This window comes from Lactuca virosa, chromosome 6, assembly GCF_052849685.1.
Source record: "Lactuca virosa cultivar CGN04683 chromosome 6, Lactuca_virosa_CGN04683_v6, whole genome shotgun sequence".
Lineage (NCBI taxonomy): Eukaryota > Viridiplantae > Streptophyta > Magnoliopsida > Asterales > Asteraceae > Lactuca > Lactuca virosa.
In genome coordinates this window covers 75,497,593-75,569,681 of record NC_136431.1, presented here as the reverse complement: position 1 = coordinate 75,569,681, position 72,089 = coordinate 75,497,593, and the positions used below count along the sequence as shown (strand labels likewise).

General features: G+C 41.0%; 1 protein-coding gene and 1 long non-coding RNA gene across 8 annotated transcripts; both read left to right on the top strand.

Annotated features, from left to right (window-relative positions):
• The first annotated feature begins 30,790 nt into the window (after window positions 1–30,790).
• Window positions 30,791–33,090, top strand: PRORP2 (proteinaceous RNase P 2). The gene is made up of 5 exons (XM_079056859.1): window positions 30,791–31,799; window positions 31,876–32,150; window positions 32,252–32,372; window positions 32,476–32,544; window positions 32,658–33,090. Exons 1-5 carry the CDS (start codon window positions 30,888–30,890, stop codon window positions 32,829–32,831), a joined length of 1,551 nt encoding a protein of 516 aa, XP_078912985.1. The 5' UTR covers window positions 30,791–30,887; the 3' UTR covers window positions 32,832–33,090.
• A 3,773-nt stretch (window positions 33,091–36,863) lies between these two features.
• LOC145121025 (uncharacterized) lies at window positions 36,864–38,881 on the top strand. Of its 7 annotated transcripts, XR_013714468.1 has the most exons (6): window positions 36,865–37,131; window positions 37,217–37,712; window positions 37,831–37,926; window positions 38,012–38,078; window positions 38,157–38,406; window positions 38,530–38,881. It is a non-coding gene; the product is annotated as an uncharacterized LOC145121025 (long non-coding RNA). The 7 variants fall into 7 exon arrangements; XR_013714467.1 differs by having other exon boundaries at window positions 36,864–37,131; window positions 37,217–37,926; XR_013714465.1 differs by having other exon boundaries at window positions 36,864–37,712.
• Window positions 38,882–72,089: the final 33,208 nt, after the last annotated feature.

Sequence of the window (72,089 nt, the reverse complement as noted above, 5' to 3'; positions counted from 1 at the left end):
GATATGAAAACTTTTATATCTGACACAAATATATAAGATATATAACTAAGAATTCAACGAGAGTCGGACTAATAACAAAATACCCTAAGCCCACAATCAAACAAGAATAGGAAATAAGGTGAGCTATTAGTCCTAAGTCCTTCAAGTCTTACTTATATAAATATATTGGTGTAGATATGGTTTGAGACAAAAATTGGTTTAAACGAATTTTGGAAAATAGTTTTATAGTGATTTAACATGAAAATGAATTTGGTAAGCATTTGAAAACAGTTTAATTGGCAATATAGTTGAAAACATAGAAAATCCCTTTTTGGTGGTAAAAACAGTTAATAGTGTAGAAAATCCTTTTGGTTGCAAGTTATAATTCACATGCGATTGTTACTATAACTTATTTGGTTCAACTTGTATCCCCCCCCCCCATAAAACAGTTAAAAACATTTAAAAGGTTCATTTTGGGGTATGAACTCACCTGTAGTGAGTGAAGTGGATGGAAACGCCGGGTAGGATGCTAGGTGTCAAGTGAGGACTTGAACACACACACGGATCCTATGTAACATGTAGTGATGTATAAAGTATCTAATTAGTTGTGTAATCACTAATTAAGTGAGTAAAGGTACTTTAATGTATGCAAACACTTTGTTTCAAGTGTTAGGAGTGCTAAAGGTTGCACCTAAGGAGTGTATGGCCTCACTATGGAGTTTACACTTCACTTTGCCACACTTAAGTGTGTTTACGGTTGGGAGACCATTTCCCCCATGAGTTTACGGCCGTAAACTCATGGAAATGGTGAGTTTGTGTGACTAAAGGTCTCATGCATCACAAGGAAGGTTCCTAGGATCAATTCGAGGGCTTTGGAAGTGATTAGGGTTCAATTGGGTACTCCCTTGGAGTTTACGGTCCTTGGACCACTCCTTGGGAGTTTACGGTCGTAAACTCTAGGGTTTACAGTCCTTGGACCACCCTTGGGGAGTTTACGGTCGTAAACTCATGGGTTTACGGCCGTAAACCCACCTTTGTCTATGTTTGTCCATTTTCCAAGTGTTTTGGTGGTTTGTAGGCCATTCATGCAAGTTCTAGACTCAAATACAAGCCATGCAAAGTGTTTGGAGCATTAAAACACCCTTGGAAGGTGTTTACGGTTTTGGGAGACGTTCCCAAACCGTAAACTCATGTTACACTTCTTTGGACATGTTTTAGGGTTCTGAGATCATCCAAGCAAGTTTCAAGGCCATTAGACATGCATTGGAAGGGTTAAGGAGCATCAAAACCCCTTGAAAGGGTGTTTACGGTTTTTGAACATTCAAAAACCGTAAACTCATGTTCATAGCCAAAAACTCATGATCTTGTGGTTCTAACTCCATGCATGTAAGGATCTAAGCATTAGAAGAGGTTTGGAAGTGTTTTTGGGGCTTCTAAACCCCTTTTTGGGAGTTCACGGTTTTGGGAAGCTCCCCAAACCGTAAACGCATGCATGTTAGGGTATTTGGATGATCCAACTCGAAATAGCATGAATACTAAGCTAGAAAATCAAGTTAGGAAGATTACCTTTGATTTTTGAGGCTTGAAAGTGGTGTTCTTGAGCCAAACCCGATTTTAGAGAGAGAGTAGAGAGAGAAAGCTCCAAGGTGGGAAAAGGCTCTAAACGTGGACACTCCTCCTTTATATATGGCTGCCTAGTGGGGACCCACCATACACTGTCGTTTAAACGGAGCTAATTGTTTTTACCGGGTAAACTAACCGTAACCCGACTTAGTTGTTTTTATTCCGTCATTAAATATATATTATTTTAATAACTCAAAATGAATTATTTTAATAATAAAAGTTAACGGAAAATTTTAATAGAATCAACTTTTATTAACGGAAACGGGTTACAGTGACGGAGTAAATTTCGGGTTGTCACATCATCCCCCCGTTAGAGGGAATTTCGTCCCGAAATTCAGAATTCAAGTAGTTACGTTATTACAACACAACTAAGCAAAGAGATGAGGATAGTTAAGTTTCATTTGATCCTCGCGCTCCCAAGTGAACTCTGGTCCTCGTTTGGCGTTCCAACGAACCTTCACAATCGGGATGCGGCTTTGCTTCGTTCGTTTGACCTCTCGGTCCATGATCTCCACAGGTTCTTCCACGAAGTTGAGGCTCTCATTGACCTCGATTTCATCGAGTGGAATTATGAGAGTCTCATCGGATAGGCACTTTTTCAAGTTCGAGACGTGGAAGGTAGGATGCACATTACTAAGTTCGCGGGGTAGATTGAGTTTGTAAGCTACGGGGCCGATTCTAGCGAGAATCTCAAAAGGACCTATGTATCTTGGATTCAGCTTTCCGCGCTTTCCGAAGCGTATCAAGCCTTTCCAGGGTGAGACTTTCAAAAGGACTCGGTCTCCCACCTGGAATTCCAAGGGTTTCCTCCGTTTGTCTGCGTAGCTTTTCTGTCGGTCTCTTGAGGCTTTAAGTCGTGCTCGGATTTGTACGATCTTTTCGGTGGTTTCACGGATGATTTCTGGACCGGTGAGAGAGCTGTCAGGAACTCGTCCCTTAGCTAATTGAGTGTCGCCTACCTCGGCCCAGCACAGAGGGGATCTGCACTTCCGGCCGTATAGGGCTTCGAATGGGGCAGCTTTGATGCTTGTGTGATAACTGTTGTTGTAGGAAAACTCGACTAGGGGTAAGTGGGTATCCCACGCCTTACCAAAGTCGATTACACAGGCTCGCAGCATATCCTCCAAGGTTTGAATAGTTCTCTCACTCTGTCCATCGGTTTGAGGATGGTAAGCTGTGCTCATATCCAGCTTAGTTCCAAGAGCCTTCTGTAGTGACTGCCAGAACCTTGAGGTGAACCTTCTATCCCGATCGGAAATAATGGACACAGGTACACCGTGCAGTCGGACTACCTCTTGGATGTAAATTCGCGTAAGTCTCTCCATTTTGAAATTTTCCTTGATAGGAAGGAAGTGGGCGGATTTGGTTAGCCGGTCGACAATTACCCAAATGGTGTCGTACCCACTCGGAGATTTGGGCAATTTGGTAATGAAATCCATAGTAATTCTCTCCCACTTCCATTCAGGTATCTCTGGCTGTTGGAGAAGACCCGAGGGTTTCTGGTATTCGACCTTGACCTTTGCGCAAGTAAGGCACTTATTCACGAAGGTAGCGATTTCCGCTTTCATGTTAGGCCACCAGTACGATCTCTTAAGATCCAGGTACATCTTATCTGAGCCTGGGTGGATGGAATATCGAGTGTTGTGCGCTTCTTTCATGACCAAGTCTCTGAAGCCACCGTGACATGGTGTCCAGATCCGGTCCATGAGGTAGTAAGCTCCGTCATCCTTGACTACCAGATTTTTATCCATTCCTCGCAGGGACTCTCCCGCCACATTTTCCGGTTTCAAAGCTTCAAGCTGTGCTCCCTTAATTTGTGCGGGTAGATGCGAATGGATAGTCATGGTTAGGGACTTGACTCTTCGCCCAGAATATTCCTTCCGACTTAGGGCGTCTGCTACTATATTGGCTTTACCCGGGTGGTAACGAATTTCACATTCGTAGTCATTGAGTAGCTCGACCCACCGTCGTTGTCTCATGTTGAGCTCCTTCTGGTTGAAGATGTGCTGGAGGCTTTTGTGGTCGGTATAGATGGTGCTCTTTGTACCATACAGGTAGTGTCTCCATATCTTTAGGGCGAACACGACCGCTCCTAGCTCGAGGTCGTGCGTGGTGTAGTTGACTTCGTGTGTCTTCAGCTGTCTTGAGGCGTAGGCGATGACTTTACCTCGTTGCATCAGAACACAGCCGAGCCCCTGATTGGATGCATCGCAATATACTACGAAGTCATCTGTCCCTTCGGGGAGGGACAATATCGGTGCGGTGCACAAGGCGTGCTTCAGGGTTCGGAATGCCTTCTCTTGTTTTTCTTCCCAGTCAAAGGCCACGCCTTTCTGGGTCAATGCCGTAAGAGGCTTCGCAATCCGAGAGAAATTCTGAATGAATCTTCGGTAGTAGCCAGCGAGGCCTAGAAATTTGCGAATTTATGTAGGCGTCTTCGGTGCTGACTAGTTCTCAATAGCTTTAATCTTGGATGGGTCCACGTGGATTCCTTCTTTGCTAACCACGTGTCCTAAGAATTCGACCCTTCGGATCCAAAATTCGCACTATGAGAACTTTGCGTAAAGCTTCTCCGATCGTAGAGTTTCCAGGACCTGTCGCAGATGATCGCTATGCTCTTCCTCACTTCTAGAGTAGATAAGTATATCATCAATGAAGACGATGACGAACTGATCCAAGTAAGGACGGCATACTCTATTCATCAAGTCCATGAAGACTGCGGGCGCATTGGTCAGTCCGAACGACATCACTACGAACTCGTAGTGCCCGTAACGAGTCCGGAAGGCTGTCTTCGGAACATCCTCCTCGAGCACTCGCAACTGGTGATACCCGGACCTTAGATCAATTTTGGAAAAGTAACTCGCCCCTTGCAGTTGGTCAAATAAATCGTCTATACGAGGAAGGGGATAACGGTTCTTGATTGTCAGCTTGTTGAGTTCTCTGTAGTCGATGCACATGCGGAACGATCCGTCTTTCTTCTTTACGAACAAGACTGGTGCTCCCCAGGGTGAGAAGCTTGGTCTTATAAAGCCCTTGCTGAGCAGTTCGTTAAGTTGGCCGGATAGTTCTTGCATCTCAGCAGGCGCTAGACGATAGGGCGATTTAGCTACGGGGGTAGCTCCTGGAATTAAATCGATTCTGAACTCGACTTGACGTTTGGGAGGTAGGCCTGGCAGTTCCTCTGGAAAGATGTCAGGGAAGTCGCACACGACGGGGAAATCTTTGAGTTCTTTCGTTTTCCGGCTCGTGTCGACAACGTGTGCAAGGAATGTGCGATATTCCTTGCGCAAGTATTTCTGAGCTTGAATGCTCGAGATGATGCGAAGGCTCGTACTGAGTTTGTCTCCGTAGATCATCAATGTTTCATTGTTGGGCAGGTTTAGACGGATGGCTTTGTCGAAACACAGGATGTCGGTATGATGGAGGCTCAACCAGTCCATGCCTATGATGACATCAAAGCTCTTGATCGCTACTGGTATGAGATCGATAGGAAACGAATGATTATCTAGCGTGAGGGTACAACCTATGTAGATTTCGTTAGAACTTTCCGTCTTGCCGTTAGCCATTTCTACGACGAAGGTTTCTTTCAGTGATTGCGGTGATTGTTTGAGTAAGTGTTTAAAGTTTTGATTTACGAAACTTCTTTCTGCCCCACTATCGAATAGAATACAAGCATAATAGTTATCGAGAAGGAACGTACTCGTGACTACGGTGGGGTCTGCTACAGCCTCATTATGGCCAATAGCAAGTAGTCTACCTGCTCCTCCCGCGTTGCCAGCCTTTGGACAATTTCTTTTGAAATGTCCGACTTCGCCACAGCCATAGCAGGCCTGGCTCGCTCCCGAACTGGGAATTTGGGAAATAGGTTTGGGAGGTGCTCTGCAGAACCGGATGGTGTGGCCCTTTCGGTCGCAATTGGTGCAGTGCATTTCACGGCATGGGCCGTTATGATGGAAGGCACACTTATCGCACTTAGGTAGATTCCCCGCATATGTTTTGGTGGGCACAGGGGCAGTAGGAGTAGTGGCAGCATGGACAGCCACCATTTGCTGGTTACTGGAAGAGGATTTGACTGATTTACCCTTCTTTCGATCTCCCCGCTTTCTCTTGTTGTCGGAGGCGTGAGTTGGAGCAGTAGTGATGGTTGTAGTTGTTGATGGAGCACGGGGAACTTCATGATCGATAATCATTTGGGCCAACTCCTTAGCACTTTCAAATGTCGTTGGTCTTGATGATAGAACGTTCCCACGATACGGAGGCACTAGGCCCCCTATGTATCGCTCAATCTTCTTAGCTTCTGAGGGAATCATGTTAGGGCATAGGGCTACCAGCTCGCAATACCGGGTGGTGTAAGCTACTATATCGGAACCCTGCATTTTGAGATTCCAGAGTTCCTCCTCCAATTTCTGAATTTCTCCCTTTGGGCAGTACTCTGTCATCATTAGGTCTTTCAGTGTATCCCAACCCATGGCGTTAGCTGCTACCAGGGAGAGGGCTTTGACATGGCCATTCCACCATGTTAGGGCCCTTTGGGTAAGGGTACAAGTAGCAAACTTTATCTTGCTTCCTTCGGGGCAGGAGCACATTTCGAATACTGCTTCGGTTCTTTCGAACCATTGGGTTAGGGCGAGGATTCCCCCGGTCCCGTTGAAGTAGGTAGGCTTGCAACTGATGAAATCTTTGTAGGTGCATTCCCGAGCACGGGGGTGGGTTTCACCCTGGCTAGAGTTAGTTCCCAGTCCACCTCCACTGGCACCACCAGAATTGACTTGCGCCAGAGCGGCGGTCACGGATGCAGTCACGGTTGTTTGGAACAACACCGGGTCGAACTGCGGAGGAACCGGCGGTGTAGGTGGTAGGGGTGGAGTTCGAGTTGCGGGAGTTTTCCTGGTTGGACGCTTGCGAGGCGGCATCCTGTACTGAAAGATTACGAAAACGATAACAATAGTAAGAATCGATTTGTAAACATGATAAGAGTGTTTCTTGGACTAACTCTCTATAGTCTAACAAACAAAGGGAAATGTACTGCTAGGTTAGGGACACCCAAAAGTACAACTTCTCCATCGATTTGATTACTGCCAATATTACTAGTATTACTGACGTATAATGAGTTCGGGAAAGGGAATGACCTAGCAGGAGGTCTTACATCAAACCATTAAGGAAAATGTTGGCAGTTTAGTAGTCTAGTTAGAGTACTTCCAAAGTTACGAATGGTTACAGGCATGTACTCTATTGACTATAGAAAAGAAAGCTATTCCTTAATGAAAAGGGAAGGATGAGTTGGCATCTTTTACTGGCGACGGGGATCCTTTGGGGCAAACCCTAAGATCAGCCAGTTGGCGCACAACTCCCTGAAGATGTTGCTCGTGCGTCCTCTGACGTGCTCAGAGTTTCATGACTTCCGCTCGGGATGCGGTTATGCCATTTACGCGAGAATGGGGAAAGAAAGTTGATAGGCGCGCTAATCTATGATACTTATAAGATGATCGTTATTAGTCGACCCAATATTTGCATAGTGCATACCAATTACATGTAATCGAAGCAGAATAGACCTTCGAATAAGTGACCCTAACTCCAAGCCCACAATCAAACAAGAACAGGAAATGAAGCAAAGGTCACAGATTCTAAGTCTATAACGCCTTAGTCACATGTAACCGTGGTGTATCCACTTAGCAACTATTGCCCTACTAGTAACGACCCTTTTAGTTCTTACATATGTTGTAACTAGAATGCAGAATACTCCTATAGTATTCTTGTTCTGATGTTCTTGTAGCAGTATTGGTAAGTTTTAGACTTGTTGCAACACCACAACCATTCTTAGGCACATGCTAGCCACTCCTAGGAAAATGTAGTTGATCAGGCTACATCCGCCTAGTTTTGGCCATATGTCTCTAAGCCTAACTGTGCTGTTCAACAATCTTAATACTTTTGTTCTGTTCTAGTATGATACTGACCCTTTGTATGAATGAATGTATATATATACTTAGTTAAATATTTTTATTATTTAAAAGTATATATTCTTGTTCAGAGTGTTTTAGTCCCGATGTGTTTATAGTTTGTATATCTTTTATGGGTTGATATACTTGATTCACTATAAACAGTGCTCTGATACCAATCTGTCACACCCCAAAACCGAGAACGGCGGAATACGTTCTGGGGTGGAGGACGTCATGTACAGTATCATAACAAAGCATAATAGTAAAGACAAGCAACAACATCCATTGCATTAAGATAATAATTGTAATACAAACGTGTTCAGTACAATGTTAGACACCAAAAATACAATCAAAATAAAGTGGAGTCTTATGTGTGCTCCGTCTTCTCGAAGGCTGCATCCGTACCTGTCTACTGATGACCTGAGAATACAAGTTATTTTGAAAACGTTTATCAGCATAAAGCTGGTGAGTTCATAAGTATTTAGTGTCATTTTCCTGTATAAAAATATTCACAGTTATACATTTGTAAAAGAAAGTTTCGGTGTTCGAAAATAGTATGAGCCCTAGAAAACCCTATGTTTTCCAGAAAAAGTAGTCTTCACCAAGACCCGATGGTTTGTTTGTTCCTTTGATAATGTACAAGGTTTCCCAGTAGTTATTAGTTTGAAAATATAGTTTGACTTTATCCATGTATAGTAATGAGAAAAATGTTTTACCCCAACAGTATCACTGTCGGCCATATGTAATGAAATGCAGACTCCAGGTAGTATTAAATGTACAATACACCTCAGGGAGTCCGTTGCCTTTAATTTTTAAAGTATTAATTAAAGGTTTGAATGTGAACTCGTACGTAACCATGCTGATTGACGATCGAATCCCTTTGACCCTCCGAGTCATATGTAGATGTGACATTTTGTCACCCCTGGGCCTAGACGGCTCGGACTGTAGCTAGCAGTAGGGATGTGGGAGTGTCTGTCCCGTATAGATCTATACACATAATGCCCGCTCTCCCTCCAGGAGACTCTGGTTACGCGGTGATAGCACAAAGATGTGTCGTATCGAGAAATAGTATGTCACATTCTATTTTAGTAAGTTCTCTTGTATAGTATGTAGTGTTCTCTTTGTATAGTACATAATGTTCTCCTTGTATAGTATGTAGTGTTCTCTTGTATAGTATATAGTGTATATTGACTCACAACTGAACTGACTCTAGTAGTTGTCATGGCAATAGTAGCATTGAGTAGTGTCCCTTAACTATACCTATTATAGTTAAGATATGAAGACTTTTATATCTGACACAAATATATAAGATATATAACTAAGAATTCAACGAGAGTCGGACTAATAACAAAATACCCTAAGCCCACAATCAAACAAGAACAGGAAGTAAGGTGAGCTATTAGTCCTAAGTCCTTCAAGTCTTACTTATATAAATATATTGGTGTAGATACCTATTATAGTTAAATAGTGTTATTGGTTGCGTGTCTTTGATATCCAAAGGCATTGAACTGATATGAAAACTTTTATATCTGACACAAATATATAAGATATATAACTAAGAATTCAACGAGAGTCGGACTAATAACAAAATACCCTAAGCCCACAATCAAACAAGAACAGGAAATAAGGTGAGCTATTAGTCCTAAGTCCTTCAAGTCTTACTTATATAAATATATTGGTGTAGATATGGTTTGAGACAAAAATTGGTTTAAACGAATTTTGGAAAATAGTTTTATAGTGATTTAACATGAAAATGAATTTGGTAAGCATTTGAAAACAGTTTAATTGGCAATATAGTTGAAAACATAGAAAATCCCTTTTTGGTGGTAAAAACAGTTAATAGTGTAGAAAATCCTTTTGGTTGCAAGTTATAATTCACATGCGATTGTTACTATAACTTATTTGGTTCAACTTGTATCCCCCCCCCCATAAAACAGTTAAAAACATTTAAAAGGTTCATTTTGGGGTATGAACTCACCTGTAGTGAGTGAAGTGGATGGAAACGCCGGGTAGGATGCTAGGTGTCAAGTGAGGACTTGAACACACACACGGATCCTATGTAACATGTAGTGATGTATAAAGTATCTAATTAGTTGTGTAATCACTAATTAAGTGAGTAAAGGTACTTTAATGTATGCAAACACTTTGTTTCAAGTGTTAGGAGTGCTAAAGGTTGCACCTAAGGAGTGTATGGCCTCACTATGGAGTTTACACTTCACTTTGCCACACTTAAGTGTGTTTACGGTTGGGAGACCATTTCCCCCATGAGTTTACGGCCGTAAACTCATGGAAATGGTGAGTTTGTGTGACTAAAGGTCTCATGCATCACAAGGAAGGTTCCTAGGATCAATTCGAGGGCTTTGGAAGTGATTAGGGTTCAATTGGGTACTCCCTTGGAGTTTACGGTCCTTGGACCACTCCTTGGGAGTTTACGGTCGTAAACTCTAGGGTTTACAGTCCTTGGACCACCCTTGGGGAGTTTACGGTCGTAAACTCATGGGTTTACGGCCGTAAACCCACCTTTGTCCATGTTTGTCCATTTTCCAAGTGTTTTGGTGGTTTGTAGGCCATTCATGCAAGTTCTAGACTCAAATACAAGCCATGCAAAGTGTTTGGAGCATTAAAACACCCTTGGAAGGTGTTTACGATTTTGGGAGACGTTCCCAAACCGTAAACTCATGTTTACACTTCTTTGGACATGTTTTAGGGTTCTGAGATCATCCAAGCAAGTTTCAAGGCCATTAGACATGCATTGGAAGGGTTAAGGAGCATCAAAACCCCTTGAAAGGGTGTTTACGGTTTTTGAACATTCAAAAACCGTAAACTCATGTTCATGGCCAAAAACTCATGATCTTGTGGTTCTAACTCCATGCATGTAAGGATCTAAGCATTAGAAGAGGTTTGGAAGTGTTTTTGGGGCTTCTAAACCCCTTTTTGGGAGTTCACGGTTTTGGGAGGCTCCCCAAACCGTAAACGCATGCATGTTGGGGTATTTGGATGATCCAACTCGAAATAGCATGAATACTAAGCTAGAAAATCAAGTTAGGAAGATTACCTTTGATTTTTGAGGCTTGAAAGTGGTGTTCTTGAGCCAAACCCGATTTTAGAGAGAGAGAGAGTAGAGAGAGAAAGCTCCAAGGTGGGAAAAGGCTCTAAAGGTGGACACTCCTCCTTTATATATGGCTGCCTAGTGGGGACCCACCATACACTGTCGTTTAAACGGAGCTAATTGTTTTTACCGGGTAAACTAACCGTAACCCGACTTAGTTGTTTTTATTCCGTCATTAAATATATATTATTTTAATAACTCAAAATGAATTATTTTAATAATAAAAGTTAACGGAAAATTTTAATAGAATCAACTTTTATTAACGGAAACGGGTTACAGTGACGGAGTAAATTTCGGGTTGTCACAAAATGTATGTTTCGTAGTGAAATGAAAACATTTGCAATTTAATTGTATGAAAGCAATTACCCTTATGCTCGACATAATACAAAAGGGTTAAAATATATAAAATATTTTTAGGAAATGTAGCGACTTGCTCGGTTTGAAACAATTGCAAAAGTTTTAAAACTATTTAAAAATGTTTGAATGAACACAAAAGTCCATGTGTATTACTTGTATTCCCCCCCCTAAAATATTAAAAACATTGAAAAAGTAGGGGTATGAACTCACCTCAAATATGCGTTAATGTAGCACCTGGTTCCTAGTATGTATTTTATTTAAGTATTTTGCATTTTTGGCCTGGGACTCGGCGAGTTGAAGGACCAACTCGTCGAGTAGAAACGGATTTGATCCGGGATTTAAATGACGGACTCATCGAGTTGGCTTCCAGACTCGACGAGTAGACTCTGACTGGATAAAACCCTAATCTAAGGGTTTGCACCCTATTTAAACATCTCATTCAGCCACCCTTCGTCCCTATTGCTTCCAGAAAACCCCCATAGCAAACCCTAACCGTTTGTATAACGAGCTAAGGCATTTGTGGTGCTTTTTGGTGATTTTGAACTCAAAGAAGAAGGAAAAGCTTGGAGGAATCAAGAGAAGACCAAGGGAGTCCAAGTTTGTGCATCATTTGCAGTTCCCAGAAGGTATAAAGTCGATACCTTGCTTGTTCATTTGCTAGATCCCTCTTTGGGGAGATTTAGGGCTTTTAAGCCATTTTTGGTAACCAACCATGATTGCAAGCATGGTTGGGGGTTGAGGCTTCGGATCTAGGTCCATGCAGGAGTTACAAGGCAGATAAGAGCTGCTTTTGCACCCATGGGAGCCCCCATGCAACCCAAGAGTCTCTTTTAGAGCCTTTTAGGCTCAAAGTCCCATGCATGCACGTAAAGTTCGTAACTTTACGTGCTAGATCGAGTTTAGGGACCTAGATCTATCATTTGGACAAGAGTTGTACACCAGAAATCGAAGAAATAAGACTTGGACTGTATCGACTCGGCGAGTCGTTCTTGGGACTCGGCGAGTCCGAGGTTAGACTCCCATTTTCTCTTATGGGTCAAGGAGACCCAGTGGAGTGCTGGAAAGGTTTTAGAGGGTCCGGAGGAGTGACCCAAAGTATTGGGATAAACCATAGTCCTGGAGTTCATAGGACTCGGCGAGTACATGAACAGACTCGGCGAGTCCAAGGCAATCTCCTAACTCTTGAGGATGAACTCGACGAGTTGTTCATACAACTCGGCGAGTCGAGGACAGGACTTGTTTATAGGAAGGAGATGAACTCGACGAGTTGTTCATACAACTCGACGAGTCGGATGAAGGTTCGTCCGGGTTGTTCCAGAAGGAGAACTCGTCGTGTCGTTGCCAAACTCGATGAGTAGAGGTGTGAAGAAGGACAGATGAAAGGATAGGGACTCGACGAGTTGGCGGCCCAACTCGGCGAGTCGGGTCAACTGGAAGTTGACTTTGACTTTGTCTTGGACTTGGTCAGGGGTAAAATGGTCATTTTACCCTAAGAATAGATATCAGCAGCTTCGTTCAAGGTGAGTTACCTTCCAGTAGCGGTGGGTCTACGGCCACAATGCCGGCCCACCAGTAGGAGTTGTATGTTAGATGATTGTCTTTGTGATATTCATCTAGGTTTGCTACTACCTGATGTGTTATGTGCTAGTATGATATGATGTAGCAGTAGGGGAGATAGTCCCCAAGATTTCCGGTCGGTAGGGACGAATGGGGGAGGGTAGTCATACCCAGTCATGCTAGTTAGAATGTGATTATGTGTTATATGTTATGTGGTAGTAATAGAGGGGTGAAATAGTCCCCAGTATCCGGTCGAGAGGACCGAAGGGGAGGCCAGCACCCAGATATGCTAGGCAGTATCCGGTCGAGAGGACCGAAGGGGAGGCCAGCACCCAGATATGCTAGGCAGTATCCGGTCGAGAGGACCGAAGGGGTAGGTCGGGCACCCAGATATGCCTGACAGTATACGTATGTTATGTGATTGTATGGTATGCGGTACGATGGGGGAACTCACTAAGCTTCGTTTTTACAGTTTACAGTTTTGGTTTCAGGTACCTCTTCATCAAAGGGGAAGGAGCTGGCACGGTAGCAGCACATTATACACACACGCATTGATTTTCCGCACTTGAGATATTCTGGGATTGTACTCTGACATGTTGCTACTTTATGATTTGGGTTTTCAGACATGTTATGTTGATTTACGAAACAATATATTTTCATGTAGTTTTCTTATGAATGTTTTATACTCAGTTAATTAAAATGAAATTTTTGGACTCGAAATTTGGGATGTTACAAGTTGGTATTAGAGCCTTGGTTTTAGGGATTCGGACACACCCTCGGGGGTGTCTGGACTCAAACCGAGGAATTAAAAGCTTTTACAAGAAAATGGTTTTCTAAAAGATAAGTTAAAGGAGTTTTGAGAAAGAACGAAGTGTGTGATGTGCGCGACCGGCCGAGCTCAAGTAAGTATTCCCCAAAGTACCCATACAAGTTTATAATTATGTTTATCGGCTTCAGTAGAACAGCATGCTAGATTAGAACTAAGGATCTAGGAGGATGCCTTATGTGCCTGTTATATGTGTATGAGCCTTATGAATTGCATGCTAGTATAGATTCCTGAGTAGAGGATAGAGCAGTATAATTGGATTATGTGGTTAGGTTTCCCTTCGTCTAAATGCTACTTGCTTTGTGCTTTGTGGGACTCTGAGTGATGGGAGTTAGCCATTAGGTGAATACGTTAAGTCACATGTGATCAGGGTTGAATAATCCTAGAGTGCTGGAATTGGCCCTATTGCGCAGCTCTCGTTTGAGTCTAACCGTTGTAGGGACGGGTCCCTTACCCGAAGGATTATTCGAGCCTCGTCACATGTGATGGTGTTCAGGTAGCAGCTAATTGGCATCATGAGAATACCTTCAGTAGCTGAGGATTGAGTTTGGATTGGTGATTACCCTAGGGCAAGCCTAGGAAGAGAAGAACAGCGATTAGTGCCAGTAGAAGGGACTTGGTGGAGTCAAGGCAGTTCTTGAGGAAAGTACGGATAGATGTGGAAGTTAGTATGGGCCCGTACTACCAGAAGTAGAGGATCCGTACTTGAATCGAGGAAGGATGAGGCAAGACCAGGGAACTTGTGATGGATGTGATCCCTCTAGATGTATCAGTATCACTGACGGTTGTCATTATGTATTGCAGAATGGTGGTGCTACGTCCGAGGCCAGCAGTTGGCAGCTCAGGAGAGGGATCGGGTTTGGGCTCAGGTTCCGAACCAGTGTATGAGAGGCTACGTGAGTTCATCGCGTCCGAGATCACTAGAGGCATCCTTGATGCGACCCCGGTCATCTTGGGTCGATCAAGGAAGGGATTGTCGAGTTGATGGAGGATCGCCTCCGGGCGTTCAGGAGCGACATGGCGACCAGCCAGTCGGGATCACGCACATTGTCCTTTAAGGACTTCAGGGGCAGTGGTGCGCTGGATTTCCACGGGGCGAAGGACCCTATTGCTGCTAGAAGACGGATTGCAGACATTGAGTCTGCCCAGTTGACTAGCTTCTGCCCCGAGGGGTCGAAGGTGAGATATGCAGCAGGGTGTTTGAGAGACAGGGCCAGAGATTGGTGGGAGTCGGTTGTTGACTCTCTGGGAGCCTCGGCTGTTGAGGCAATGACATGGCCGAATTTTGTGACCCGATTCAGGGCTGAGTTCGCACCTGCGGTGGAGCTTCAGCAGTTGGCCAGGGAGTTCCTGGATATGAGACAGACGATTGAGACAGTGGCAGAGATCACCGCCAAGTTCCGGGAGAGGGCGTTATTGGTGCCCCAATATGCGGGAGATGAGGACATGAGGAGGACCCACTACCATGACATGTTACGAGCTGACATTCGGGAGCATGTTAGTTTTTCAGCTTGCCCTACCCTGGATTCCATGATTGCCAGGGCAAGGGAGAGGGAGATTGATCTGGAGCATATCCGGAAGAGGAAGGTAGAGGAGGGGCAGACGACTGGGGCTTCGGGGAAGAAGCCAAGGGATCAGACGCTAGGCCGAAAGGCCAGCAGGACCGAGGCTGCTGTAGGAAATGCGGCAAGTCACATGAGGGAGCGTGCAGGTTGGGATCGTCGGGCTGTTATAAGTGCGGCAAGTTAGGGCACTTCAGCAAGGATTGTACCGCCCCTACACCCACTATTTAGACATCCGAGTTGCTGTGTTCCTACTGCAACCAGAGGGGCCACAAGAAGGTCAACTGCCCCCCGTTGACAGCAGCAGCGCCAGTGAAGGCGCCAATCCCAGCGACCCTGCAGATTAAGGATGGTCGGCAGGGCAAGACCGAGGCTCTAGTGGTGAGGAGTCGGGCCTTCCAGTTGACTGCCAAGGAGGCACGCACCGCACCCGATGTGGTGACGGGTATGATTTCTTCTCCCTAGCTTTATTTTATGTTGCTTATGATATTGATGTTCCATATGATATGTTTCGTTTAGGATCGTTCCATGTGAACGGTATCCCAGTTCAGGTGTTTTTTGATTCGGGCGCTACCCGATCGTTTGTTTCTCTTGCGCTTAGCAAGAAGTTTCCTGAGTCCTCGGGTATGTTGGATTGTCCACTAGAGGTCAAGATTGCGGACGACCGATCGGTGCGAGCATCAGCGATTGTGTTCTGAGGGTATTCGAGGAGCGCTACCTGGTAGACTTGGTTCCCATTCCGTTGCGTGGGAACAAGGTGATTATAGGCATGGATTGGTTGAGCCCTAATGGGGCGGTGATAGACTGCGCACAGCAGTTAGTGCGAGTCAGGACCCCAAGTGGGGGAGAGTTGGTGATCCACGGCGAGAGGCCACAGCGTGGACCCACATTATGTTCAGCAGCAAGGGCTAGGCGCTACCTTCAGCAGGGCTGTGCTGGGTATGTCGCCTATATTATGGACACCCGGGAGGCGGGTAAGGCGACGGTGGGCGATGTTCCAGTGGTGTGGGACTACACAGATGTGTTCCCAGAGGAGCTTCCTGCGATACCTCCGGAGCGGTAGGTGGAGTTCAGGATCGACCTAGTCCCTGGTGCGGATCCGATAGCCAGGGCACCGTATCGGTTAGCTCCTCCCGAGATGCAGGAGTTGTCTACACAGCTGCATGAGCTGTTAGACAAGGGATTCATTAGACCGAGCAGTTCACCCTGGGGAGCCCCGATTTTGTTCGTGAAAAAGAAGGACGGGTCGCATCGGATGTGTATAGATTATAGGGAGCTGAATAAGGTAACAGTGAAGAACCATTACCCACTCCCAAGGATTGATGACCTCTTTGACCAGCTACAGGGAGCATCTTGGTTCTCCAAGATTGATTTGCGTTCAGGGTATCATCAGATGAGGGTCAGAGAGGAGGATGTGCAGAAGACTGCGTTTCGGACGCGTTATGGCCACTATGAGTTCGTGGTGATGCCTTTCGGGCTCACCAATGCTCCTGCCGCGTTCATGGACCTCATGAACTGCGTATGTAGACCAATGCTGGATCGATCCGTGATAGTTTTCATTGATGACATCTTGGTCTATTCCAAGACGCAGGAGCAGCATAAGGAGCATCTGCGAGAGGTTTTGGATACTTTGAGGAGAGAGAGCTTGTACGCCAAGTTCTCCAAGTGTGAGTTTTGGTTGCGCTAGGTGCAGTTTCTTGGGCACCTTGTCAACCAGAACGGTATTCTGGTCGACCCAGTCAAGGTGGAGGCCGTGATGAGATGGGAGGTTCCGAAGTCTCCATCTGAGATTCGGAGTTTCCTGGGATTGGCCGGCTACTATCGGAGATTCATCCAGGATTTCTCCAAGATATCCGTACCCTTGACGCGACTGACGGATAAAACTGTAGTCTTTCGTTGGGGGCCTGAGCAGCAGGCAGCGTTTGAGACACTGAGACAGAGATTGTGCGAGGCGCCGATCTTAGCCCTGCCAGAGGGCGTAGAGGATTTTGTTGTGTACCGCGATGCGTCTATTTCGGGTTTGGGCGCGGTATTGATGCAGAGAGGGCATGTCATCGCCTACGCTTTGAGGCAGCTGAAGCCTCACGAGGCGAACTATCCGACGCATGATTTGGAATTGGGGGGTGTTGTGTTCGCCCTCAAGATTTGGCGTCATTACCTTTATGGGGTCCGTTGTACCATTTACACGGACCACAAGAGTTTGAGGTACCTCATGAATCAGCCGAATCTGAACATGAGGCAGCGTCGGTGGTTGGACGTGGTGAAGGATTATGATTGCGAGATCCTTTACCACTCGGGGAAGGCCAATGTGGTGGCAGACGCGCTTAGCCGCAAGGCAGCGCCGATCAGGGATGTCTGTATGCGGATGACCGTGGTAACTCCGCTGCTGGAGCAGATCCGAGAGGCCCAGCAGGAGGCGATGAAGGAGGAACATCGGAAGAGCGAGCGTATTGTGGGTCAGGTTTCCTCCTTAGACTATGATAGCCGAGGGTTGTTGACCCTCCACCGTAGGGTGTGGGTCCCCTATCATGGAGATGGAGGTGCGCGCCAGACATTGATGGAGGAGGCGCACAAATCCAGGTTTTCTATCCATCCCGGGGCGACGAAGATGTATAGGGATCTTCGTCTTGACTATTGGTGGCCCTGCATGAAGCGGGATGTGACCTGCAGGAAGGTCAAGGCCGAGCATCAGAGACCACACGGCTTGATGCAGCCGTTAGATATTCCCATGTGGAAATAGGAATACATTACGATGGATTTTATCACAAAGCTTCCCAGGACCGCGTGAGGCGTAGATTCGATTTGGGTCATCGTCGATCGATTGACCAAGAGCGCCCATTTTATTCCGATTCAGGAGAGTATTTCTGTAACACCCATAAAATTTGAGCCAAATTAAAACATTTTAAATCATTCAAAAACCATTACGTTCATACAACTCGTTTTCAAAATAGTTTAAACATCAGAGTATCCCCCAGAACCATATCATATAAATCATAAAACATGAGGAGCGGTACGATCACGCCTTTGCCTTGCCACGATCTCCTAATGTACCTGAAACAATACACTGAAACTGTAAGCCCGAAAGCTTAGTGAGTTACCCCCAAAATACCAACCACACATATCATACTCATAACATATCTTAAATAGAACAGCCATGCACATTGGGTCTACTGTGTAACTGGTCCGCCCGCACCGGGCCTTCAGTCCACCTGATCCACCCTCCGAGTCTAGCCATGTACGTCGAGTCTACAGTGTGATTGGTCCGCCCGCACCGGGCCTTCAATCCACCTGCTCCACTCTCTGAGTCTACAGTATGACTGGTCCGCCCGCACATGGCCTTCAGTCGGCCTGGTCCACTCTCCGAGCCTCGGCACGTCTGGTCCGCCCTCTTGGGGCCTTCAGCCTATCCGGACCGCTCGTTGGGCCTTCGGAACATCCGGTCCGCCTTGGGTATGTTGGCCTACAGCACAAAGCAGGACCCGCCTCAACCCAACCCCCGTCAAACAACCATGTGCACATACAAAAATTAATCACATAACAATCCTCAACCAGACAAACAGTCTAACAGATCACATAGCATATCAACATCCTAACCAGGATTCCGACCTAACCGGTCACTAGCATAACATTACCCTATATCCCGGGTACCGACCTTAACCAGGTCACTAACATAACACCATCCTAAATACCAGGATGCAGATCTAGCAAAACAATAACATAACAAACAATACCCGAATTTCCATCCGATAAAGGGCCGACCTTGGTGCCGTAGACCCTGTCGATATAGTGAGGATAACTCACCTTGCAACTGCCGAAATCCTGCAAATCTCTGACCGCTGACTCACCGGGACTCCCAAATATCACATGATAATCACCAAGTTAGAATCCAACATGACTTTCTAGGCCAAGGGCCCACAACACTCATTAAGTCCATTATCCTCTTAGTGGGCCAAGACCCAAAACCAAATCCTCATGCAAAGCCCAATATTGGCCTAATTTACTAAATTGGGCCCACCTCACCAAATGGGCCTAGATCCAAGGTCCATAATAATTATTGGGTCTAAATTACTCCATCCATAATGTTCAGTCACGGCCCAAGCCCCACTAGCCCATAAACAGCCCAATCACTTAAGGCCCAAAATCAAAAACCCAACAGAGGGAGTACGCTGGGCGTACCCCTCTTGGTACGCTGGGCGTACTTCGATTCTCGCGGACTGGGAACGGGACACTGACCCACTACGCTGGGCGTACATCAGCTTACGCGGGGCGTAATCTCGCTGAACTAAAATTCCACATAAGTTCTTAATGGCTTAAGCTCTTAAGCCCAAACTTCAGATCCATCGACCAAACATGCCTAGGATTCATAAAGTCTCAAACTTTATTACTTGGGACGTCCATAAAGCTCTTAACTCAAGGTCTTAATCCATTAAGACCCACCTACATCACACATGAGACAATCAAAGCCTTTGGGACCTCATTTTTCTCACTCAAGACCTCTCCTAAGGTCTGAAAGGACAACTAATCTCAACCAACTCGCATCATGCATCACTTTGGGGTTTTTAGGACAAGAAATGGTGTCAAAACCTCATAACACCTAGATCTACACAAAATAGATGTCAAGCAAGAGACTTTATACCTCAAAAGGGCTCCAGAAGATGAGGCCTTCCCAGATCTACGAGCTCCAGCCACCCAACTCCTTCCTTGACAACTTCTTACTTCTCCTAGGCTCTCCTTTGCCAAACCAAGCTCCCCAAGGTCAAATATCCACAATCATGGAAGAAAACGGCTACTTAGGGTTTCTGAGAGTAAGAGGGCAGATATGGAGGCTAGGGTTGGAACCGTAATGTTCCTTATATAGTGGATGGCCCTAAAATTAGGGTTTCTGGACACTGGACGTACGTTGGGCGTACGCCCCCAACACCCGCGTTCATTTAACCGCTCTACGCTGGGCGTACCCAGCCAATTACACACATGCACTCCATGCATGCCTAGGACCCCTTTGCCAAATATTTCCTTTAGGGACCATTATTGACACTATCTTCAAAGTGTCATAACTCCTTTATTCTAAGCCCATTTCCGATGAACTTTATATCCACGAAAAGGTGGCGAGAAGCCCTACGCTTCTAGCAACACACCCCGACCCGAAACCTACTCGAATAAAACTTATTGCCCATAAAAGACCGAAACGCCCTTACTCTTGATCTCGGGGATCCATGAATAATTACTCTTAGAACGGGGCGTTACAATTTCGGCCGAAAGGTTGGCCGATATCTACATCAGGGAGGTGGTGGCGAGGCACGGGGTGCCAGTTTTGGTGATTTCAGACAGGGATGTGCGGTTCACTTCCAGGTTTTGGAAGAAGTTTCATGACGAGCTGGGTACTCGTCTGCACTTTAGCACTGCATTTCATCCGCAGACAGATGGTCAGAGCGAGCGGACCATCCAGACTCTGGAGGATATGCTGCGGGCATGTGTGTTAGATTTCGGTGGTAGTTGGGATACTTACCTCCCATTGGCTGAGTTCTCGTACAAAAACAGCTACCACGCGAGTATTGACCGTCCTCCCTTCGAGATGTTATACGGGAGGAAGTGCAGGACCCCGATATGTTGGGGTGAGGTTGGCCAGAGGGTCATGGGGAGCACCGAAGTGGTGCTCAAGACGACAGAGTGGATTCAGCAGGTTCGGAGCAGGCTTCAGACTGCTCAGAGTCGGCAGAAAAGTTATGCCGACAAGCTCCGATCAGACCTGGAGTTTCAGGTCGGGGATATGGTTCTCCTGAAGGTGTCGCCATGGAAGGGCGTCATCCGATTCAGGAAGCGGGGCAAGTTGGGTCCCAGGTATATTGGACCCTTCAGGGTTATAGCCCGGGTGGGCAAAGTGGCGTATAAGCTGGACCTGCCATCCGAACTCAGTCAGATTCATAGCACTTTTCACGTCTCCCAGTTACGGAAATGTTTGGTGGACGATTCGGCAGTGGTACCATTAGAGGATATTCAGGTCGATGACAGCCTGAATTACATCGAGCGGCCTGTAGCGATCCTCGATCGGAAGTCTAAGGATCTGAGGAACAAGAGGGTCGAGCTGGTAAAGGTCCAATGGCAGCACCGGAAGGGCTCGGAATAGACTTGGGAGCCGGTGGATGAGATGATGGAGCATTACCCAGAGCTTTTCCAGGAACGACCAGCAAACTTTGAGGACGAAGTCTAAAATAAGTGGGGGAGATTTGTAGCACCTGGTTCCTGGTATGTATTTTATTTAAGTATTTTGCATTTTTGGCCTGGGACTCGGCGAGTTGAAGGACCAACTCGTCGAGTAGAAACGGATTTGATCTGGGATTTAAATGACGGACTCATCGAGTCGGCTTCCAGACTCGACGAGTAGACTCTGACTGGATAAAACCCTAATCTAAGGGTTTGCACCCTATTTAAACATCTCATTCAGCCACCCTTCGTCCCTATTGCTTCCAGAAAACCCCCATAGCAAACCCTAACCGTTTGTATAACGAGCTAAGGCATTTGTGGTGCTTTTTGGTGATTTTGAACTCAAAGAAGAAGGAAAAGCTTGGAGGAATCAAGAGAAGACCAAGGGAGTCCAAGTTTGTGCATCATTTGCACTTCCCAGAAGGTATAAAGTCGATACCTTGCTTGTTCATTTGCTAGATCCCTCTTTGGGGAGATTTAGGGCTTTTTAAGCCATTTTTGGTAACCAACCATGATTGCAAGCATGGTTGGGGGTTGAGGCTTCGGATCTAGGTCCATGAAGGAGTTACAAGGCAGATAAGAGCTGCTTTTGCACCCATGGGAGCCCCCATGCAACCCAAGAGTCTCTTTTAGAGCCTTTTAGGCTCAAAGTCCCATGCATGCATGTAAAGTTCATAACTTTACGTGCTAGATCGAGTTTAGGGACCTAGATCTATCATTTGGACAAGAGTTGTACACCAGAAATCGAAGAAATAAGACTTGGACTGTATCGACTCGGCGAGTCCGAGGTTAGACTCCCCTTTTCTGTTATGGGTCAAGGAGACCCAGTGGAGTGCTGGAAAGGTTTTAGAGGGTCCGGAGGAGTGACCCAAAGTATTGGGATAAACCATAGTCCTGGAGTTCATAGGACTCGGCGAGTACATGAACAGACTCGGCGAGTCCAAGGCAATCTCCCAACTCTTGAGGATGAACTCGACGAGTTGTTCATACAACTCGGCGAGTCGAGGACATGACTTGTTTATAGGAAGGAGATGAACTCGACGAGTTGTTCATACAACTCGGCGAGTCGGATGAAGGTTCGTCCGGGTTGTTCTAGAAGGAGAACTCGTCGAGTCGTTGCCAAACTCGACGAGTAGAGGCGTGAAGAAGGACAAATGAAAGGATAGGGACTCGACGAGTTGGCGGCCCAACTCGGCGAGTCGGGTCAACTGGAAGTTGACTTTGACTTTGTCTTTGACTTGGTCAGGGGTAAAATGGTCATTTTACCCTAAGAATAGATATCAGACTCTGACTAAGTGTTTTTGTGGGGATTATAGTCGGAGGATTTCCGGAGCAGCAATAGACAGAGATTTCCCCGTGCAGATTATCAGCAGCTTCGTTCAAGGTGAGTTACCTTCCAGTAGCGGTGGGTATATACGGCCACAATGCCGGCCTACCAGTAGGATTTGTATGTTAGATGACTGTCTTTGTGATATTCATCTAGGTTTGCTACTACCTGATGTGTTATGTGCTAGTATGATATGATGTAGCAGTAGGGGAGATAGTCCCCAAGATTTCCGTTCGGTTGGGCCGAAGGGGGGGAGGGTAGTCATACCCAGTCATGCTAGTTAGAATGTGATTATGTGTTATATGTTATGTGGTAGTAGTAGAGGGGTGAAATAGTCCCCAATATCCGATCGAGAGGACCGAATGGGAGGCCAGCACCCAGATATGCAAGGCAGTATCCGGTCGAGAGGACCGAAGGGGAGGCCAGCACCCAGATATGCTAGGCAGTATCCGGTCGAGAGGACCGAAGGGGTAGGTCGGGCACCCAGATATGCCTGACATTATATGTATGTTATGTGATTGTATGGTATGCGGTACGATGGGGGAACTCACTAAGCTTCGTGCTTACAGTTTATAGTTTTGGTTTCAGGTACCTCTTCATCAAAGGGGAAGGAGCTGGCGCGGTAGCAGCATATCATACACACACGCATTGATTTTCCGCACTTGAGATATTCTGGGATTGTACTCTGACATGTTGCTACTTTATGATTTGGGTTTTCAGACATGTTATGTTGATTTACGAAACGATATATTTTCACGTAGTTTTCTTATGAATGTTTTATAACCAGTTAATTAAAATGAAATTTTTGGACTCGAAATTTGGGATGTTACAGTTAACTTGAATTAGCGAGTTGTAGAGACGATCCCCGGGTAAGCGTAAGCGCGAATAACGTTATTCTAAAAATAATTATATTCGACGTCGTATTTAAATTAATAATATATTAATTTAAATAATGGGGTTAAATAATAATTTAATTATATAAGAAGGACTTACAATTAAATTAAAATTAATTGGAAGTGTTGGAAATGAGTTTTTTGTTGGAAAATGGGGTTTACGGTTGGGGGGTTAGGGTTCACGGTTGGATCTTTGAGAATTATGAAGATTTGAAGATCGCTTGAAGATTTGAATGTTCTTAGTGGGGAATATGAAGATTTGAAGGAGCTGGGCGTAAACTCTTGAAGATTGAGAGGAAATGAGATTGTTCACATATGAAGATTGAGAGGATTTTGGAGTGGTTCACGGTTGAGAAATGGGGAAATGAATTAATTCAGGGTGAAAACACACACATACACACACACACACACACATATATATATATATATATATATATATATATATATATATATATATATATATATATATATATATATATATATATAGAGAGAGAGAGAGAGAGAGAGAGAGAGAGAGAGAGAGAGAGAGAGAGAGAGAGAGAGAGAGAGAGAGAGAGAGAGAGAGAGAGAGAGAATCCTAATTTCATTAATTACTATATGTGATTCTTGGTTTGTATTTTTCGAATTTCTTTCATTGCAGCTATGAAAAAGTGAACGAATGAGTTCTCACAAAGATTTTATCTAATTATCTTTGAGATGTATGTGGACAATTGCAAAAAAGACTATCGTCTATTAGGCTGAAGTTGGGCATAATATTGTACATACGTATGCATCATTGAAATGGGGTGCAGTATTTTAAAGGGTACATATTCTTTGTACCGATTGCAAAATTGGTTTTGTGTTGAAGTTTTACTATTTTTATGTTACAATTTTTAATATAAGGAGTTCACTTAGTCTTTAGACATTTTTGTAGTTGGTCAAGCTTGGACTTGAATCTATGTATTAATTTGATTCTTCAACTCTGAAGCTGATTTTATAGCGAATTGTATTTGTTTTAATTCTATGATCAAATTTGCAAGTTAACTGATTAGATTTTTAAGTGGTATTGGCCAAGGTTTGTGTTTAGCTACAACTTCAGACGCTAACACGATAAGTGGTGCTGTTCAACGATTTAATTGCTCATCTTTTAAAAATCTCTTTGATTGTTTTGATCAAGGAAAAATAAATATGGTTTTAAAGTGCAGAGCACTTTTTTATCCAACAAAAACTCTTTTCGTATCATAAAAATCAAGATCAGTGATGATTATATTTGAGAACTTATATGTTATGTTGACATGAAAATACTATCAAGAAAAAAAGAGTGATGCTATTAGCTCTTTGTGTCATTAGTTAAAGTAGTTTCTATATTTTAATTGTAAAACACTAATGAACAGAAAAATTATACACAAGTTTTTTATTACATATTTATAGAACTAAAAATACTTACTAATGATATATATATATATATATATATATATATATATATATATATATATATATATATATATATATATATATATATATAAACATCCAAGGACGGTTCTAAGGGGTTCCCAGTGTGGCACCGGCAAGCCCTAACTTTTCTGGCCGTAGTGAAATTTTTTTCGATTTTTCAGTTTTTTCTACCTATTTTTCGTGTATCGGCAACACCTGTTCATCCCGGCAACACCTAACATATATTCCTACGTCCGTCCCTATAAACATCCTACACTTTTTTAAATATCTTAATTTTAACTTTTTATATGATTTTCAACATTTATAGCAATACCAGTATACCACCACGAACATATTTACCCTTTTAAATTGGGCAACAAAAAAATATCTCCACCACCATTTTTCCACAACAACAAAACCAAATAAAAGAATATACAGTGAGGAAAATCCGAAATGTAAGCCAAATAAAAGAATACAAATTGAAGAAAATCCAAAATGTACCCATATTTTAAACAAAAAGAAATCTAAAATCCTACCGAAAAATGAAATAAAAATATAAATATCCAAAGTCTAATCAAAATACCGTTAACAAAAATCTAATATCTTACCAAACCAAAAAAACAAACATATCAAAAACATGTTAATCATGATGTTTATGATGATATTTATGCCTAACCTCACTAGTAATACCATGTTGGCATGCTGTGTATCTTATAATACTCTTATTATGTTGCTAAACCGTAATCAATATTGTCATTTTTGTGTTTGTTTTTTATATTTTGACAGCAAACCTTCTTATAGTTGAATTATGTGGAATTCGAAATTAAGTAAATTTTATTTTAAGTATTTCATATCAAATGATCATATGGTCATATTAATAATTATTATATTGTTGTTTTTGTTGTTTTTGTTGTTTGTGAAGTAAAGGAAAGGGAATAGTGTAGATGGTAATATGATCAAATCTTTGCGAAAAAGAGAAATAATATTTCAACTTGTTTGAAATCTTAATGTAAAATTACATATTCTAGTTTTGTTCGAAACTTGGTTACTAACCACAAAAGAGACTTGATTTTAAGTTTACAAAGTTTAATTAGCATTTATAAAAATAAAATAAACTAAGTTTTACAAAGTATAGATAATTATCGAAATTTATTTTTTTATCTAATTTAAATGATATATTTAAGAGATTGCAGTATAAAATGGAATATTAAAAAAATACGTTTAACGAGGCTTTTTAACAATCAAGAATCACGATGCACAAAAAAGTCAAAACAAGATATAGCAATTTGGGCCATTCATATGTTGTTAGAGTCCACTTAATAGTGTCACTTGGTTGGGTCGTGGGTCAAAGATGATTTTGATTAGGAATGGAGTGTGTCTCGAAGTCAAAAACAAGTTGGGTTAACCACTATTTTTTTATATATTTTTAAATATCGAATACAATCTGTTAGATATGAGTACGTAGTGCTACACATTAGAAGCATGAAATAAAAAAACAAATACGAAAGTTTTGTGTCAAAGAAACATGTATTTTATGCGAATAAATCAAAATCTTAAGTATGAGAATCGTCTTTTCATATGAATACATTTTTGATGAATTTTGATTTGTTCAACACTTTCTTTTACCTAAAATTTTCATTTTATTTGTTTAACTGTTGGAAACAACAATGAACCATCTACCTAAGCTTTTTTTTATCATATTCACTTTAAAATTAATATAAAGTGCAAATAAAAACTTTATCAACATTGCTTTCTGGTAATGGTTGGTTTGTGAGTAGTCCGAGTGCAGCGTGAAAAAAAGTTCATAGTACATCCAGAACATATCTTGCCATTCATGTTGGAATTTTATTTGAATGCAATTGTCTCCTACAACATTTAATTTATTTATAATGTTTATTGGGGGTTTGCAGGATTAAAAAGTTGTTGATTCGGAATAAATACTAGATTAAGATAAACTCTCTGAAAAGACATGAGATCGGTTTAAACCAAATAAAATAGGTGAAGAAAATAGTACATAATAAACGAGTGGAGTTAGGTTAACTAGAATTTGATCATTAAAAGTATTGTATATTTGTATTATGCTAATACAACAATTTCCTTCAACAAAGAAGTTTATGAAGTTTTAACATTAAAACTTATTTGAGCAATTTACCACATGTTTATATAGTCAAGTTGTAGATTACACATGTAATTGACACCGATCGTTTGAGAGCTTCCAGGATTTTAACAAAAAACTCTATTTAAACAATAAATTTTGTTTAAGAGTATGAATGTTTAGCTTTTAATTTAAACAAAAAAATTTAAATTTAGAAGATACTTTATGTAGCATTTAAGAAAAAGTTATTGATGTTTTTAATCAAGTTTTAGAATTGCCCATATATATATATATATATATATATATATATATATATATATATATATATATATATATATATATATATATATATATATATATATATATATATATATATATATATATAAAATGTGGATGTACATCTATTGTACGTACATATGTGGATAGTACTATTTTATAAGAATGACTAACAGAATAGATTGTTTGTTAATGTGAATACATTTAACCTTACACAACTATCGTCATTATCATGTATTCTTATTAATTTTTATTCATTTTTGTTCTCACATATCGTTTTCACTCATTTTCATTCTTACAAAATACAATTATCGATAAACATTCTGACAAAATAAAAATTATAAAAAAAATCTATAATACTTTTATAAACAATTTAATTAGTGAAAATGCATGATAATGACAATAGTTATGTGAAGTTTAACGTATTCACATTACCAAACTACATATTTTCTTAATCATTCTCACAAAATAACATTGTCCACACTTCCGCATAATAGATGCCCATCCACATTTGAACATAGCCCTATATATATATATATATATATAGTTATAATTGTCTTTTTAAACAATAGTCATTTTATGTAATTTTACATAGTTCATAAGCTCCTGGTTACTTTTGTCAAACATTTATACAACAAATAAAAATTACAATGTTCAACTACCAACTAGTTTTGCCTAACACGCTCTACGTCAAGGAAAACTAGGTCGCTTTTGTAGTGGTGTGTGTGATTTGCACTCATCAGTAATTTTATGATAATCCAACAATCAATATGATATGATTGTATATCAAATTAAGTTTACAAAAATATTGTTACTCTGTATACATGGACTAAGAGGGTGTTTGGGAAAGCTTAAAAATGAGTTTTTTAAATTATTATTGATTCCATATAGTTATAAGTTTAGGTGAATGTTTGGATAAAAACTTTTTTAAAAACAATTTATAGCATTCCACACACGAGATAAGTAATTTTTTTTACCATCTCTCTCTCTCTCTCTCTCTCTCTCTCTCTCTCTCTCCTTAACTTATTAAAACTTCTAAACATTTTTCTAAAAACTTAATTTTGATATCACTATAAGCTAATAAACTAATAAATTAAAAAGTGTTCATTATTTTAAATAAACACCGCCAAACGCCCTCTAAAGCTTTGTTATTTTTTTCCTCAGATAACCCATATAATGATATGTATATAATGATTGTTTCCTCGGATAACCCATATAATGATATGTATATAATGATTGTTATTTTTTTAGGCCCACCTCCCCTAACCCTCCACCCCAACCTCACCGTCTTTCTCCCTTCTTCTCCCTTTTTTGTTCTTCTTTCACTCTATTCAAGAGTATCGCTCTACCCCACATTTCTTCTTCCCATTTATCCTTTCCTTCTTCATCCTAATCAACATAAAATCATAGTAATGGTAGATGTTTGAGATTGGAAGTGGTGGAGCAGTTGAGGGTTTGGTTACTATAGGAAGTAGCGGAGTTACCAAGATTTGGGGGGGGGGGACGACGATGAAGAATAGGATGGCGATGATGAAGAAGATGGTTGATACCGTGTCAAGGATATGATAGTTTTGGAGTTTGGACAATGTGACTTTGAGTCGATGAGCCATTTGTCATAATTGGTATGTTACTAGTGTTAGAAATAGAAATTGGCGATGAAGATGAGATATCTACACGTCGTTGGAGGGAGAGAGGCTGAGACACTGAAGGTGGGAGGGGGGGGGGACAGAGGATCCATGAGATCTGAAGGTGATGAATCAAAGGGAGTAGGAGGATATGTGATATCTGCATGTGATGAATCAAAGGCAAAGGGACGGTGATGGGTGGTTTCTAAAGGAAATTGGGAAAGGAGTCGATGGGAAGGGAGGTACTTACTGACAAGAAATTGTGTGTGCCTTGTCTTCTTATTTCGATTTTCTTATGGTGGTATTGATTGATGATAGTGAGATATGAAGTAACAACGACCACTAAAGCTTTGGGGATGTTTCTGGTGGTGAATGATAGAGATGAACATGATAGGTTGTGGTGGGGTGGGGGTGGGTGGGTGTATTGGACATTTTTTATTTTTTATATTATCAAAATTTATAAGCAAGTAAAAGAAAATAGAAAAAGAAATTAAAAAGGACAATATAGTCTATTTATATGGATCAAGGACCAAAACTGCAAGATTGGGAAACGATAAGGATGCGTCTTGTCCATTTTCCTAAGGTTGGACTAGAAGTACGAATCTACCTAAAACACAGGGATCAAAACTATAATTTACTCAAAAAATTATTGTTCCAAAACTATTAAAAGTAACAAGTAGGGTAAATTACACGGATGGTCCCTGTGGTTTATGGTAATTTATATGTTTGGTCCTTAACAACTTTTTTTTAATTCGAACCATCCTTATTTCATAATTTTGTTGCCCTTGTACTTTTTAACCATTCTAAAACGACTATTATGCCCTTATACTTTTTAACCATTTTAATATTTTTTAATTATTCATTATTTATAAATAAACTAAATATAATATAAAATAAAATAATAAAGAATAAAAATCCTAAAGCTAATCGTTCCTTCTCCCAGTTCTTCACGCTTCACCTCCCTCCATCACCGCCTCTCACCCTTTTCGTCTCTTTTCCGTTCTAGATTCTGGTGACCCCATCTTTTTCCTCCGACGATTGTCTTTCTGTCGCCGCCTCCTTTTGACCTTCTATTTCCTTCTCACACCCTCTCCAATCGTCTATTCATACCCACTCGTTCAATTCGATAACCCAATCTAAAACTCAATGCAGTTGAGAACTAAACCAGTGTGAAACATAATGAAAATAGACAACAGGAAGAAGGAAAAAATATCGATGGTTGGCGGGATTTTCTGAAAATTGATTCTCACCACTCGTTCGATTCATTTTCTCAGACGACAGAGGGACATGAGAGAAAGACCTAGATGCACGTGAATCATGATATGTTCGCCAGTGGACTAATCATTCTATTTCCAAGTTTCCCTAAATTGTTTGGATTTTGATTTATTTGACTAAACTACCGGATATGCAGGTGGTGGAGTTTTTAGATAATATTTTATGTTGTTTTTGCAAGTTTCGGTGACGATGTTCATGTGGTATAGGGTGTAATGGTGGAAGTTGCAGTGACGACAGGTTATGGTAGCGATGATGGGTGGAAGTGGTGTCGAAGAGGGAGGTGGTGTTGGGATTTCTTGGGCGGAGAGGATGTGGGATTTGCAGGTTTGAAGATCCAATCTCCCAAAGTGAGATCCGATTTGCGGGTTTGAGGATAGAGCTTGAAATCCAGTTTTGTTTCAGAGCCTTGTGTTGTGTATGTAATCATCGGAAACACAAAGGGGCAGAGGTGTACGACATAATGGGAATGGAGGGACGGTGGCCGGAGAAGGAGGGGGTGTCGATGATGAAGGAAGAAAAGAACGAGCGGGACCCACACGTATAAAAAAATATTATAATAATTTAGTTAATAATAAACAATAAATTAAAATAATGCATAAGGGTATATTTATTGATCTTTTCATGTTGGTGGGGATCAAAATCGCAATAAAAACTTAAACATCAGGGACCGAGTTAAAAATTTATTCTAAAGACCAACCATACATACTACCCAAAACCATAGGACCATTCATATAATTTAGCCTTCCTAGTTGATTATCGAAACATATTACAGCAATTAGGGTTTTTCCTTTCGGTTACCTCTGTAGTCTGTAGCAAGGAGAACTTACTCAACAATGAAGAATCAGAGGAAAAAGATGGGTAACAACAAATCCCCAACACCGGAATCCAAATTCCGCTCTGATTTCAGCATTTGCTCCAAAGAGAAAGATTTAGCCGGCGCAATCTCCCTTTTCGATTCTGCAGTTTCTCAAAACCTGAAACTCAATCTCCACCACTTGAATTGCTTCCTTTATATATGTTCCAACTCCATCGAAGACAATAAAGACGTTGCAATCGATAAAGGCTTCAGCATTTTCAATCACATGATATCGAGCAAGATAAACCCCAATGAAGCCACTATCACAGCCGTTTCTAGGTTAGCCGCAGCAAAAGACGACGCTGATTTGTCATTTGAGTTGGTTAAAAGTTTGCTCAAGTACAATGACAAGCCTCGGTTGCGAACCTACGATCCAGCGTTATTCTGTTACGTGAAGAAATCGGATGCAGAAAAGGCGTATTTGGTGGAGAAAGACATATTGAGCATGGGGTTGTGCTTGGAAGAACCAGAGATCGCTGCATTGCTGAAAGTCAGTGCTGAGACAGGAAATGAAGAGAAGGTGTATGAGTATTTGCATAAGTTAAGAATGGGTGTCAAATGTGTGAATGAATCAACAGCAGAGATCATTAACAATTGGTTCAAAGGAGAAACGGGGGAGAAAGTGGTCAGTCGTTTGAAAGACTGTGATATGGGTCGGGTTAAAGATATGGTTTTGAAGAATGGAGGTGGGTGGCATGGGCTTGGTTGGATAACGAAAGGCAAATGGGTGTTACAGAGAACAACCATCGATTCAAATGGAGTTTGCTGTGCTTGTAAAGATCAGTTGGCTTGTGTCGATATTGGTAGAGAAGAAACAGAGAAGTTTGCACAGTCGTTAATGGCGTTGGCCATTGAAAGGGAGACCCGATCAAATTTTACTCAGTTTCAGGTGAACAAAGTTTTCTTTGAGATCACTGGTTGTTGTTATTCTTACTAACTATAAACTTGCATTTCAAATACTGAAGAATTGGCTCGATGAACATAATGATTTTGAAGCTATAGTTGATGGAGCAAATATTGGACTTTACCAACAAAACTTTGCAGAAGGTGGATTTAGTGTTTCTCAGGTTGAAATTGTGGTTAAGGAACTGTATAACAGAAGCAAGAAATGGCCACTTGTTATTCTACATGACAAGAGAATTCGTGCCCTTTTAGCTAATCCTTCAAATCGAGAGCTACTTGAAGAGTGGATTGAAAGAGGAGTTCTTTATGGAACACCAGTTGGATCAAATGATGACTGGTAATAAACTAACAATGTTTAAAATTGACTTTTCTTGTTCATGTTATTTGTAATTAACTAATTATAATACTTTTTTTTTTTTTTTTTTTTTTTTAATATAGGTATTGGCTTTATGCTTCTGTAAAACTCAAGTGTATGCTTGTGACAAATGATGAAATGAGAGACCATATTTTTGAACTTTTAGGAGGCAATTTCTTTCCCAGGTGGAAAGAAAGACATCAGGTATGTAAATATGTTTTGTTAATTTCAAAGAGTTTGACTTTTTTTGACCATTTTAAGATACAATGTTAGTTAAACTTATGTTGCTTTGTTTTCCACTATAAAGGTTCATTACACCTTTCCAAAAGGTAAACTTCAACTTCAAATGCCACCACCATATTCCATTCTTATTCAGGTATTACTTTCAATCTCTAAATCCGATTCAAAAAACTATAAAACATCACCATTTGATTTCATTTTCAAACTACAAAATTGTGGCTTAATATAAATCAACATTCATTGTATCAGGAATCTGAAAAAGGAACATGGCATGTGCCCTTAGTGAGTGATCACAATGATGAGTCATTAAGAACATGGCTTTGCATTTCCCATTCAGACCTCTGTAAAACTTGTTCTGAAGAAACTTCCAATACACATGTTGGTATAACTGGTAAAAGAAAAGAAAGATCTTCATCTCCTTAGAAACTTGGATTTTTTTTCACATTTTTGAATGTCTTTTTAACTAATTGTTTTTGTCCGATTTTGTTGTATTATCTGAGATGTAATGTATGCATAAACTAGGGATGAGAATTTGGTCCGAAAACCCGAACCGAACCGAATTAGACCCGGATAAGCAATTCGATTCGGTTTTCGGGTTATTCGGTCCGGGTTACCCGAATAAGGGCTTATTTGGGTCCAAAAGGACCGAACCGAATATGAAAAGTCACATTTTTTTTCCTAACACGATTTCTTATTCGGTCTTCTTTTCTATCGATTGTTACCCAACAAAACCCATGTAATACACCAAAAAAATCAACGAAATCGAATTCGATCATCCGTATTACACCAAATCGACAGTAGCGTATTACACCAAATCGACGAGTCGACGACATTACTCTTTGATCGATTGAGGTTTTTCTCATCCTTGCGACATTACTCTTTGATCGAAAGTTGCGGCTGCTGCCCTTGCGACTTGCGATAACCTGGACTCATTGATCGATCATCACTAGTTCAAAGTTCATACTTCAAAGTCCATTCACGATAAGAAAAAAAAGTCGGCCCTTGCGTCTGGAAAAAATAATCGTCTCCTCATCCTTGTTTTCTAGTTTCTAGTGTGATCAAACTCCATTCAAGTCATGGAAAATTGGGTTCCAAATCAAGAAACTCAAGTAAGTATTTGTATCTTAATCTACTACTCAATCTTTCAATGTGTTATTATGTATGTTACTCATTGAAATTTGAATGTGTTAATCTATTACTCAATCTTTTAATTTGTTTCTTTAAAAGATTTGTTATGAAATCATAAGCTACAAAAGTCATACAAAATACAATATTTATAATCACATTCTAAATGTTATTTGGGTTATCCGGGTTATTCGGCTCCTTAATCATCTTGTACATGTTATTTGGGTTATTCGGGCCGGAACCGAACCGAACCGAATAATACCCGAACCGAACCAGTATTGCTTATTTGGTTCGGTTTTCGGTTCATACAATTACCCTTATTCGGTTTATTCGGGTTCGGGTCGGTTCGGTTCCGACCCGAATAACATCCCTAGCATAAACTATAAGCTTTATATGTTGCTTGTTGGCTTTTTGGTTTGTGGGTATGATATGGGGAACTGATAGCATGACAGCAGTGACGGAGGCTCATGGAGGCCAGGAGGAGTCATGGCCCCCCTGCTTTTTTGGTTTCTAATACCTTTAAATATGTTTATTTATTAATTCTAATCAATTCAATGACTAATTACCCTTCCAATTTTAAGTTTAGTAGCGTGGGTTGAAGATAGGAAATTACAACCAAAAGTCAAAAACTCACACACTGGATCAAAATTAACCTTCTTTCGTTAGGAAATTAAGTAAGAAAACTATATAAAAAACAAATATCTAATCTCTTTTACCATTTTTACATAATCTTAAGAAAGCAGTAAACCCTACAAACTTATTGCCGCCGCCGGAAAAGAAATTATCAAACTCACCAAAAGAGTAACACCGTCGCCGGACTAGCTCGTCTTCTTTGTGAACTCTTTGTCTCCTCTCCGCCGGTCGCCAATGTGATCTCCTCCATATACTCTCCCTCGTCTCCGAGCGGTCGCCAGAGTATTCAACACTAAACCTCGTCGTGTGCTCTGCCTATTGTAGCTTTCTCTAGTGTCTCCTCCGCCTAACTAAGCTAGTATGTAGTATATTCCCTCTCTTTTTCTCTTCCTTTCTCTCTATCATTATAAATGAAAAATATTATATATAGTCATCTAGTAGGTGATATGAAAAGACCAACCTAATAGATGATGATATGAAAAGACTAAACTAAACTGTAAATCTGCAAGACATTAAGCAAAAGATAGATATTACCTTTTCTTTATTTTGAAAAGTTTGATAACAATAAAAATATCACTTAAATGTATATTTATAATTTGAGAATGAGAGTGAAATAACTATTATGTATTTTACTTTATTAATACCAAATTCACAGGAAATTAATTATGCAGTGATTGTAGATTGATATTTTTGATTTTAGATGAATTTAATATTGTTTTTAAAATAAAAATTTATATGTTGGTTTTCATCCAGAGTATTCAATTTTTTATTTTTTTATTTTATTATTTTTTTTTGTTAAACTATATACGTTATTTGATATTTTATAAAATTTAAGTTAGTTGTTATCAAACTATACATGTTATTTGATATTTTATTTTGTTGTTTGTTAATTATTAGTTAACTTGATATTTTATTTTGTTGTTTGTTAATTATTAGTTAACTTTGCAAGGAAGTATTATACAACAACATCAAAAAACAATTATTGTTATGGGTTTCTAGGAAGAAAACCTCAAAAAACTACTCACAAATGTTTTGGTTGAAAATTTCACGATGTTCTTGAAAACTGATCTAAAAATATTCATCTTGAATTGTTGTAGTTTTGAATCAAATAAAATTTGTTTATGTAGTTATGTTTTGAAGCGTTTGATTTCGTCCCCCTACTTTTAATGTTCGTGTTCAGTTCTACTTGATTGGAATATATATCTATCTGAATACAAAAGTTATTTAAAAAAAAATTATGCTGTTATTTCAATTTAATTCCAATGGAAAAGCACGAGAAGATCTCAAAATGTGAGAAAGAAAGGAGTAGCATATTTTTGCAAGAATTTATTCTATCTAAATAAATTTATATTTCTTTTTGCAAAGAACTTTTTTTTTTTGTTGGAATAGGTTTTAAGTTTTAACTATGGGGTTCTAATTTTTTAAGATGAAAAAAAGCATAGTTTCGACTTCGGAATGGTTTTACGGATTTTAATTTATTTTATGAGAGAAACAAATCACATTGAAATCAGTAGGTTATTACCCAGCGTCAAATAATCGTTTTTTTTTAATTTATTTATTAAAAACTACCTAGTTTTTATGGTTTCCACACATAATGGTGGATGTATAATAACCCCATATTCAGTTCGCTCATACATATGATATATTATAGGTACCTCCGTGTGTAACCGATGCATGGCTAAGTTTGAATCTGAAGCTCTTATAAGAAGAAAGAGCTTATTTATGTTTGGTTGTATCCTTAGTATCTTCTCAACAAAAACTGCAGTATATAAACATAAATTAAAAACTATAACATATATGCTCCTGTGACTAAGATAGTTTTATTTTCAAGATACTCAATAATGCTTTCCGTTTCCATTAGATATCAGACGAAGAAAGCTTGTAAATAGCCTTTACAATTAACACATGTTATATAGGTCTAACGGTTGGTTGGTCTAATGAATAAATGAGCAATGAATTGCAGTTGGAAACAACTTGTTAAACAAACCAAATGTGGGATACTTAATTATGCTGGTTCAAAAGAAAGGTTATTATTGATATAATTGGCCTACACGACTAAACCAATTTAAAAAAGTCCAAAAGCTGTAATGGCCCAAGAAAGTAATAAGAAGTAAAATGCAAAAACCTACCATTAATAGAAAATTTAGCCTACTAATTACCAAGGGAGGAATTTCTGTTTCATTTACTTTCTTTTTCTACCGATAAAATTATAGTAGAATTGTAGGACACTAGGTGTAAAACCCGTGTATTACACGGGTTTATTAAAAAAAATAAAATATTAAAATATAAATAATAAGTATTTTTTAAAATAAAATTTTGAAATAAAAAATGAAGAAACATATATAATTGCAATTTAGTATAACATTTGATACTTTACATATATAACTATAAGTATTACGTGACTTTTTTAATTTTAAAAATTAGAAAAAATCATAAATTGACATGTAAATATTATTTATTTAAAAATTATCACAAAATGACAAGTGTCAAAACTCATTAAAGATTGACATGTGGCAAATTATCTTAATTTATTATAGTAGAAGAAAATTGATGGTAGCACAAAAAACTAGGTTTATATATTCTAAGTATCTTTATAGTGTGGGCCAATCAATTTAAAATCATGGATAAAAGTAATTTTGTCATTTGAATTAAAGGTAAAATAAATTCCATAATTAATCTCTTATAATCATCGTGCCATCCTCCTGTCTCTTTAAAACAGTCAACAACATCGTATTTTCCCATTCGAAATCCCTAACCCTCCTGCGATCGGAAAAAAGAGGGCCAATTCTGGCAGTGATACTGTTGCCCACGAACGTTTGCTCCATTCCAATATTCCTCTTATTTTTCTTTTATATGAATAATCCTCAGTGAAAACCGAGATAACGAATTGGATACTATATAGCGTCGCGTTTTTCCACATCCTGCTTTTCTATTTCCATTTCGTTCAAATAATTGGAAATCAAAGGTAATTTTTTTTTCCGAATTGACGGCTTACCTATGTGTTCATCGTGTCTTGCACAGATTGTGATGCGAAACTGTGGTGGTGTTAGGGCGTCCGGTGGTCGAATATGATAAACGCTAGTCGCACATCAAACTCTTATACCCAAAGCCTTCATTCCCGGTGACCAAGGAATACAGCCACAATTTTGCTAGAATAAAGCCAAAGCCAAGGATAGGGCTCAACGATGATCTGCAGGGGTTTAATTGGAGTTATGGGTGGTTTCATATAGACCAACATCTGGTGGTATCTTTCCTACGATGATGATTTTACAATCTAGGGCTTTCTTTTGTCTTAGGAAATCAACCTGAATTGGGTATTTTTCGATTCTATATATCATTTACTACTGATTACCAGATTATTGAATTTTATTGAAACCATGGTATGTATATTCCCCCTCTCTTATCTCCCTCTTTAGTTAAAGCAACGAGGATTCCTCAATGGATGTTTCAGTGAGAATCCAATCCTCAATTTCAATAAAACTGATTATATTTCACCTAATTTTAGATTATTGGTCATTTCTTCCTTCATTTTCGTCCTTCCTGCAGGTCGGTTCCATTATTCAAAATTTGATCTTGTTATCTTTGGTTGGTTTTATTCCTTGCCTATGTCAACTAGCTTGGATATAAGTATTCATATCTTTTTCCTATTCATGGGTTTTTGCAGGAAAGATTCTACTTTGATGATAATGTGTTACCAAGTTTTCAGAGTGGGATTCCTTTGCTTAAAAGTAGGCTTCAACAGCTCCCTAATTCTGAAAATGTAATGCTCTTTTCTTGGCAATCAATTTGTTATATTTACTACAACCCTGAGACTGAGTATTTCTCTTTTATGAAAAAAAAAATAGATATCAATTGTTTTCTAGATGACGTGCTTGGAAAATGTTTCATAAGCAATTGCAACATTTCCTTGTGGTATGTGAAATAAGTTATTTATTTTTATTTATTTTTTATTTCTTTTTCATTGTTGGTTGATATTGTTGTATGTGGCAGATTATTCGTGTCCTTTGATAGTGAAGGAAGTAAAGAACAAAGCTCCATTGGAAGTTATTATTTAAAGATGATATGGACAAATGGATTATTCGAGTTTATCAAGGAAAAGAAGGACCCCAATTTGTTCTTATCTTAATGTACTCTCTCTTTTTTCAATTGTAGTAACTTTTTATGGTTTTCTTTTTCTGTAATAGGCAATTGCAAGATCCATGTCTCAAGTTATGGATGAACATGTCTATTCTGTCAGTTGGTATTTGTCTATTCTGTCAGAATGTCTGTTATAAATGTATTCCATTAGAATGTGTTTATATGTATATAAATAATTCGTTAGTTCTAATCTTCTTATTACAAACAAATTGGTTCATTTGTTCAGGATTCTTAAAGAAGATCAAGTGACGTGGAAATTTTCTATTATGGTTGGAATAAAATGAGCTTGCAAAAATAATTTTTCTAAAGTGTATTTTGGATTCGAAAAGAAGATCAAACGCATTTTGGATTCTGGAATAGGATCAAGTGTATTCTGGATTCCGATAGAAGATGAAGTCGTTACAAGAAGGAGATGATGATTCTTACAACAACTTCAAGAATGTTCTGGTGATAATCAACAATTTTAGAATAAATGTAATTTATATTCATAGTTGTATTCGTTAAAAATAAATGTAATTAATGATTTTAGTAATATTGATAATATCATAATAAAATGTTTTTTTTCAATATAACCATAATCACATTCTGTTAAAATGTCCGAATTATAAAATTATTATAAAAAAATGTTAGATTTTTAAAGTTAAGAGAATTAGTTATTCCATAAAATCTGCAATTTTCCTATTTTAAATTTATGATAATTGATTAAAATACCCTTATCATGAAATTAGATGTTATTTTTCAATTATCTTTAATTCAATAATATGTATTAAGCATTTTCTTAAAATAACTAAAATTGTTGGTCCACAATTAATCCTACATCTACATAATAGATAGTTAGAATATAATAACCTAAGCTTATATTTATATATATATATATATATATATATATATATATATATATATATATATATATATATATATATATATATATATATATATATTCTTTATTTTAATTTTTTGCAATTTAACCATTAGAATCGGCTATCATTTACAACTTGGCTCAATTAGTAGTTTACCGCAAAAAATAGCATGGTTCGATGGTTAAATTGTAAATAAAGTGTCAAGAGTGTTTTTTTTTTGTCAATAGAGCAAAATATAAGTAATTTTTTTTTCAATGCATAATAATCTTTAATCTCAAGTCTTATCTATTTTAAGATTAAATTACAATCTATTTTTGTTGAAACAACCATTACAATTTGTTTATTTTTAATATATGATAATAAATAAATATAATTATTTAATTATACTTCTATTTAATAAAATATAAAAGTTGATTAAAATGTAAAAATATATTGTTATGCAATGTATCGTTAGTTTTTGATATTAAAACTAAATCAAAATTTGATACGAATAATATTCAAATGCCAAGTTGTAACACTCATAAAATAACGTCCCAAAAATTTCATTTTAAATCATTAAATAGACGGTAGTTATCAAAACATTCCATCAAAAGCGTGAATCATATATTCATAAGAATAAAAATCAGAGTATCCATATCAAAAACATATGTAAATATATCAGAGTAAACATCCCAAGCTAAAACATCATGGCGTGCAATGCAGTCATCCCGAACTCTTCCCTTTGCTACCGGAAGTACCTGAAACCAAAACTGAAAAATGTAAGCACGAAGCTTAGTGAGCTCCCCAAACTACCACATACCATAAACCTAATCACATATAAACATATCATGGGCCCCGCCCCTTCATCGGGCCCCACCAGGCATCAGACAATGTCCGGCATCGGGCCCCGCCCAACATCAGACAATGTCCGGCATCGGGTCCCGCCCGGCATCGAGCTGAGCTCGGCATGCATATAAACATATCTCAATACACATAAAATATCACATAACATAACATATAAACATTCATCCGGCACCGCCCGACATCAGACCGAAATCCGGAAAACATATAAACATTCCTCGAGCATCGCCCGACATCGGACCGAAATTCGGAAACATACAAATTACAGACACATGCAAGAATCACAAAGACATGAAGCATACAAACATTCCTCGGGCATCGCCCGACATCAGATCGTAATCCGGAAAACATATAAACATACATCGGGCACCGCCCGACATCGGACCTCGGTTCGGAACATACTAACATACATATACGGGCCGACATTGGTGCCTTCGACCCGTTCCTACAGGAGGAAATTCACCTCGATCCGCTGAAATTTGATAACACTCGGCTACCGAACCGGAAATCCCACACTAACAACAAATAAATCTCAATTAGTAATTATGCCATAATCCATAACCGCGGCCTCAACTCATAAGTCCCGACTCCTAGGGTAGAAGACCATTTTACCCTTTCCTTAATGGGTCCAACCCAACTTGGCCCAAGGCGCACTAATGGCCCAACAACCCAACTCGAGGCCCAAACCAAACCTAAGGTCCACTCAAAGTCCTGAGGCCCAACCAGAGCCCAAACAGATAATTTATAGCCCAAAGAAACAAGCCCGAACGCCAACACAGGTCCATGACCAAAAGCGCAAAAAGCCCTCTGATGAACCGAACGCGTTGCGTTTCCTAGTGGAGCGCAGGGCGTTCGTTGCCGGACCACCGATCGGGACCCTTTGCCTGAACGCTCCGCGTTCCCGAGATGAAATCACGACATTCCCGGTCATTATCCAAAAAATATCCCAAACGTCTTAATACCTTAAGTCCAACGTTCAAGTCCTCAAAATAGCTTCATATCGGTGACTTAGTCCATAAAGTTGTCAACTTGGAACTTTTGCATGGTCCAAAAGGACCCAATCATGATTTCAAGCCTTCTAACTCCATAAAGAGGCCAAGATGCAAGCTTTTACCTTAATACCTTAGTCCAAACTTCCAGATCTGATTCAAAGGGACTTCTCAAGTCATAAAGTTTCCAACTTTATGACTTAGCATAACTCAATGGGACCCAAATCAAAACCCTAAGTCCCAAACTTCATCAAATAACTACCAAATCATGCATGGAAGATCTACACCCATCAAGATCCAAGCTTTATGACTCCATAACCTCAACAAGGACCAAATATGAAGCTCAAAGGTTCTGGAGTAACTTCTACTCACAAGAACCACCTCAAAGGGACCAAAACCATAACCAAAAACCAACTAGCTATATCTACATGAAAGAGTTGTCAAGGTTGAAACTTTATACCTCCAAAAGATAAATCTAGGTGCACAAAGCTTGGATTCAAAAGCTGCTCTAATTTAAATCATTTAGTACATAACAGAAAATTAGGCATCTTATCCTAATGTAAGCTAGAGCTTGTGCCAAATTAGGTATACAACCTAAAAGAAAATGGACACACACCTCATGATCATTTCTTAACATTCTGTGTTTAAGTCTAGAAATCCTCCACATTCGTAGTTCGCTTAAAATAATGCTCTGATAACAACTGTGACATCCCCATTTTCATGTCCCAAAAACACATTTTCTTTATGCTTATTTAAAACAAAGTATTTGTAACGACCCAAAAATCATGACTAAAAATTTCGTTTTAAAAACATTACTTAAACCACAATTGTCAATTCCTAACACAAATCATAACATAAAATCATAATGTGAATTCAAACATAATCTTCTTATCAGAGTAAAACATCCCAGGCTGACTAGTTATGGTGTGTGCCATGCGATCATCCCGAGCTCTACTCTCCGCTACCGGAAATACGTGAAACCAAAACTGAAAACTGTAAGCACGAAGGTTAGTGAGCTCCCCCAAACTACCACATACCATACAATAACATATAAAGCACATATTGGGCCTTGCCCACTGCATCGGACCGAAGCCCGGACTAACTGGGGCCTTGCCCCCTGCATCGGACCGAATCCGGACTAACTGGGGCCTTGCCCCCTGCATCGGACCGAAATCCGGACTAACTGGGGCCTTGCCCCCTACATCGGACCGAAGTCCGGACTAACTGGGGCCTTGCCCCCTGCATCGGACCGAAATCAGGACTAACTGGGGCCTTGCCCCCTGCATCGGACCGAAGTCCGGACTAACTGGGGCCTTGCCCCCTGCATCGGACCGAAGTCCGGACTAATTGAACATAGCATAACATAATCATAGCTACTAGCATAAACACATATACTGCATACTGCATCGGACCGAGGTCCGGACTAACTAACACATAAACATGCCTGAATCATAAAGACATCAAGCATACTGTACTACTGCATCGGACCAAAGTCCGGAACTACTGCTATCTAAACGGGCCGACATTGTGGCCGTAGACCCGTTCCTACTGGAAGGAAACTCACCTGTACTGCTGAACTCTGCTGATAATCCTATGGCTGCTAATCGACTATTCTCTAAAGCGCTGCTCTCCTAGCTCACCGGGCTACCAACACCAAATAATTGAACTTAGCCTAAGCTGTCATCCAGAGGTCAACTAAGTCAACTCTGGTCAAGGTCCTGGTCAAAGTCAACCTTCCAGTTGACTCGACTCGCCGAGTTGTTCTACCAACTCGCCGAGTCCATGCTCCTCAAATCCCAAAACAACCCCGAATCCACTCGTCGAGTCTAGCGAGAACTCGACGAGTTCCCCTTCATCTAACACTTCAGGACTATCTTCAACCGACTCGCCGAGTTGTTCTACAACTCGCCGAGTCCATCTTCATCAGCTAAGAAGATTGCCTTGGACTCGCCGAGTTCCTCCTTGAACTCATCGAATACCATGATATTCATGTCCATCACGAACACAGACTGGCTGAGTCCTTTTCTAACCCCACTCACTGATCCGACTCGTAAACGGAAGGGTTTGGGTTTTACGACCCGACTCGCCGAGTCCATGAACTGACTCGCCGAGTCCTCCTTGTGACAACTCTATTCTGTCTCTTTCAGCCTATTCCAACACTTCCAACTCATAGATCTAGACTCCTTATGCTAGCATTGCACGTAAAGTTGCCGACTTTACGTACATGCAAGGGGTTATGGGGCTAGAACACCAAATCCAAGCTATAATGGAGGTCTAAGCCATGAAAGGAAACCACAGCTGAGAAAAGCTTCTTCCTCAGAGCTCCTAAGGCTCAAAGATACTCCGATCCAGTCTCTATTCGTCCTCAAAGGCTCAATACTCGGGTTGGCCTTGGGAATGGTCCCAAAAGTCTCATAAAAGGGACATGAAGAGATCTAAGAAACCATAGATCAAGGTAAGAGCTTGATTACCAGAAAGTGATGAAGAAGAGGGACTCCTTCTGGATCTACAATCACTCTTTAGCTCTTCCAACTCATTCTTCTTCTTCTAGACTTCAAATCACTCAAGAACACACAATAATAGCTCACACTTTCATGGAGGGCACTAGGGTTTCGCTCTGGACAGTGGGGGCTGTAAATGAAACCCTAGAAATGGGAATGAGATGCTTAAATAGGGTGCCAAGTCCCGAAATTAGGGTTTCCCAACCCAGACCAGACTCGTCGAGTCAGTCTCCCAGACTCACCGAGTCGGTCACTTACTCCGCGACACGGGTCACGCTCCGACTCGTCGAGTTCCTCCTTGGACTCGACGAGTTGACTCCTTTGACTTAGAGGTTTTCTTCCCTTTCCTGATCTTCCTGATTCTGGGTGTTACAACTCTCCCCCACTTAAACTAGACTTCGTCCTCGAAGTCTGCTACGACCAACTGTCCTGCAATCCGTTCGCATCACCCTTGCCTGATGAGTATAACTCCGGCCGACCACTTCCTTGGACCTTCCGCCCGGTCACTCAGAATAAAATTAGTTCTTGTAGCTAATCACCTTAAGTGCACTCTAATTCTCATCAATCCTGAGAACCCATCTTACCCAACTGACCATCCATCTGGTACTCCCCGGGTACTTATGATGAACATCCTAGGGACTCACCCTCTTTTCCTTGAGCGTTTTCTGGCTTCCCCAAGGCAACTCTCCATAACTAACCATCTCCCCTGCCACTGCGAAGAACATTCCTTTCACGCTATCTATTACTCCAGTCATTTAAATTAGATTTCATCCTCGAAATCATTCCTTATCATTCCTTACCATTCCTTACATGCTGACTACTCCAGGTTCCCACTAGAACAACAGAATTCATAGATCCACTTATCACTGCGATCTACTTATACTTGGCCATAACTCGGATAATCGTGCTATGTGTGACTTGCCACTCCCCAAGCTATCCATGAAAGTCCAAAATACCATTACTGCTGGAGGCCCAACACTGTCTGTAATACTGATCTGCCTGGAACACTAAACTGCCTGAAGCACTGAACTGCCTGAGACACTGAACTGCCTGAAACATTGAGCTGCCTGAAGCTCTGAACTGCCTGAAGCACTGAACTGCCTGAAAAACTGAACTGCCTGAAGCACTGAACTGCCTGAAGCATTGAACTGCCTGAAACACTGAACTGCCTGAAACACTGAACTGCCTGAAGCACTGAGCTGCCTGAAACGGTATGCTGCTACATGGCTGCTTTCCAATATCTCTCGAGACCTTCCTGGTCTCAATTCATACGTCAGCCATCTGAAATATCGGGTTCCAACCCGACTGTAGTGCCAAGGACTCCCTATTTTAGTCGCCTCACACGACCTCCGAACCAAAAACCTTCCCTGGAACTAATTACCACGAGTTATCATGTCACTGAGGTTCTAACAACCTCCTGATCCAACCGATCGGGTCCGAGCGTCGAATCCTGATGTTACCAACCCGCGGCTAAGCGTGATTGCTACGTGACCAATTGTAGCCTTATATAACAAGTAATCTGAAGCAATCCATTGCTTCCTCGATCTCAAAGCTGTAGTGGCATTCCTACACTCTTATCGCTGGCTCAACTAGGTCTAATCCATCCAGATGATTCCGAAATCCACCTCGTGGATTTCCACATCCTTACTGCTACGCCCGAACTGGGGGCTAATGTTCCTTCCACATCCTAACAACGCGCTCAAGCTGTCTACCAGCCAAGAATATTCCACGGCTACGCCCACAGTCTCACAACACTCTAGCACTACCTAACTGCTAATGAATGATACGGCTACACCCGCAGACTTACAACATTCTGACACTATCTGGCTGCTAGTGAATGCTACGGCTACAACCGCAGACTTACAACACTCTAACACTATCTGACTGCTAGTGAATGCTACGGCTACACCCGCAGACTTACAACACTCTAACACTATCTGACTGCTAGTGAATTCTACGGCTACACCCGCAGACTTACAACACTCTAACACTATCTGACTGCTAGTATACATTCGACGTATCATTCAAGACTGGACCCAGGTCCTGACTGGAGTCCCCAACCTGATTCCCTAAGGCTTGCTGGCAACCATTACGGGAATGCGATCTCCCTTCTGGCAAGTTTTTCCAAACTTCCATCTCACACTATCCTCAAACCACACAGCTGCCTAGGCTGTCTTCCTTTCTGATAAGGAAGTGAAACTTATCTCAGTTTCAAAACTGCTCCTACTTCTGAATCCTTGGATGATACTCCCCCACTTTGATTCTACTATCGTCTTACAGCACACGATGCTGGAAGGATCCTCAATCCTTCTTACCATTCTATGCCCAATCTGCTGAAAACCATGCTTGCCATTGCTAGCGTGTCACTACTAACCAATCCAAAAGATCACATGACTTCGAGAATCTGAATACATCTCTGGTGATAACCTGCTAGACCCAGGAAGCTCCGAATCTCAATTGGAGACCTCGGAAACTCCCACTGTATCACGGCCTCTACCTTAGCCGGAACGACTAGAATACCCTTCTGATTGACAAGGTACCCAAGAAATTGCACCTCGCACAACCAGAACTCACATTTGGAGTACCTTGCAAAAAGTCTCTCCCTTCTCAAAGTCTCTAGCACCTCCCTCAGGTGATCCTCGTGCTGGAATATAACCGATCTATACCCGAACTACACCTTCCCAAAGGTAGTGAGATACTACCGAGTCTTACTCATACTTGCTATAGTTACTGCATCCGAAGTAACCTGCTCTACAGGGGACGTCCTCCAGCTATCATTCCAAATCCAAGATATGCAGATGGCATATGAATCACTCACAAGTAGGTAATATAATATTCCAACATATGTACCTACTAAATCGGTGCAGTAACATAACAACAACATCATAAATAATAACTGACAGGAGGGTAAAAGATACGTACCTCCAACCTCCCGTGCTGCTCGAATCCTTGCTGAAATCAACCGGAATGCTCTGCTCTGAGCCGTGGGCGCCCTTGCCCGACCCTGACGTCTGCTGGCGGTTCTCGAAGTCACAGGGGCAAGAACTGTCACCTGCCCTGCTGAACACAAACTCGGACAGTGGGCCTTCTTGTGGCCCCTTCGACTGCAATGGAAACATATTGGGTCAAGTCCCTGGGCGATGGTAGCAGTACAATCTCTGCTAAAATGACCAGTCCGGCCGCACTTGAAACAACCAGGATCACCACCTCTACTACTCCTACACGCACCCCCATGCGTCCTGCCACACTTACCGCATCGGCTGCGACCCTGGAAGTCTCTCGATCTCGAACTCGGCCCTTTGGTTCTTTTACCCGAACCTGTGGGCCCCTGAACCTCATCCGGTTTCCTCTTCCTTTCTGACTCCCGGTCAATCTCTCGCTCCTGCGTTACCCCATCGTCCCCATCAATCGTCTGAACAACCGCTGTCTGATCCTGGAGCTTCTCGGTCAACCTATCAGTGACCCTCTCGATGATGTCGGGTAGTTCCTCGCGAACGACTCGTGAAACCTCCGCAGTAACCCAATCACGCAGAGAACTCTCCTGGGGACAGGGTGCCCCACTCACTCCCGACCCCTGATGGCAAGAGCTAAAAATGGGATCCCCCTCCCTGATGGATCCCTGGGATCCATAAGAGCCGGGCTCTAGACAAGCCCCAAACTGCCCTGAAACTATCCCGGCCCTAAAGGCCTCAAGACGACTGTCCAAAAGCTCCACGATGGCCTCCCTAACCGAACCGAATATCACAGGAGTCTGATCAATGATGTTGCGCATATACTCTGTGGAAATGACATCTCTCATCTGACCATCAAGCTGTCCGGCTCTAGAGCCTGAGCCAGATCCCTCCCCGGCACCTGAACTGCTAACTGGTATCTTGCGCAACGTCACCATGCTGAAAACATATCGCATTAACTGTCAGAATACTCATTGCTGCTGAGGGATCTCACACACACTCTACAATTTCCCTGGTTTCGTCTTGGCCCTTCTTGAATCGAGTACGGATCCTCTGCTTTCAGTAGTACGGGCCCATACTAACTTCCACATCTATCCGCACTTTCCTCAAGAGTTACCTTAACTCAACCAAGTCCCTTCTACTGCTACTGATCTCTGCTACTCTCATCCTAGGCTTGACCTAGGCAAATCTCCGACTCTACCCAAACCAGTCCTCAGCTGCTGAAAGCTTCCTTGTAATGCCAATTAGTCATCACCTGAATACCATCACTAGTGACGAGGCTTAGATAATCCTTCGAGTAAAAGACTCGTTCCTACAACGGTTAGACTCAAACGAGAGCTGCGCAATAGGACCAAATCCAGCACTCTGAGATTATTCAACCCTGATCACATGTGACGTGACGTATTCACCTAATGGCTAACTCCCATCACTCAGAGTCCCACAAAACACAAAGCAAGCAGCATTCAGACACAGGAAACTACTCAAGCAATTCTATCCTCATAAGAAGAAACTGTACTAGCATACTATGTTAAGCTCATACTATCAGGCATAACCTAAACAGGCTATCCTACTACTGTCTACTCAATACTAGCATGTAATTCTCATAAAGCTGAAACACATATAGCAGGCACATAAGGCATCCTCCTAGATCCTTAGTCCTATTCTAGCATGTTGTTCTGCTGAAACTGAAACTGATAATCATAACATAAACTTGTATGGGTAATTTGGGAGTACTTACTTGAGCTCGGCTGATTGTATGCACCACACCCTTTTTCTCTTTTCAGAGTTCTTTTCTTTCTAAAAATTCTTTTTGCTTTTCTAAAACTCTTTTCCTTTTTAAGTTTCTTTTTTGCTTTTCTAAAACTCTTTTCTTTTGAAAACTTTATACCACTTCCTTAGTTTGAGTTCAGACACACTCGGGAGTGCGCCCGAATCCCTCAAACCAAGGCTCTGATACCAACTTGTAACGACCCAAAAATCATGACTAAAAATTTCGTTTTAAAAACATTACTTAAACCACAATTGTCAATTCCTAACACAAATCATAACATAAAATCATAATGTGAATTCAAACATAATCTTCTTATCAGAGTAAAACATCCCAGGCTGACTAGTTATCGTGTGTGCCATGCGATCATCCCGAGCTCTACTCTCCGCTACCGGAAATACCTGAAACCAAAACTGAAAACTGTAAGCACGAAGGTTAGTGAGCTCCCCCAAACTACCACATACCATACAATAACATATAAATCACATATTGGGCCTTGCCCACTGCATCAGACCGAAGCCCGGACTAACTAGGGCCTTGCCCCCTGCATCGGACCGAATCCGGACTAACTGGGGCCTTGCCCCCTGCATTGGACCGAAATCCGGACTAACTGGGGCCTTGCCCCCTGCATCGGACCGAAGTCCGGACTAACTGGGGCCTTGCCCCCTGCATCGGACCGAAATCAGGACTAACTGGGGCCTTGCCCCCTGCATCGGACCGAAGTCCGGACTAACTGGGGCCTTGCCCCCTGCATCGGACCGAAGTCCGGACTAACTGAACATAGCATAACATAATCATAGCTACTAGCATAAACACATATACTGCATACTGCATCGGACCGAGGTCCGGACTAACTAACACATAAACATGTCTGAATCATAAAGACATCAAGCATACTGTACTACTGCATCGGACCAAAGTCCGGAACTACTGCTATCTAAACGGGCCGGCATTGTGGCCGTAGACCCGTTCCTACTGGAAGGAAACTCACCTGTACTGCTGAACTCTGCTGATAATCCTCTGGCTGCTAATCGACTATTCTCTGAAGCGCTGCTCTCCTAGCTCACCGGGTTACCAACACCAAATAATTGAACTTAGCCTAAGCTGTCCTCTAGAGGTCAACTAAGTCAACTCTGGTCAAGGTCCTGGTCAAAGTCAACCTTCCAGTTGAATCAACTCGCCGAGTTGTTCTACCAACTCGCCGAGTCCATGCTCCTCAAATCCCAAAACAACCCCGACTCCACTCGTCGAGTCTAGCGAGAACTCGACGAGTTCCCCTTCATCTAACACTTCAGGACTATCTTCAACCGACTCGCCGAGTTGTTCTACAACTTGCCGAGTCCATCTTCATCAGCTAAGAAGATTGCCTTGGACTCGCCGAGTTCCTCCTTGAACTCATCGAGTACCATGATATTCATGTCCATCATGGACACAGACTGGCTGAGTCCTTTTCTAACCCCACTCACTGATCCGACTCATAAACGGAAGGGTTTGGGTTTTACGACCCGACTCGCCGAGTCCATGAACTGACTCGCCGAGTCCTCCTTGTGACAACTCTATTCTGTCTCTTTCAGCCTATTCCAACACTTCCAACTCATAGATCTAGACTCGTTATGCTAGCATTGCACGTAAAGTTGCTGACTTTACGTACATGCAAGGGGTTGTGGGGCTAGAACACCAAATCCAAGCTATAATGGAGGTCTAAGCCATGAAAGGAAACCACAGCTGAGAAAAGCTTCTTCCTCAGAGCTCCTAAGGCTCAAAGATACTCCGATCCAGTCTCTATTCGTCCTCAAAGGCTCAATACTCGGGTTGGCCTTGGGAATGGTCCCAAAAGTCTCATAAAAGGGACATGAAGAGATCTAAGAAACCATAGATCAAGGTAAGAGCTTGATTACCAGAAAGTGATGAGGAAGAGGGACTCCTTCTGGATCTACAATCACTCCTTAGCTCTTCCAACTCCTTCTTCTTCTTCTAGACTTCAAATCACTCAAGAACACACAATAATAGCTCACACTTTCATGGAGGGCACTAGGGCTTCGCTCTGGACAGTGGGGGCTGTAAATGAAACCCTAAAAATGGGAATGAGATGCTTAAATAGGGTGCCAAGTCCCAAAATTAGGGTTTCCCAACCCAGACCAGACTCGCCGAGTCAGTCTCCCAGACTCGTCGAATTCCTCCTTGGACTCGACGAGTTGACTCCTTTGACTTAGAGCTTTTCTTCCCTTTCCTGATCTTCCTGATTCTGGGTGTTACAGTATTCTTTGTAAATGTGGAACATGTCCCATAAAAGTAATTCCGAAGAATTTTTTTCATTGATTATTAAAAACTTGTGATGTCATAACTTATACAGGAAACATAAGCATAAATGCAGTTACAGGCCTTACAACATAATATTATACCATGGCCTACACCTCCTCGAAACTCTCCTCAGATCCAAACATTACTATCCATGTACCTTTGTATTGCTACTTGTGATACAAAGAAGCTGAGCTGGTTAGGCTTGGGAGCCTGGTGAGCACATAGGGTTTTCATCCCACAATATTATAACTAATTAATTATATATTTTGCATCAAGAAAATAACATGATTACCCATTCCCGTTATTCTCACTCCCTGCTCCTAAATCAATGATCTCAAGGGATCTATCCTAAAGGATCTCTAAGTAAAAAATGTTCCCTCAACAATTCCTTATGAATATGTGTTAATAAGACAACCATGGGGTAAGCAAAGTACCCTCATGAACAATTTATTTATACCTACAAGCCGTAGTCTTGTCCATATGTTGTTCCTTAACATCTATAGGTTAGAGACCTGTCCATGTGTAGTTCAGTAAGACCTACAGAACCTGTCCGTGTACGATTCATTAATGCATATAGGACGTAAGCCTGTCCGCATACAAATTATTAACATCTACAGGTCGTAAACCAGTCCATCTATGACCGATTAACACACACAGGTTGTAAACCTAGCCATATATATCTTATAAACACCTACAACTTGCACGGTTTTCTGTGTTTCACCATACTTGTCTACAATAGTTTGTGGCCCATCCTCTATACCTTACTAGATGAATAATCCCCACTAGTACAATAATACCATGTTGGCTACAACCTCTCATCATATTTTATTTTCTATGACCCTTCATTACCCAATATACTTTAGGTATGATAAGATAAATAGGTTCATAACTTATAAAAATATACTTTAACCAAGTAAGCTATATTGAGCACAAGTATTTGTAAATATAGATAATGGGCACACATAGCATCTAAGCAGTTAAATACTTAATATCTATGTGTAAGATGAACGTAACTATGCACTCACTGAGTCTTAGTCTTGTATTCAATGTGACTAATGATAGTCTAGATTCCTCAATAATCCCAATGTCTACATCTAGATATATCAAATAATAAATAACCATGTAAGATCATATCGAAGGTGGGGTCTGTTTGGTATACTGAGTATACTGTTTGGAAATCACACTTTAAAGACCTTACTAAATCTAGCCTAGACATCATTCCTGTAAGTAGATCAATCAGTATTATGACATTGAATCACTGATAAATCTTATTAATAAATTCATAATAACGACTATGAATATAAATATAAGTTACAGTTGAAGCATAATAAGAGTAGCTTAACTTATAGCCATTTCTAACAAAAGTTCGGATAGCTCACAGGCAAAATGTAACGCCTGGTTTCTTGTATGTATTTAAATTTATAAATTATTCACTTTTGTAGTGAAACTCGACGAGTTGGGAGCCCTAGAATCGTCGAGTAGGGATGAATTGGGACGTGGGTTAAGAAACCTACTCAACGAGTTGAGAGGCCTCAACTCGACGAGTAGGCTGGCAGAATGAAACCCTAATTTTCAGGGTTTTGCACCCTATTTAAACACCTTAACCCCCATAAGCTGGCCTCATTTCCATCCTCCACTGTCCAAAACCCTAATCACGAAACCCTAAGCCATTTTTGGTGATTGTGAGCTAACCTTGTGCATTCTTGTTGAGTTTGAAGAAGAAGAAGCTTGAAGGAGGAGCAAGGACGTGTGGGAGGAGAGTAGATCCAGAAGTTGGGCTTCATTTCTAAATCATCTGAGGTATAAAGCTTCAACCTTGTCCATGGCATGCTTAGATCTAGTTTTATGATGCTTTCTTTCATGTTTTGGTCCAAGTTTGTTGATGATTGGGATTTGGACGTCCCACTTGGGCAAGCCCTTCAGATCTAGGGCCTTGAGGGGACTTCATGGCATAAATGTGCCAACTTTATGGCCATGGAAGTCCCATGTAACTTTTAGATGACCATTTTGGTCTTCTAAGCTCTAGTAGGTCATGCATGCAAGTAAAGATGGGAGCTTTACGTGACCAAATTGTCCCTAGAGTCCAGATCTATGACCTCATGGCATATCTTGAAGTTTTGATGGCTTTTGGAGTTGGATCTAAGCCCTTTTGGGTTAGGGTTTGAGTTTTATGTGTTAGGAGAGGTCCGTAATGGGTAAAGTAGGAAACTTTACCCTTCTAGACGTATTTCATGCTTGGATCCAGAAGATGAGGCCTTAGTGTGAAGGATAATAGCTTAATGAGTTAAGAAGGATCTAACAGACTCAGGAACGCGACGACTCCAAGGATGGACTCGACGAGTTGATTTGAAAAGTCTCGATTCTGTTGGAAAGGAAGAACTCGACGAGTTCATGGAAGAACTTGACGAGCTGGATTGTGATTTCATGATTTTATGATTTATGGGAACTGGGCGAGTTGAGGGGAAAACTCGACGAGTCGAGTCAACTCGGAGCGTTGACTTTGACCTTGACTTTGACTTTGACCAAAGTTGACCCTTAAGGGTTATGAGTATGAAAGGGTAATTGTAACATCCCCAAAATTCAAGACCAAAAATTTCATTTTTAAATAAGTTATTATAAAACCGTAAGTAATAAAACATCCATAATAACATCTCATGTCAAAACCAAAGTAGAAATAATCAAAACATGTTATCATAAAACAATATCAGAGTGTAATCCCAAAGATCTCATATGCGTAAAACCATAGTGTGATGCGCTGCGATCGAGCCGGCTCCTTTCCTTTGAAAACGAAGTACCTGAAACCAAAACTGAAAACCGTAAGCACAAAGCTTAGTGAGTTCCCCCATCCTACCACATACCATGCAAATCACACACTGTCAGGCATACCGGGGTGCCCGACCTACCCCATGTCAGGCATATCTGGGTACCCGACCTACCCTGCTGAGCATACCGGGGTGCTCAACCTACCCCTGTTAGGCATACCGGGGTGCCCAACCTACCCCTGTCAGGCAGATCTAGGTGCCCAACCTACCCCTTCGGTCCTGCCGACCGGTAACCGGGGACTATTTCACCCCCTACTACTACCACATAATATCATATCACATATATCATAATTAGTCTAGCATAGCTGGGTACTAAACTACCCCTTCGTCCCTATCAACCGGTAATCGGGGAGTATTCCCCCTACTACCACTATCACATAACATCATATCATGCTAGCACATAAAACATATCAGATAGTGGCTAACCAGACAATTATCACAAAGACAATTATCTAACAAACAACTCCTACTAGTGGGCCGTCATTGTGGCCTTAGACCCACTTCTGCTGGAAGGTAACTCACCTCACACTGCTGAAGTCCCGCAGACCCAACCCCAGCTGCTGGATGACAGGTTCCCGAACTGTCAACATCAAAATAACACCCAATTAATAATTGGGTTCCAATACATAACCATAAGTCCATGCTTGGGGTAAAAGACTGCTTTACCCCAATCTTAGCTTGATCCAAGCCCAAGGCCCAATCCAAAGGCCCAACAGTCAACTATGAGTCAAAGCCCAACATATGGCCCAATTTTCCAAATTGGGCCTAAACCTTTAAATGGTCTCACTCTAAGGCCCAACCATTTATTCCAGTCCAACATTTGACATTCTATTGGCCCAATATCATATAATCATTAAGGCCCAAACTATGACCCATCTATTGCCCAATTTTCCAAATGGGGCCCAAACCCTCATATGAGCCTTACCCTAAGCCCATCAACATATTCTAGTCCATATGATTATTCTTGGATGACCCATTAATAATCCAATTACCAAAGCCCAATGGAAAGGCCCAACTCAAGTCCCAAGTGAAATTAAGGTTTTCACATAAAATGATGATTAGGGTTAAGTTTTCCTACTTAACTCAGTAAGGACTTAATATATTAAGTCCAATATTGACTTAGGTTGATTGCAAATGATTATTAATTAATGTATTAAGTTTAGTGAATAATTCAAGTGCGGTCCCGATCAAATTCCCAAAATTAGGGTTTCACATAAAATGACAATTAAGGCTAAGTGTTTCTCACTTAACCCATTAAGGACTTAATCCATTACGTTCATCACTCTACTAGATAAGTCATATGGTGTGATTGGGTGTAATTCACAATTCCATTCCAATGGCCCAAATGTGGGTCCCGATACGTCTAAGGCCCATATATCCAGAATTAGGGTTTTTTAAACCCTAATTTGGGTTTCCAACCCCATCTTAGCCCAATAGGCCCAATAGCTAAGTCTTTTGATCAAACAGGGTTCATTAGGCCCATTAGGGTTTCACAAGGCCCATTAGTCACATGTTTGGGCCTTTAGGTCAATTAGGGCTTCATTGGGCCCATTACAGTTTCATTAGGCCCACTAGGGTTTCATTGGGCCCACTAGGGTTTCATCGGGCCCATTCTGTCCAAGCATACCAAACGATTCACAATACAAACGAGGCACAGCGCCACCCGACACGGCGGCCGGTGGTGGCAGGGGGCGGCAGCCACCACCTCACGGTGGTGGTTAGGGTTTTCCTTTTCATTAGTCTGACATGATTACAGTTTACAACGCAAAATCCAAAAATAAACACACACACACTAACTAACATAAACACACACGCATGGTGGCACATGGTGGTAGCCACCACCTTACGGTGGTGGTTGTGGCTGTTCTTGGTTTTCCGGCCAACAAAACCCTCACACTACAAAACACATACACCTACACGATTCTGATTTGCTCACAAGGTCCAGCAACCCACCTGGTGGTTCACGGCGGTGGCAACAACTCTTTCACGATGGCAGCCACCACCTCACGGTGGTGGCGGTGGTTTCTTAATCCCCGAGGATTCCCGATCCTTCATGACCACACCGCAGCGAATCCAACCCTTGTCGACCCCCGGTGGTCGTCCCGATTGCTCACAGCGTCACTGGCGACAAACTACGGTGGTGGCGGTCATTAGCAAGCAGCGGCGGACGACGGTGGCTTCGCTTTCTCGTCGGAAATGACCGCAGCGACGGCAGCGAGGCGGCAAGCGGCGGAATAAATAAGAGAAGAAGAAGAGTTGCGATTTAGAACAACTATAGCAGCCGTGGAATCGGCCTCGTCCGTCGTCGGGGTCGCAATCGGTTATCGGTGGTGGTTTGTGACCCCAACAATGGTGGTGGCGGCATTGGAGGTCGTTAAAACGGAGGTGGCGGTGGCGTTTGACTACAAGGTGGCGACGAGGACGCTAGAGGCTGACGTCTCAAGCTAATGGCACCGTTGTCGGCTGGGAACGACAGTCCCTTGGTTGCCACGGCTGACCGGAAGAGCATGCGTGGCGGCGTTCATCGATTCCGGCGAGGCTAGGAGGTGGCGGCTGAAGGGTGGAGGGTGTAAGTGACGGCTGCATCTCCCTATTAGGGTTAGGGTTCGCTTCCTTATATATGGAGGCAGTCGTTAAGCATCTTCCCCATAATTACATATTCGGTCCCTCCCTCCCCCTTTTCTTCAAAATGAGTCCATAAGTTACCCTTTTAGCCCCTGCCTCCATAAAATCTTTTCATCTTTAATTCGACATTTACGATTCAGCCCCCAGCTTCTAAAAATCATTTCAGATTAAATTCCGAAACTACACTTTAGCCCCCGAATAATCTAAATTGTAATACTTGGCTCCCCAAAACCAACACCCCACTAATATTATTGATTTTAGGCTACTGTTCATTCATAAATTTGCTCATTTATTTATTTAATAAATGGGGTGTTACAATTCTCCCCCACTTAAATTAAATTTCGTCCTCGAAACCATTCCTTACATGCCCAACCACTCTAGTAACATGGTCACCATCCTGGGCACACCCTAGCCTTCCCAGGGTAGCCGTGACCAATCTTCGCAAAGCCCTAAAATCCACAGGTGAACGAATTCCTCGCAACAAGTTCACATCTACTCCGTCTGAAATCTGCTGTTTTGAGATGGTCTGATTCCCTGACAGACCACTCATACTTAATCATTTAACGATGAAACCAGCCCGCTTATCCCTCAACTGACTACTCAACTTCTGATAACTCGAGGTTCCCACTATAAAACAGGGTCACAGACCCAATTATCCATACAGATCACTTATACTTGGCCAAGGCTCAGTTGATCCCACTGTGAGTGTCTTATCACTTCCCAACCAATCAGTTTCTCCGTCCGCACCTGCAAACATGAGACACTAATACCGCTCGAGACAACATGCTGCCACATGGATGCTTGCCAAAATCTACCGAGACCTTCCTGGTCTCAATTCATTCGCCAGTCATCTAAAATACCGGTTTCCGCCCCGGCTACGGAGCCAAAGGACTCCCACTTAGTCGTCTGCCACAACTTCTGAACGAAATCCTTCTCTGGAACTAGTTGCCACTAGTTATCATGCCACTGTCGCTCTAACAACCTTCTGATCTAACCGATCGGGTCCATGCGTCGAATCTTGACGTCCAAATCCAAGGCTAAAAGTGATTGCTACATGACCAATGGTAGCCTTATATCACTAACGATCTTAAGCAGTCCACTGCTTCCTTGATCTCATAACTGTAGTGGCGCTCCTACAGTCTTATCACTGGCTTAACCTGGTCTAATCCCTCTGGGGAAATCCATAAACCAATCCGTGGATTTGCCACGCCCTCACTGCTACACCCGACTGGTGGGTACTACTGTTTCTTCCGCGTCCTAACAACGCACTCATGCTATCTATCAACCTAGTGAATGCTACGGCTACACCCGCAGACTTACAACACTCTATCACTATCTGCTAACCTTGTGAATGCCACGGCTACACCCGCAGATTTACAACACTTCTCACACTATCTGCTGCTAGTGAATGCTACGGCTACCCCCGCAGTCTTACAACACTTTCCATACTACCTGATCGCTAGTGAATGCTACGGCTACTCCCGCAATCTTACAACACTTTCCATAGTACCTGATCGCTAGTGAATGCTACGGCTACCCCCGCAGTCTTACAACACTTTCCATACTAGTCGAACACACGCTCGACCTAACACGCAACTGAACTTGAGTCCTAACTGGAGCTCTAACCTGGTTCTTGAAACCTGCTGTCTGAGAGTCTCGAAGGCTGCCTGCTGCTCAGGCCCCCAACGGAAGGCCACCGACTTCTTGGTCAGTCGGGTCAAAGGAGCCGTAATCTCGGAGAAGTCCCGTATAAATCTCCGGTAATAACCCGCTAGATCCAGGAAACTCCGAATCTCAGTTGGAGACCTCGGAATCTACCACTGCATCACGGCCTCTATATTGGCCGGATCGACCAGAATATCCTTCTGGTTGACAAGGTCCCCAAGAGATTGCACCTCGCGCAACCAGAACTCACATTTAGAGAACTTTACAAAAAGTCTCTCCCTCACTTAGATTCGACTAAGTCTTCACTGCACGTGAGAGTCGAAGGGTTCCCAATCCTTCTTACTTTCTAATAGTCCACTGTCAACAATCTGAGCTTACCAATGCTAACGATCAATTACCAGTCAAGCCTCAAGATCGTCCATTATCTGAAATCCTGAGGAGTACCCTTGAGATCTGGTCCAGTCTGACACCTCAATCCATCTCCCATGCTGACAACTAGAGGCCTTAATCTTCACTCTGGCTGACGAGTCCTCGTTCCCACTTCCAATCTTGCAGCACCACTGAACTTTAACCGAACACAACCCATGCGAAAAATGCAATTCTCTTGAACATCCAATGACTGAACGCCCATGCGTCTAACACTCGCAACTGACTCCACTATCTTCATGCTACCAATCCTCCCCTAGCAACGGTAGTGCATTGAACTCCGAAGCTCATCCATAGACAATTGTCGACCGTACCTAAACCATGATAGAACCACTGAACGCTGACTTCACTGGAGAAGTATCGCTCTAACCCTGGCCGACTATCCTCTAAATAATACTCCTACACAGATCCCGACAAAGATCCAGAATGATAACGATGCACACGGAACCCACTCCGCAAGATGCGTCCCTCTGTGGGTTCATCAAGGACTTTTCGGCATGCAGAATGGCATATAACAATTCTTGATAACTCAGGCAACGACAGAGAACCGACACGAGATCTAACTTATCCAAACTCACTCACAATTCCAAAGCGATACATATTCCCAACATCCACCTAATAGTAGTAGAAGATGACATACCCGCAACATCTGGAGGAATCCTAGTCACCTTCTTCTGACATAACCGACCCCGCTACACTTGTAGCAGCCTAAACCCTTGGAATGTCAAACTCCCTTGTGCACTTTCTCGTACGTGCTGCACTGACTCCGACCCTGCTGGCCTTTCACCCGATGATCAGAAGTCATGGGTCTCTTCCCGGGACCCTCTACTATATGCACCTAGCACGAACCTCTCTTCTCAAAGTGCTCCAAATCGATATCGCATCTGCAACCTCTTGGAAATCATATCCTTCAGGGCCTGACACCCTGCCACGCTCACTAGCTCACTTGCCAATGGCTAAGCTGCAACAACTGGAACATCCTCTGTCCCCAACCGGGTCACAAACTTCTCCACGAAGCTTCTCAGATTCTCCAAGACTCTCACCGATTTGAGTATGGATCCTATGCTTTTAGTAGTACGGGACCAATACTACCTTCCACACCTATCCATACTTTCCTCAACAATCCTCCCGAATCCTCCAAGTCACTTCCTCAAACGGTTGGACTCAAACAAGAGCTGCGCAATAGGGTCAAATCTATCACTCTGAGATTATACAGCCTGTGCCACATGTGACTTAGCATATTCACTTAATAGTTACCTCACAATACTAATAGTCCCACAAAGCACAAAGCAAGCAACATTCAGACAATGGAAAATCTAACCATCATATTCCAATCAAATCATTATATCCTCTAATCAGGAATCTGTACATGCAATTCAAAGGCTCATACAATCAGGCATAATCTAAACAGGCTATCCTATCATTAACTGATCGGTACTAGCATTCAAGTTTACAAGCACATACAATAGGCATATAAGGCATCCTCCTAGATGCTCAGCCCTAATCTAGAATGCAGTTCTCATAATCATATCATAACATCACATATCATAACATGTACGGGTATCTTGGGGAAAACTTACTTGAGCTCGACTGATTGCATGCATCACACATCTTGTTCTTTTCAAATTTCCTTTTTCTCTTTTCAAAATTATTTTTAGAAAATGATTTTCCTTTTGAAAATTTCCATACCAAGTCCTTAGTTTGAGTCCAGACACACTCGAGAGTGTGTCCGAATCCCTCAAACCAAGGCTCTGATACCAACTTGTAACATCCCCAAAATTCAAGACCAAAAATTTCATTTTTAAATAAGTTATTATAAAACCGTAAGTAATAAAACATCCATAATAACACCTGATGTCAAAACCAAAGTAGAAATAATCAAAACATGTTATCATAAAACAATATCAGAGTGTAATCCCAAAGATCTCATGTGCGGAAAACCATAGTGTCATGCGCTGCGATCGAGTCGGCTCATTTCCTTTGAAAACGAAGTACTTGAAACCAAAACTGAAAACCATAAGCACAAAGCTTAGTGAGTTCCCCCATCCTACCACATACCATACAAATCACACACTGTCAGGCATATCGGGGTGCCCGACCTACCCCATGTTAGGCATATCTTGGTGCCCGACCTACCCTGCTGAGCATACCGGGGTGGTCAACCTACCCTTGTTAGGCATACCGGGGTGCCCAACCTACCCCTGTCAGGCATATCTGGGTGCCCAACCTACCCCTTCGGTCATGCCGACCGGTAACCGGGGACTATTTCACCCCCTACTACTACCACATAATATCATATCACATATATCATAATCTGTCTAGCATAACTGGGTACTAAACTACCCCTTCGGCCCTATCGACCGATAATCGGGGACTATTTCCCCTACTACCACTATCACAAAACATCATATAATGCTAGCACATAAAACATATCAGATAATGGCTAACCATACAATTATCACACAGACAATTATCTAACAAACAACTCCTACTAATGGGCCGACATTGTGGCCTTAGACCCACTTCTACTGGAAGGTAACTCACCTCACACTGCTGAAGTCCCAAAGACCCAACCCCAGCTGCTGGATGACAGGTTCCCGAACCGTCAACATCAAAATAACACCCAATTAATAATTGGGTTCCAATACATAACCATAAGTCCATGCTTGGGGTAAAAGATTGCTTTACCCCAATCTTAGCTTGATCCAAGCCCAAGGCCCAATCCAAAGGCTCAACAGTCAAATATGAGTCAAAGCCCAACATATGGCCCAATTTTCCAAATTGGGCCCAAACCTTTACATGGTCTCACTCTAAGGCCAACCATTTATTCCAGTCCAACATTTGACATTCTAATGGCCCAATATCATATAATCATTAAGGCCCAAACTATGGCCCAATTTTCCAAATTAGGCCCAAACCCTCATATGGGCCTTACCCTAAGCCCATCAACATATTCTAGTCCATATGATTATTCTTGGATGACCCATTAATAATCCAATTACCAAAGCCCAATGGAAAGGCCCAACTCAAGGCCCAAGTGAAATTAGGGTTTTCACATAAAATGATGATTAGGGTTAAGTTTTCCTACTTAACCCATTAAGGACTTAATCCATTAAGTCCAATATTGACATAGGTTGATTGCAAATGATTATTAGTTAATATATTAAGTTTAGTGAATAATTCAAGTGCGGTCCCGATCATATTCCCAAAACTAGGGTTTCGCATAAAATGACAATTAAGGTTAAGTGTTTCTCACTTAACCCATTAAGGACTTAATCCATTAAGTCCATCACTCTACTAGATAAGTTATATGGTGTGATTGGGTGTAATTCACAATTCCATTCCAATGGCCTAAATGTGGGTCCCGATACGTCCAAGGCCCATATATCCAAAATTAGGGTTTTCTAAACCTTAATTAGGGTTTCCAACCCCATCTTAGCCCAATAGGCCCAATAGCTAGGTCTTTTGATCAATCAGGGTTCATTAGGCCCATTAGGGTTTCACTAGGCCCATTAGTCACATGTTTGGGCTTTTAGGTCAATTAGGGATTCATTCGGCCCATTAGGGTTTCATTGGGCCCACTAGGGTTTCATTGGTCCCACTAGGGTTTCATTGGGCCCATTCTGTCCAAGCATACCAAACGAGTCACAATACAAACGAGGCACACCGCCATCCGACACGGCGGCCGGTGGCGGTAGAGGGCGGCAGCCACCACCTCATGGTGGTGGTTAGGGTTTTCCTTTTCATTATTCCGGCATGATTACAGTTTACAACGCAAAATCCAAAAATAAATACACACACTAACTAACATAAACACACATGCATGGTGGCACATGGTGGCTGCCACCACCTCACGGTGGTGGTGGTGGCTGTTCTTGGTTTTTCGGCCAACAAAACCCTCACACTACAAAACACATACACCTACACGATTCTGATTTGCTCACAAGGTCCACCCACCCACCTGGTGGCTCACGACGGTGGCAACAGCTGTTTCATGATGGCATCCACCACCTCACGGTGGTGGCGGTGGTGTCTTGATCCCTGAGGATTCCCAATCGTTCATGACCACACCGCAACGAATCCGACCCTTCGTCGGCCCCCGGTGGTCGTCCCCGTTGCTCACAGCGTCACTGGAAACGAACTACGGTGGTGGCGGTCATTAGCAAGCAGCGGCGGACGACGGTGGCTTCGCTTTCTCATCGAAAATGACCGCAGCGACGGCAGCGAGGCGGCAAGCGGCGGAATAAATAAGAGAAGAAGAAGAGTTGCGATTTAGAACAGCTATAGCAGCCGTGGAATCGTCCTCGTCCATCGTCGGGGTCACAAGCAGTTATCGGTGGTGGTTTGTGACCTCAACAATGGTGGTGGCGGCACTGGAGGTCGTTGAAACGGAGGTGGTAGTGGCGTTTGACTACAAGGTGGCGACGAGGACGCTGGAGGCTGACGACTCAAGCTAATGGCACCGTTGTCGGCTGGGAATAGCAGTCCCTTGGTAGCCACGGCTGACCGAAAGAGCGTGCGTGGCGGCGTTCCTCGATTACGGCGAGGCTAGGAGGTGGCGGCTGAAGGGTTGAGGGTGTAAGTGACGGCTGCAGCTCCCCATTAGGGTTAGGGTTCGCTTCCTTATATATGGAGGCAGTCGTTAAGCATCTTCCCCATAATTACATATTCGGTCCCTCCCTCCCCCTTTTCTTCAAAATGAGTCCATAAGTTACCCTTTTAGCCCCTGCCTCCATAAAATCTTTTCATCTTTAATTCGACATTTACGATTCAGCCCCCAGCTTCTAAAAATCATTTCAGATTAAATTCCGAAACTACACTTTAGCCCCCGAATAATCTAAATTGTAATACTTGGCTCCCCAAAACCAACACCCCACTGATATTATTGATTTTAGGCTACTGTTCATTCATAAATTTGCTCATTTATTTATTTAATAAATGGGGTGTTACAGTAATTAAGGAAATCTTTTATGTGTAGGGGTTTGAGTTGAGTTGATAACCAGAGCCGAGGATTATTCAACTACTTCCAATTTTCGAGGTGAGTTACCTTCCCGGTAGCAGTGGGTCTAAGACACCAAGGCCGACCCACTAGTAGGAGTTTGTAGTTGGATGATTGTCTTTGTGATAATTGTCCGATATGCCACTATCTGCTATGATTTATGTGTTAGTATGCTATGATATTATGTGATAGTGGTAGGAGGGATGAGATAGACCCCATAGCTGGTTGAGATAAACCGGAGGGTAGGTCGGGCACCCAGATATGCCTGACAGTATGTTATGATATGTTATTATGTGATAGTGGTAGGGAGTAAGATAGACCCCGTAACCAGTTGGAATAAACCGGAGGGTAGGTCGGGCACCCAGATATGCCTGACAGGGTTGGTCGAGCACCCATATATGCTTGACATGAGTAGGTCGGGCACCCCAGATATGCCTGACAGAGTAGGTCGAGCACCCAAATATGCTTAACATGGGTAGGTCGGGCACCCCATATATGCCTAACAGGGTAGGTCGGACACCCATATATGCCTGGCAGTATGTGATTATGTGGTATGATGGGGGAACTCACTAAGCTTCGTGCTTACAGTTTTCAGTTTTGGTTTCAGGTACTTCTTCTTCAAAGGGAAATTAGCCGGCATGATTGCAGCACATCACACTATGATTTTCCGCACATGAGATCTTTGGGAGTTGAACTTTGATGATGTTTTCTTATGACATGTTTTGATTATTGAGATATTGGTTTTCATTATGATATGAGATGATACTATTGATGTTTCAGACTATTGGTTTTTATAATTACTTATTTAAAAACAAAATTTTTGTCATGAATTTTGGGATGTTACACAAAACTTCAACCAGAGCACTTCTATCTCTTCGAGGACTCAGGGCTTTGCTATAAACTTCTAAAATCTAAGGGTAAATCAAACTAAAATCTCATAGAATCATAGAGACAAGTTGGAAAGATTTGAGGAATGGAATGGGACTGCAACTACTATTTATAACCAGATTTTGACCACGCGTGTCATTCCTATAGAGGTGCGCACCGCACACTCCAGCTACATCGCTCTTCCAGCTTGCTTCCACGTGTCACTTTCTGCCTGATCCACGCTCCCTGCTGCTAGAAGGTGCGCTTCTTAAGATTTGTCGAATGCGCTTGTGTACAGTCAAACATTGCCCTTCTCATGAAGTTCGTTAAAAACATTTATAAATAAATAGGGTTGCGTTTAGTTACGGAAAACAGTTTTCATTTTCCGTTTTTCGTTTTCCCTTTTCAGTTTTTGTTTTCTGTTTTCAGTTTTCATCGGAAAATTTAGAAAACGCGTTTAGTTAAAACTTATTCATTTTTCATTTTCAGTTTTAGAAAATTAGAAAATGTGTTTAGATGTGTATTTTTCTATCCGTTTTCATTTTTAGAAAACGACAGCGGTGGTAAGGTGGGGGCGGGGGTGGCGACGGCGGGGGCAGTGGGGTGGCAGAGGTGGTGGCGGCAATTGTGGCAGTGGTGGTGATGGCGGCGGCGGTGGTGGTGTTGGTGATGGGGTAGTGGTGGTGGTGGTGATGGTATGTTGGTGATTGTGGTAGTGGTGTTGGGTGTGTGTGTGTGTTTGTGGGGGTGGAGGTGGGGGTGGGTGTGTGTGTATGTGTTTGTGTGTGTGTGTGTGTGTGTGTTTGTTTGTGGGGGTGGGTGTGTGTGTGTTTGTGTTTGTGGGGGGTGGGGTGGGGATGGGTGTGGGTGTGGGTGTGTGTGTGTGTGTGTGTGTTTGTGGGGGTGATGGTAGGGGTGGGGGTGGGGATGGGTGTGGGTGTGTGTGTGTATGTGTGTGTGTTTGTGGGTGTGTGTGTGTGTGTGTGTTTGTGGGGGTGGACTTGGGAGTGGGTGGGTGTGGGTGTGGGTAGGTAGGGGTGTGGTGGGTTGGGGGTGTTAATGTGGGGTAGGTAGAGGTAGGTGGGGTAGGAGTGAGTGTGTGTTTATATTTTAGAAAAAAAATTTGAAATTAGAAAATTGTGGAAAACAATGATTATCAATTTTCCAAAAATTTCCAACTTGTTTGTAATTTTAGAAAATAGAAAATTTTCATTTTCCGTGAAAAATTTAGAAAAATAGACGAACTAAACGCGTTTTCAAAATTCTCATTTTTCTTGGAAAATTTTTCCGGAAAACGGTCCATTTTTTCCGCAACTAAACGCACCCTAAGTAAGCGCTAGGCATAGTGAGTTCCCAGTAATACAAACAATGGCTCATGATATGCCTATGTATATATATATATATATATATATATATATATATATATATATAATAACGACTATGAATATAAATATAAGTTACATTTGAAGTGTAACTTAACTTACAAGAATCCTAGTGAAAACTGGGATTTGTGTTGGCATAACTCTGACCTGAAAGCTTCTATTTTATGGGCTTCTAGATACCTTAGAGTTTTACGAATATACCTAAATAACTAGAGAAACTTGAGCTCCAAATTTAAGACGAATTCAGATAGAAGAAAGGGATGAATGTGAAGAAATGGTCCAAGTTTGAGAGGTATTTATAGTAGGGGTGTGCTCCATGCACCGCATATGCATGTCGTGCATCTTGTCTGGGCTGGTGGCGTGGTTTCAGTCAGAGGGTAGGACATGGCAAAAACCTGGTGGGCCGCGTTGTGTTGTCTTTACGCGTCGTGCACCTTGTCGGCGCGCACCCACACATATACAGATTTTTAGATTCTTTTAAAATTCATATCTTCTTCACGCGAGCAACGTTTTCGATGTTCTTTATATCCATGCATATCTATTGACAAGATCTATAACTTTCCTTTAGACGCTGTCGGTTAATTCTCACTTTATTTTTAACATGCTTAGACTATTAAAGCCTATATAAAAATCATAATTCTCTCATATGAATTCCGTTCTCGACTACCTTTATATCAATGAAATCATATGGTCGAGATCTTCAACTCTTGTTTAGATTGTTTTTCCTACCAATCGATCAATTTCTTTTTCAGTTTTTGCGTCGTACACTGTTGCATTGAAACATCTAAAAATCATAACTTTCTCATACAAAGTCAAATTTAGGTGTTCTTTATATGTACGGTCTCGCTTTTTTGACTACTACAAATTTTTTCAAGACTATCTATCGTAAATAGTCTTCTATCAAGGACGTTTATGTATGTTATTGGTCATTTATACTATAAGTAAAAAATGGAGTGTTACAGTTCATTATATCCATGCGTAGCTATCGATAAGTACAACAACTTTCATTTTGAGTATGCCGGTTAATTCTCAATTTATTTTTATTGTTATAATTTTAACATGCTTAGACTGTTAAAGCCCATATAAAAATCATAACAGTTTTATATGATGTTCGTGCACGACTCTCTTTATATTGAAGAATTCCTATTAATGAGGTCTTCAACTCTCATTTAGATTGTCTTGACTAACAATTGGCCTATTCTAATTTCGGTTTCTGTGTCGCACACTGTTCTGTTGAATATTTGAAAAATCATAACTTCCTCATGTGAAGTCAGATTTAGGCGTTCATTATATGCACACTCTGGCTTTTATGACAACTACGACATTTGTTTAAATTACCGAGGCTAATAAGAGAGCTATCTCCAATTTACTTTTTTTGTCGCACATAGTTGTGCCGGTTTTGATCACGAAACTTCGAAGAAACACAACTTCTTCATACAAATTCGGATTTAAGCCCTCTTTATATCTAAGAGAAATTCATTAAGAATACTACGTATTTAGCTAATATTATATATTATATCTTAAATGTATAGCCCGAATTTGTGGGCGTTACATTAATCAGCGACCATGACTGTGTTAGAGAGTTTTAGATATCCATGTTATGATTAGATTGATTGTCATGACCATCGACAAGAAATCATTAGATCATATTGTTCATAGTTTGAATATATTTAATTAATTATGTGTTCACTAATTGCATGATCATTGTGTTAGTTGTTCATTAACTAGTAATACTAGGAGATTTGGCCAAGATAACTAGTCATATTATAATTCGGTAATGAACTCATTAATCCGTTGCAATTCTAATAAATTAAGCATAGAAATTTGAGGGATTCATATTCTAGTGGAAGTACTTCTTATTTATTGTTTCCATTTAGTTCTTTAGTTATGTTGATTAATTGAGAGTTAAAACAAGTTAGTTATTTTAAACAACAAAAACCAACTAAAACTTTATTGTTATAAATTTAACTGGCCTTTGCATTATTTTATCTAAACCATTCCAGTTCCTTGTGTTCGACACCATTTCTTACCTTAAACTATATTACTTCATGACTAGGTACACTTCCTATTTGTATTTAAGACTAACTGAGATTGGATAGGATTTTATAAATAAAAAACCAGTGCATAAATAACACATCATGTTTATGACGACATTGCTGGGGAACGGTTGCGTTTATTTCAGATTATTCATTTGTTGATTAAAATTTCTTTATAATTTAGTTTTTAGTCTTTAGTTTTTTTTTGTTATTATGTATTTTTTAAACCTCAATTGTCTTGTTGCTTTTCTTCAGGAAGTGGAACATGAATCAGAGTTTGAAGATGAAGGACATGAATCAGATAAAGATTTGAAAATAATGGGAAGATGGTTACCAAACATTTTTCCTGACCAACCAGAAGAAACTGAATTACAGGAACTAGAGTAAGAAGATGAAGAATTTAATCCAGAAAAAGGTTTTGATGAGCTCGAAAGATTGCTAGCGGAAGGGTCAGACGAAGAACATGAACGAGCTGAATTATAGGAACCAAGTCGTGGTTTGACTATTACCATGACGTGGAAACCTGTTTTTTTCCAGATTGTGTTTCAGAGAATAGGGTGAAGACTTAATCTTTGGAGTGAGTTATGATGTGGCATCCATTTCTGAAGAGTATCGAACTGGTTCCAACCCTTGTCGATTTTTTAGGATTTTAAGGATTCAGGATCGATTGGCCGATTTTAGAAACGAATAGTGAAATTTTTTGAATTGGTACAAAAGGAGTATTAAGTGCAATGATTGGATTGACAATGGACATATTAATAGTTTATTAAGTTGGGAGTCCAGCTCAAGAAATCGAACAAAAATAAGTGCTTATCGGGAGGCAACCCGACTTTTAAATTAGTTTGCATTTTCTTTTTAATTTTAGTTTTTATTTTTTACTTTTAGTTTTATTTTGAATAAAAGTGATGTTGATGATTCTAATTTTTGATGCAAGAAACTTTAAGCTAAGAAATTGATGATGGGAAAAATGCAAGAACAGAGTGGATTATTACGGGAAGAAAGCAACATGTGTGACACACAAATAAGGTGGGGTATATTTATGGGGTATACATTCGACATGGAGCAAAAATAAAATGAGGAGTCTATTGAGCTTTCAATGCTCCATTTGGGAAAAATTAATACGATGGAGTGGTTGAGAAATTAGCTACTTCTGATTGGTCGATTATTTTTAGCGATGAAAAATTCAGATTTTCACAAAGATGCGACATGAGCCTAGCTACCTCGAGACGTGACTTTTTATTACATCGCGAATAATTTCACAACATGAAGGTTGAAACTCGTCAATCCTGTGTGCATGTTTCGACGTTATTTTACATCACGAAATTATTCTCAGAAGGCCGCTTTGCGCCAATTCTCAATGTGTGTTGCAAAGAAGATTTTTTACATGATTACTCTCCATTTTATTCCAGAAACCACGTTGTGTCCCATTAATTTCGATGACGTGGCAACACCTAATTCGGATTATTTTTTAGCGTTGAAGTTTAGCTGTCCACCTCATATTTGTTTGCCAAGAGTCCACCAATTTCAGCAAGGATGTTCAGATTTCGGAGTGTTCCAACAGACAAAGTCAAACTTAATATCGATTAGCAACCCACAACAGTCATCATATCTCGTGACTACACAAATAAGGCGAGTTTTTTCCTTTCACCATTTTTTATTTTACAAGCATTAAATTGTTTTTATTCATTGAGGGCATTGTATGATTTAAGTGTCGGGTAGGGGATCAAATAAAAGGAAAATAACATGCTAGATTTAAATAAAATCTAAAAATGCTAGAAAAAAAAGAAAAATAAAGACTTGAAAAATGGTCTAAATTAAAAAATATAGAAAATTCAATTTTCTTTTCTAGTGTTGGAAATAAGTTTGCTAGTATTGTGTAGGATAATTTGATGTGAATTTAAAGGTTTTGTTTAGCTAATATGTTATAGTATATTTGTGCATTCCCAGTCCTAGTGAAATCTTGAGATAAAAACGCGACCTTATGTATTTTGAGAGACATAATAAGTTTTGATTTGTGAATATATAGACCCAATAAAAGCCTACCGGTGACGATTTATCTCCTGGGTACATCTGTTTAATTTCTGCTTTTTGAGTCTTGTTATATAAAATAAATAATTAATTGTTTAGGAGTGTGAACAATCTGTGGCCTTTGAGACTCAGTAAGTATTCCCCCGGGGATATTTATATCTATCTACCTAATTGTAACAAGCTTAGATGGATGGGAAGAAAATCGCTTCATGGGTTTCATCGTAAGTCATGGGTTCCAATAGTGGCCTAAAGAATTCCAAGTACCCCAATGAATTTCTTAGAATGTCACGAACTATAGTATAATAGCAATAAAGTTAAAGTTATTTGTTCGCTTATTTATGTGAAAGTTGAAGTTATGAGAAAAACAAAAAAATGGAAAAAGTTGTGAGAAAAAATATTGAAAAAGAGAAAAAGTTCCACAAAAATATAAAGATGTTGCAATAAAAGTGTAGTTCTATTTTTAGGTCAATTATAATATATAATATTTTTCATTTTAAAGTCGTGTCACTTGGAATTTGACAATAACTTTTGAAACAGAATGGGGTAAATAAAAGGGTATAGATGGTAGGAATTCTAAAAATGAATGTTGTTCAAAATGAGTGGGAAACGTTTATGAGGATTGTGAGTATTTAGAATTTGTGCATTATATAGAAATTAGACAAAAATATATGCATTGACGAGAGATATAATTTGCAAATTCAAATTGGGGTATTCTATGTGATGTTGGTGAGCAAAGTTTTGATATGACATAATAAAAATCTAGTTTGCTTGAGGACAAGCAAAAGATAAGTGTGGGGTATTTTGATATGACCTTATTTAACTATATATTTTATGCTGTTTTCTTAATATGTTTGATTAAAATGATATATTTTTAGATATATGATACTTAATATGCTTGAAAATCTTTATTTATAGTTAAAATGAGAGCTAAGATGCAAAAGGCGGAGAACGGAGTTGAAAAAGACAATGAAATAGCAAAAATGATGTTGTTGGAGAACTTGACCCCTTGTCGGTATTTTGACCATATCTAATGACTCATAACCCCGGTTGAGGAGATTAAAGATGTTCCGGAAACTAGACACAATTTCGGGCGATTTTCATGTTTATTCCAAATTATGGTTCCTTGTTCCCACTCCACGGCGTCTAAAATCAAAATAAATTATGGACGTGAAGATTCCATCTTCCACGGCGTGGCTAGACCTTTTCCACGTCGTGAAGCCGCTGAATTTACAAAAACTCGAGATTTCTAACCCTCATCTGTGTGCATCCTTTGGCAGCATATATATGTAACTTTTACTTTGTTTTGATGTCCAGAAACCCTCTAGGGGTCGATTTTAAAGCCAGCGATTCGATTGGAGCAAGGATTTGAAGATTCAAGCTCTATTGTTTCAAGATTTCAGTTCAAGTTTGCTTGAAGATTGTGCCTTGCAATATTTTGGTGATGTTTTTATGGATTTGTTTACTCAATATGGTGTAAAAACAATTACTTTCACTACATCTTGACGACCTTTAGTTGAATATGTTTTGATTTCATTAGTTGGATTATATGATTCGGGTTAATACTTGTGTTGGAGTGATTGCCTTACCTTTCATGTTAAAGTGATGATTTGTATTGCCTGTTATTGAGTTATATGTAGTTAAGACGACCAACCTAATTACATTAGCTTGAATCTTAAGTAGTTTATGACCATTCAACTATTGGGACTAGAGATTGATCAAATCCTAGGGTTAGGTAATATTAGTCAGAGACATTGACTGTGTTAGAGAGTATTAGATATCTATGTTATGCTTAGACTGACTGTCATGACCATTTGCAAGAAATAATTAGATCATATCGTTCATAGTTTGAATACATTTAATTATTTTTTGTGTTCACTAATTGCATGATCATTGTCTTAGTTGTTATTTAATTATTAATACTAGGAGATATGACCAAGATAATTAGTCATGTTACAATTCAGTAATCTACTCATTAATCAATTTCACTTCTAATAAATCAAACATAGAAACTTGGGGGATTCATATTCTAGTGGAAGTACTTCTTATATATTGTTTCGATTTAGTTCTTTAGTTTCATTGATTAATTGAGAGTTAAAACAAGTTAGTTATTTTAAACAACAACCCCCCTCCCATTTACTTAATTGTTATAAATTAATTTGACATCTTAATTATTTGATCTAAACCATTCTCGTTCCCTGTGTTCGACACCATTTCTTACCTTAAACTATATTACTTCACGACTAGATACACTGCCTATTTGTGTTTAAGACTAGTTGAGATTTTATAAGACTTTATAAATAAAAAACTAGTGCAGAAATAACACACAATATTTTCGGCCATTTTTTTAAATATATTGGATAAAAATGTTATATTTTAAATATATGATACTTAATATGTTTTGATATATTTATTTATTGTTAAAATGAGAGTTTGGATGCAAAAGAAGGAAAACGAAGCTGAAAAAGACAATGTAATAGCAACCCCTAGGGCTATGGCGTCCTCTAAATCTTTTTTCAACTAGGTGCCTCTATTAATATGATTTAGACCGCATAGGCGGTCAACACAAATGTCTACAATAGGATTTTTGTTTAATTTTATTGGTGAATATATAATCTCCTTAGAGGCAAAAAAAACTAACTTCAATGTCAAGATCATCAATAGAGGCAAAATATTATGTTATTACAACCACCACTAATGGAATTGGTTGGCTTCATTATTTGCTACGA

What these genes read in the sequence shown, in the direction of transcription:
- PRORP2 (XM_079056859.1), top strand. Translation starts at nt 30,888, where the DNA reads ATGAAGAATCAGAGGAAAAAGATGGGTAACAACAAATCCCCAACACCG. An exon ending in CAAATTTTACTCAGTTTCAG is followed by an intron (nt 31,800 to 31,875) that starts GTGAACAAAGTT and finishes CAAATACTGAAG; the next exon opens with AATTGGCTCGATGAACATAA. An exon ending in CATATTCCATTCTTATTCAG is followed by an intron (nt 32,545 to 32,657) that starts GTATTACTTTCA and finishes TCATTGTATCAG; the next exon opens with GAATCTGAAAAAGGAACATG.